This window comes from Rhinichthys klamathensis, unplaced genomic scaffold (genome assembly GCF_029890125.1).
Source record: "Rhinichthys klamathensis goyatoka isolate OS25496 unplaced genomic scaffold, OSU_Roscu_1.1 h1tg000264l_1, whole genome shotgun sequence".
NCBI lineage: Eukaryota > Metazoa > Chordata > Actinopteri > Cypriniformes > Leuciscidae > Rhinichthys > Rhinichthys klamathensis.
Genome location: NW_026606785.1, coordinates 1,488,806 through 1,549,753, shown reverse-complemented (window position 1 = coordinate 1,549,753; position 60,948 = coordinate 1,488,806). Strand labels below are relative to the sequence as shown.

General features: G+C 39.9%; 1 pseudogene; it reads left to right on the top strand.

The window, feature by feature from the left end:
• Positions 1-217: 217 nt before the first annotated feature.
• On the top strand, positions 218-47,624 carry LOC130102003 (cilia- and flagella- associated protein 210-like; annotated as a pseudogene).
• Positions 47,625-60,948: the final 13,324 nt, after the last annotated feature.

Below are 60,948 nucleotides of genomic sequence, written 5' to 3'. Positions count from 1 at the left end.
CCAATTCAGTGATGCGGGACTCCAATGCGCCGATCCAATTGTTCTCTTTCAACAGTGATGACTCGACTTGGGAAACTTTGGTCTTCACCTCATTCACATCATCACACACGGCGTTAAGCTTTTCTCTCAATCCGGCAATATGAGAGGTGTTGACCGCAACCATCGACTCCAGCTTATCAGGAATGGCTTTTATAATAACTTGGAAATTTGTTGTCTAATGCATACAGTTGTGAGTTGGGAGATAGAGAAATACGAAGCAGACCTAGTTTTGTCCAAATCTGATTGGCAGCGCATGCAGGACAGTGTGAACGGAGTGAATCGTCACAGCAGAAGTGTCATAGCAGCGGCTGAACAGCGGGAGGCGCTGCACATGCGCTCTAAAGAGCTCGTCAAACCCAACACCATAGCTGTGAGTGACAGCATCGCACTGGAGTTACTGCATTTGTAGCTCTCTTATTGTGCGGGGCTCCGTACTTCTTATGCCGGGCGTACACCAAAGGATTTTCACAGTCCCAGACTAAAGACCGGCAGTCTTTAGGAATCTTACTGGAGTCTCGGCGCGCTCCCGTCGTCTCGATCGTTAATTGTGAGGTGATAATCTGCAGTCGGCGACCCGATTTATGCCAGTCTTTCTCTAGTCTTTCATATTAAACATGTTTGATATTATCGCAAGTCCTAGCGTAGTCATAGTGACGTAAAACAATCAACAACCAATAAAATCGTTCTCAGAAAACCGGAAACAGGAAGCCATCAGTCACAACAAAGAAACACTTATATTCATAATTTCAACACAGCATTTAAAATTATACCCTTTCAAGACATTTAGTTCAAACTATTGTTCTCATCATATAATGATATAGATTCATAACCCCCGGTCATGTGAAAAAGTTAGGTCATCCCATTAAATAGTCAACTCTTTATTAACTCTTTCCCCGCCAGCATTTTAAAAAAAAAAAGTTGTCAGCCACCGCCAGGGTTTTTGACGATTTTCGCTAAACTTTAATGGCCCGCAGAATATTTTCTTCTATGAATATTATCAGGGTCTTGCTCTGGCAGCTTTGTCTGTGTTGTCTTTGTTTCATGTCTCTATGTTTGTGTTGTGCTTTAACATATGGTTTTGTTTGTGTTGGCCATGTGCTCCTCTGTTCCTGCCTCCTTGTTTCCCTGTACCACACCCTCTTGTCTAGTTGAGTCCTCTTTTGTCTGAGTGTTGTCACCTGTTCCTCATGTTCTCTGCTCCCTTGTTTGAGTCCTCGTTTACCTGAGTGTGGTCACCTGTTCCTTGTCTGAGTGTGCTCACCGAATGTTCCTCTTGTTCTTAGCTCCCTTGTAGCCACATCGAGATGTGCCTTAATTAGCTCAAATTATGCATAGGGAATTTTAATAATTAATCATGAATATGATTAATATATTGCATATTACAGTTAAATTATCGAAATTGAAAATAGATCGATTGTATATATGAATGGTAAATCATAACGAATTATAATTCCTCATTCATATATCAATGGTCTCATTACAGATCGATTATATGAGACAACTTTAAGGGAATTAATTTAGTTTATCAAACAATCGGTTTGTCCAGCAAACAGCCGTAAGATTAACTTACCAACTTCTCAACAAAGTTATCCCTTTTTATAAACTCCAAGAAATCTCAATGTTCCGGCCGTGAACATTAATTTTTCTCGTGTTTATAAAATTTACGTTACTGATATAGTAACAACTTGTAAAGCTTTGTAGCTATGAGATATTCATTTCATTGACTTGTAAATGAGCACTTCAGGATCAATCAAGAATATGGTTTTAATAATTGAAACTACGGATACAGAATTCTACATTTGAACACAGGATACATGTATGTACAGTTAACCCTCTGGGGTCTGAGGTGTTTTCAGGGTCCTTGAGATGTTTTGGCATGCTCTGACATTTCTGCTTTTTTCAGTTGCTTATAAACATATTAATGGCACAGGTTAAATTACACTCTATATAGCACACACAGGGCTACCATAATATGTGAACAACATGTTAATACATGTTTGTATTGTTGAGAGAATATTGTTTATGCGTGGTTATTGAAAAAACTAAAAAATAAAGTTTCTAATATAAGGCCACAAATAACATACTAAATATCTGTCCACAAGACTTTTGACTAGTGGATGTTGTCGCCTAGAGTTTTTGCTTCGAATTGATCTGAAAATCATTCTGCCTAATCATTCACATAAAACAATAGATTGTTTTAAATTGTGAAAAACATTTTTTTGTTTGCAAAGGCAATATGCGGATGGGCGGAACGGCCCAACCCCCTCATGAATAATTAGGCAGTTCTCACCTGAGCAGACTGCATACTAATGAGCCTTTCATTCAGTGGTGTCACACAAGAAAGAATGCAAGGACAATATATATATATATATAAATAAATAAATAAATATGTATACACACACACACACACACACACATATATATATATATATATATATACACTACCGTTCAAAAGTTTGGGGTCAGTGAGAATTTAATTTTTATTTTTTGGAGGAAAGAAATCAATACTTTTATTTATCAAGGAATAATTAATTTGATCGAAAGTGACAGTAAAGACATTTATAATGTTACAAAAGATTCTAACCCTAACCCTATTAATCAAAGAATAAAAAAAAACTAGTTATAACGACTAGTTATACCGCAAATTAGTTAAAATATCCCGTAATCTATCTAGAGCGAGCGTGCATGCGAGACAGATATTGTGCTCCAAACCATGCGAGCGCATGGCAGAGAGGTCTGTTCCCTACAACCTAGAGTTTTTAAAAACATGGTTTTAAGTAAAGTGTGATTTGCCAGGGGGGACTAGGATTTCCTTCTGGTCTAAACATCCCTGCTTCTGCTGAATTATTTTAATCCCCCCCGTAATTTTTTGGTCATACAGATAAGAGTAGGCTTACATCGTTCAAAACTGTAAACTTGTATTCATATAGGCTAACGACAAAAACAGTATAGGCCTACAGAGGATCTACTCAAACATGCAATGTAAGCGCTTCCCAATGAGAAAATGACAAGACAAGGGTGAAAATCTCGCTCTATGTAGGCTAAATCGCCCTGAATTAAAATGTAAAAACAAATCAAATAATGTATTTGTCGAAATGTTGCGATATTGTTTCATTTAAGTTCATAATTATTCTATAAATGTTATTTAATTTAGCAGCATTACCACGAAGCACCGTGTTTCGATATTTATTTGAATAATACAAAATAAAATAAAAACTTAATTCACAAATTGCATGCCTTGTAAGGATCCAAAGATCCCTGTAGAATTTAATATTGAGTTGAACATTTTGTTCATGACAACAAATTAACATGCGTTTTTTCAGATTATATTTAGTTTTGCTTGGAAAAAGCTGGCCCAAACCAGTTTTATTTCATCAATTATTGAAATAATGAAAAAATTAGTAATAAACTTTTGTGACAGAAATATCACTAGGCTACATGTAACTTAAATCATTTAATTCCTTCATTATCAACACTGTCTAGAATAGCGATTTAAGTGTGAATTGCGACTTCTCTTTGTGTTAAGTCAGCCTCAGACTCCGATAGCCTGTGGGGGGTTGGAGGGACAGTTGCTGGACAAAGGTGTTAATGTTCCTCTTTCATATGGAGAGTGTCGGATAGCCAGCCTGATGAGCAGGCAAAATTATTGTAAGGATAAATCTGTGTCCAAATGTAGACCCCATATCTTATTAAATTATAAATATTGTAGTTTATTTATTGTAGCCTATTTAAAGTTTTTTTCACACAAAATTTCAATTGAAGTTATTGTAAGGTGAATTCAACAAGGCATGCTGTGTCTTTGAAGCAACAATTAAAGGTTAAATAATTTTTTTGTGATTTGTATGGCTGACACGCAGCGACATATACAGTATTATCAGCTGTATGATGTGTTTTTACCCTGAAATGTTTAATTTCGAGAGAGAGACCCGCGCGCGCAGCGAGGGAGACTAAATAAACTTGTTAAAAAGAGATCCAGCGCGAGAGAGGCAAAGAGAAACGCATGTTTTTAATTTAATTATGTTTCTTTGGACAATTTTCGTTTTGTAGGCCTACTGTTTTAATTGTTTAATTTAGCTGTAATTTCTTTGGCAATACAAATTTAAAATGTCGCAAGAATAAGATTAGCCTAGTGTTTCTTATTTTGCATCGCAAAAGAAATAAACTCTAAACAAGATGCAACCCTGTTTTACATTAAACAATTTAAACCTTGAAATGTTCGAACTTGGTTTCAAACTTAAGTAATTTTAGTGTTCTTTTACATTACACAATAATTTAGCAGACTAAAGACGAGCTTCTTCATTTTCATTTTCTGATGCAATCGGCTGACAATCTTCCTTCATCAGTTTTTGTCGTTTGTGCAGCAGCTGCGGTTCTACAGGAATGTAGCAAATTTATGTTGTAATGATAATCAAACAAAACTCTTGACTTTAAATAAGTAAACAGATATAAACAGTTACCTATTTAAGCATCAAGGTGGGAAAATATAAACGTAGGACAACATCGGTTAACAACATGTATGCTACATTGAGATTCGATCTCGGGTCGAATGAAACTCCTCGAAGCTCGTGTCGTTGCGTTGATCACTGAGCTGTCTTCTGTATGCTGTTAAAGTTGTAAAGCCTCATTCATGTAGCCTAAATGTTTTTATTGCAATGTTTTATGTTGAAATGTTTTCATTATTTATTCAATTACATTTCAGTAGCCTAATTTCAGTATTGTGATTATGAGTTATTTTAACTACGTTTCACTTGTTGAATTCTTCTGCTACCAGCTTTCAATCGCTCTGAATCAGCGCGGTGCGGCAGCAGATTACGCATTAGAGAGAATAAACTGGAATAAACGAACACTTTTCAGAGTCTATGATTGTAGCGCCTCTTAGCGGTAAAAGGCAGCAAATACACCACACATTTTACCGCTGCGGTGGAACGGCTGATGTGGGCATTGTCATGGCTTGCCTCGACATTTGCGTTTGAACAGCGCGCGTCCTCCGTGGGCGTGTCAGATTAACACGTAATGAAGTGTAATGAGCTGGGGGAAAAAATACTGACAGCACTCTCTTTTCATACAGATTGCATAAACTGAGAATATTTGTTTTTTATATAAATTACTTCATTTAAAAGAAGAGAATTTAAGCTTCATAAAGAAAAACCTCTCGTGCCTGTGTGACAAGTAATCGCGGAGTTACAGTTAATCTTAGGACGCGTTTCAGAATGGACTTCACTGACAGAGAGAACGCAGAACTCGCATCATGTTTGTTTTTCTTTATTTGGTGAAAAGCACAACACTTTGTTTTTATTGTGAGTATCCACAAAAAAAATAGAAACTTAACAGGATCTAATGATGTACAACACTTATATGTAAGATCAAAATTAACAGAGTATTTTGAGTCTCTTTTACACTGATAAGAAAAAAAGCGAGACAATCGCGCCGGCGCGATAGCCGACCCCAGGGGGTTAAACAGTAAAACTAACGATACAGACGAGTAACAAACAGGAGTGAGAGAGAGAGAGATTGCGAGGGAGAAAGATGGGGAGGGAGAGAGAGAGAAAGAAGATGAGAGATCTTCTGGTTTGGCAAAATTCATCACAGACACAGAACCTCTGAGTTAGAACAAGACTCAACAGATCTTAAACCTTGAAAGAATGGTAAACGGTTACTTGCACAGGTAACGCTCTCTGGCGTGATGTGAAGAAAGCATGTGTCTGTGTCTCTGTCCTTGCGTCACGCGTTCACGTGGTCTTTCAGAGCGGGCAAAGCGCGTTAGTTTGAAGGAAGGCTTAAAGGTCTTTGGTTCTCCTGGTGTTGCTGAGGAAAACTGTGTCTTGCGTGTGTGTCCTTAGGAGCGGGTGCGTGCTTTCTCAGCCTTTCCGGGCGAGCGTGGTCACTGCAGATTCAAAGAGTCTTCTCCTTCAGGTTGAAGTTGCCGATTACGTTCATTTCACTGAAACTAAACGTAAGAAAAGTCCGAAGACGAAAATAAAGAAAGATTAAAGAAAACGGAGAAAGCCCCCCCTAAGGGGGCCATGGATCCAGAAACCTCTCACAGGAAAAAGCTCTCGTGTTCTCCGAAAGAAACTTCTGTGTCTCTTATGGAGAGGAGGGTTCACGCCTCTGTTTGCGCGAACCACACATGACCGTCCGCGGATCTGAAGCGGACACAGTTCTCTTTGTCCTGTGGGGGATGCCCACTTCATGAGGAGATTGTATTTGAGCCGTTTGGCTCCTGAAATATGAAATGTGTAAAATAATGCACCTTACTGCATCATGCTATCGGAATTCGGCTCTGTTAGATTGAGCGAATTACAGACATATCAGACACGTCACATGAAGATTATCGGAATATAGAGTTACATTCATATGCAGAATTACAAGCATCTTTAAAGTTTGCTTAACACACAATAAAATTGTCAGTACTTCCAGTATGGCATGTGACGACATCTAAGCACAAAAATTAATACATTTAAAACATGTAGAGGTACTTTTCTCTGAAAAGTTCCATGGCTGGTGTTTGTGTGTTGGAACATTCTTTTGATGAACTCTTAGACTTCAGAGCTATACACTAGCAAACCACACTTCTATTATAAAGCAAAGCTAATAAGATATGCATGCGTACAGGAAGGTTGGATACAATCTCTGTGTTATATACATTTATAGGACATTCTTATCCTAAGTTATGCACAAAGACGTCTGTGTTCGTGCATCTGTATGTGTGGCGTGCATCTGTCCATCCGTGGTGTGTGTGTGTGTGTGGAATGGGCAATTGTCTGTCAGCACTCAGGCAGCATTGTGAATTGACTTACTCATTGCACAATGCTCTGTTGTGAGGTGGTCAAACCAAGGAGACCCTAAGGGGTCGCATGGTCTTCGGCCGGACTCGTGATCTCATCTCGAGTCACATGTCCAGAGCTGACTCAACTCGTAAGCAAAGCATTCCGTTGTTCATTCATTAGAGAAAGATGCTGCATGTGCGAGTCAGAGTCAATGATTTAATCAATTCAAAACACTATCCCCTTTGTTTCACGAATGGAAGTTAAGGGGAACTTAACTAAATTAGAATCTAGTTAATTCACTCCCCATACCAGAGCTGGCTCGATTACCTATCTGATTATCACTACACCCTTTATATGTGTTCTCTTGCCCTCATGTGTTGCCAGTTCGTTAGATGTTGTTCTTCTGTATAGACGTTGTGCTACATTGTTTGTTTGACAGTCTAGTAATTTCGAGTCAGAGCTAACTTAAATCTCCTCGTCTAGTCTCGTCGTTTCTTGTGCTTTCTGTGTCTTTTGTCTTCCCTAGTTTGTCCTCCAAGCTGAGCTTCCCTGGCCGCTTATACCATCAGCCAAGCAGCAAGACAGTCTCTTGCTGGCCTTCTGTGTCTACCCTCCCTAGTGATGGCAAAATGAGGCTTCCTGAACCACTGAGACCTCGCAGCCCATTGCTTCACCCAAAGGTTCATTACTCGAAGCTTCATTCAGCATTGCTCACTAGTGACACCTAGCTACTGTGCAAAGAAATAGCAGGCAAATTAATTCATTCTGAACCAATGACCCGCCCCCCTCCCGCTCTGTTTTATTTATTTATCTTCTTCTCACTGTTAATTTCTCTGTAACCTTTCATTTGCAATAATAAAGAGATCTGTGCAGACATTTGTCCATTGCCTGGGTATGAAATAAAACGTGTATCTTTCTCTGTCTGCATTTACTTGTACAGAGACAACTGTCACACACACAGTTAATTCATTTATTCAAAAAAAGAAAATTGGATAGTGACAGTATGAACAACAAAAGGGACTGTGTTGAGTGCAGTGCTTATGGTGGAGGGACTCGAGGGAGTGTAATAAAGTAAACTGCTGTAAACACCACAGTTTGGGGTGGATGAAGGAAGGATTGCAATAGATTTTTATTGAGAAAATGAATTTTTTTGAAGTGTGTTGGGGTTTAGACAATTCCTCTTCTTGGACAAAACCTCTCCAGCCTTGGAAAAATATCCTTTCACAAGGAACAGAGGATGCAGGGGAACATAAAATGTCAGTGCCAGCGGGTATAAATGAAGATACTGATGCTTCTGTTGAGCCCAGACAGGGGAGGATCTCCTCTTTCTTGCTGGCTCCATTACCAGGATAAAGGAAGATGTCATAAAAAGCAAACAAATCCAAAAGGGCAATCCAAATGAAAAAGCAGTCCAGATCCAAAAATCTAAGCTACCAAAAATACAAAGCAATCCAAATAATCTTATCTAATTAATATAACAAGACTATAATATAGCTTCTATAATTAATAATAACAATTATTATTAATAATAACTATTCTAACCTGATATAATGTAATAATATACAGCCCTAACACGTATATGACACAATAACGACAATGAGAGATCTCTGACTCTCTGACACTACAACTGCTTCTAGCTTCTACTACTCCTGACAACACCCACAAGGTGGCGCGAGTTTCGAACCCCTTTATCCGGAAGCGACACTCAGACCGAACCGATGACGTATCCACACAAACCGAGGCCTCGTTTGTCATCAGTCACGTGATTTTCACGTTAACAACACAAGCCTCGAATCGCGGCTTCATCTGGCACGCCCATTTTTTCTCGACACAAGCTCCGATGCCTCGGTTCAAATGTCACATCACTAACCCTCCCTCCTACTATCATCCTGGGTTGGATTCAGCGCTCTCTCAGCCTGCCTGTCTTTGTGCCTCATCCCTGCCTACTGTTTGGACTATTCACCTCCTCACCCACCACCATCTCTCGTCTTGTCTACTGTCTTTCAATAAAACCTGTTAACACATTTCTGCATTTGAGTCCTCCATCATAGACTCGTGACAAATATATGAAGATGCTATATATCAAAATAAAGATCTGAGCCTCTGCTTTTAAACAAAAAAAAACGATTTTATTTTATCTTCATTTGTTCTTTTTTTATTGCCACTTGAACAGAGGTAGGTTTTGTCATGGGCGTCGGAAACATTGTATATGGGTGGGACAAGACCCACCCACTTTTTAAGACCAATGATATTGGACCCACTCACTTTTACATTCAGCGCATATGTCTTTTCGCTTTCTAGAGCGCTGTCAGTGAAATCCATTACACTTGAGGAATGCCCTAATGAATTAAACTCCATTTCCGCTGAATCGCTACATTATATTTCTCAACGAGCCGCAACTCACGAAAATAACCGCCCGTTGTACCCGTCCAGTCAAATATTGCGCTGCAAACATCAATAACAGCTTTAAGTTGTCAATGCTGGCAAATGACCATGGTATCAGCAGCGGGATAATCCACGGATAGCTGTGCATTTAATGCACGACGTGGAGGCGAGTTTAGTTTACTTGTTTAATTAAAAGGCATCAGAATACATGAAATGGCATTAGTACATTTTTTCTGGGGGAGGACCCACCCACTTTTTTTTTGCTTACTACGCCCATGGGTTTTGTCAAAAACACAACATTTTTGACAAAAAGCTGAGAAAAAGGCATTTTTATCAAACAAGTGCATTTTCAAGCAGAATACATTCAGATGTCGTTTCCTTCATATATAAAACCTTTCAAAATAAATTAAATTTATAAATACATGTAAAATATATCAAATTTAGGCAGTGTAATTTGCTTTTGAGTGGTACACGGAGTAACATTTCCCAGGATGTAAGGGGACACCACAACTTTTGCAGTAGAACGAGGTCTCCTTCCGCAACCCCTTACGTACACAAACTCTGCATCCTCTGGTTGGGTGTTGCTTTTTGGGAGTGGGCAGGATTGGAACAAGTTCATGAACAGCAAAACTGACATTCAGCCGGTTGGTTGGGTCAGTGTTGTATGGTGCTCTTGGAGTGTTTACAGTTGGGGGCTCAACACTTTCCTCCCCACCACCAGCATACTGTTGGCTGGTCCATGATTTTATAACACTCTGGATGAATGAGAGAAGAGTGTTACAATTACCCTGTGGGTTTTTCGCTTTGTAAATGACAAAAGCGTTGAACAAACTGATCTGAAACAGATACATGACAAATTTCTTCGTCCACTTGTGTGACTTCCTGATAAAAGGGTAGTACACAATGTTTTGGTCTGTTCACCTCTGTTTTTCCTAATTGTACCACGTACATGGGTTTTCATATCAAGTAGGCGCTTACACAGTCGTACAGAGTTGTATAAGTTGTCCATAAACAATCTGTAGCCGTGACCTACTAGGCGATCAAGAAGAGAGACAACCGTGTCTCCCAGGGCAGCGCTTTCCCCACAATAGGGCTTCATGTTAAAACAGTACCCTGTATCAGAATCGCACAAGATGTAGGATTTTACTCCATATTTGATGGGTTTATGGGGATTGTACACCCTGAAAGCTAGGCGCCCACGCCACAGAAACATCCCCTCATCAATGCAAATGTTTGACTTGGGCTGATACATTTCGCGGAATTTGGACACAAGGTGATCCAAGACAGGGCGGATTTTGTACAGTCTGTCAGTACAATTGTCTGGCCTTGTTGTATTATCATTGAAGTGAAGAAATCTCCATATGATTTCAAACCTGTTGCGAGGCATGACCTTGTTGAAGTAGGGGGTAGCTAACATGTCATCTGTACACCAATACATATCAAGTTCAGGCTTATGAATGATACCAGTGAGAAAAAGGAGCCCCATGAAAGTTTTCATTTCTGAAACTGTGACAGGCTTCCATGCATGATATCTAGCATGTTGTGAAGTGTCATCCATAGCCTGAATACACTGATCTGCATACAGGTTGGTCTGATCAACAATGTTCTGAATCAGTACATTAGAAATGAACAACTCAGTAAAGTCTACAGGTTGTTCTGACTCAAGAGCAGCAGCATCACCGATAGGCCCAGGATTCTCAGTGAAGGGAATGTTTTTTGGCTGCCAGTTAATTTCATGCCACTCAGGATCATCAGGCTCATCATCTTCAGCTGGATCAGGATGGTTCACAGTGGCCCTTGTTTGGTCACCAGCAGCACCGTGTTGATGTACTTGACGCATCCGGCCTCTGCCTCGCTGTGTTCTACCTGTAAATAATTATATGAATAATTGGAATTACTTTCAATAAACAGACCTAGATACACACACACATATATAAATACATATTACAATGTGGTAAATGTGCACAAAGAGAGATACAATTTGGCCATTATACGCTCATATTTACAGACACAGGCACACATAAATGCATGCACACTCACACACAAATACTATAGTGTTTATATATATATATATATTTTTTCCAATCAAATCCAATCTTTATTTATAAAGCACCTTAAAAACAACACTGTTGACCAAAGTGCTGAACACAATCTATAAACAATAACATGCAACAAAGGCACAACAAAGAAATAATAAAACAATAACAGTAAACAGTAATACAAAACTGAAAGTCAACCCTCAAACTGTATTAAAAGCCAAAGAAAATAAATAAGTTTTAAGACGGGATTTAAAAACAAAAAGAGACTCAGCCAATCTGACGTCCAAAGGCAGCTCATTCCATAGTCTCGGAGCTGCCACAGCAAACGCACGGTCACCTCTAAGTTTACGTTTTGTCTTGGGGACGACCAGCAATGCCTGATCAGTTGACCGGAGCAAACGAATGGGGGTGTAAGGCACGAGCAGATCAGACAGGTACTGAGGGGCCAGGCCATGCAGACATTTAAAAACAAATAAAAGAATTTTAAAATCAATACGAAAGTGCACAGGGAGCCAGTGGAGGCTTCGGAGGATCGGTGAGATATAGCCAAACTTTCGAGTTCCAGTTAAAAGGCGAGCAGCTGCATTTTGAACTAGCTGTAATCGTGCAATAAGTGATTTGCCAAGACCACTATAAAGTGCATTACAATAATCTAAACGAGTGGTGATAAAAGCATGGATTAATATTTCAAAATCATGTCGAGATAAAATTGGTTTTACTTTAGCTAATTGCCTCAGCTGGAAGAAACTGAGGCACTGTTTGAAACTGAGAAACTGAGGCAATTAGCTAAATTAGCAATTAGCAATTAGCTAAATTATTTTATCCCATAAAGATATAACACTTTCTCAGATATTTTGTTTTCTTACCTCTATGCGTTCTGCCTCTGCCTCGCTGTGTTCTACCTGTGAATAATGATATAAATAATTGGAATTACTTTCAATAAACAGACCTAGATACACACACATATATATATAAAAACATATATTACAATGTGTTAAATGTGCACAAAGAGAGAAACAATTGGGCCATTACACGCTCATATTTACAGACACAGCCACACATAAATGCATGCACACTCACACACAAATATTATAGTGTTATATATATATATATATATATATATCCCATAAAGATATAACACTTTCTCAGATATTTTCTTATCTTGTCTTACCAGGGGCGGCAGTGGCTCAGTGGTTCATGTGGGTTGTCTACAAACCGGAAGGTTGGTGGTTCAATCCTCGGTTCCACCTGACCAAGTGTCGAGGTGTCCATGAGCAAGACACCTAACCCCAGCTGCTCCCGACGAGCTGGATGGCGCCTTGCATGGCTGCCGTCGCCCGTCGGTGTATGAATGAGTGAGTGAATGGGTGAATGTGAGGCAAATTGTAGAGCGCTTTGGTGGCCATAGGGTCTGTGAAAGCGCTGTATAAAATGCAGTCCATTTTACCTCTATGCGTTCTGGCACCTTGGAACGACGAATTAGATCTTGACCTTGAATGCGTCCACTCACTGTCCGAAGTATCACAGTCTGTAATGTCACAGTCTGAATTGTCACTGTCCAATCTTCGACACACAGGTGAACTTTGTCTTCGTCCAGATCGACGGGTGAACGATCTATCTGCGGCACGTCCATGGCTAGAACTTTCTGTGACAACATGTGCATCTCTCTCACTGACTACTTCGTCCCGATCAGATTCAGAATGATCAAATAAAGAGTGATCGGACTCCGAGTCCATCAACACCTCCAGCACTTGATCAGCCGTATACCTCTGCATTTGTCTGTCTGATATTTTGAGCTACATTCTCACTACTCCACTTCTTCACGTTAGAGACGATCGCAGTCTGTTGCTTTGATCTTTGAGTTGTGTACTCTTTCAAAACATGCGCGTGGGTCTTCCTTACCGTATACCACCTAAAACACTGATACCCGGAAAATGCCGTGTTTGGCGGGGAAAGAGTTAAGAAATGTTCACATAATGTCAAATTTGATTTTTTTTCATTCCTGGAAAAGAAAGTGATTTATTGTAATTAAACAATATAAATTAACATATTTTTACTCATCAAACAAAAAATATGCATAAAAAAGCCTATTTTAATGGAGGAAAAAATTAGGACCCCTAATAACTAGTGATACCCCCCTTTGTTGAAATTAATTCAGTGAGGTAAAATGGTGGAGTGGCTGATGTCAAAGTCCTTTGATATCTTTTTAAATCCTTTTCCACACTCATAAGCAGTGTGGGGGAAATATATGGGGGGTGTCCTAATTTATTCCTCCTCAAAAATTGCATTCTTTTAAAATTACAGTTCACAGAGAGTCTTAAAAAGGGCTTTCTTATTTTTAAATAGTTTATAGAAATCACTGGGTCCTTCAGTATTGTTAAAATTGTTATTACATGTCCGTATGTTGAAAAATAGACAGGCTTTCATGGTGTCCTATTTTTTCACATGACTGTATGGTTGCCTTTATATAATTTAATAATGATAATTTATTATTATTATTATTTAATGATAGCTAACTGTAGCTGCTTCTCCTCCATTTTTGTTAAATCACTGCTGAGCATGATGGGAGGAATTTGGTGGGAAAAAAAAGCTAAAATAATCTTGTTGTAGTCTTGTAAATAGTGTCACTACAAGATTCAGTGTATGTAAAATCTTTAGTCTGAGACTAAAAACACTGAACCCAAAATATTTAGATGTGAGCTGATAATCTTATAAAGTCTTTTCTAAATCTTTTCAAAGTCTTTAGGTGTACAGAAAGCATTAGTCTCACTGACTGAGCAATAATACTTGCTTGAAAACCCCCAAATTTAGCCTAAAACTATATATGCGTAAACATCATACTTTTTTAATGACCTAATAGTAGTGTTAACATAAACCATGTGTCAAAAAAGGTGTTTTATGACTTTGATTTATGGTTCTGCGGTTCCCCTGTCTCTGATTTATAATGGGTCGCTGACAGGCTCCGGTATGTCTAGGATGTGCGACGCCACGTGACATCATCCGTGCCGATGTCCGGGGACTTTTAAAAAACAAACAAACAGATCAAACAGATGTTAAATTTTTGACTGGTTTTTACGACTGGGTTAATGAACTCACACCTCGCAACTTGCCATTGTAGTTTTTTATGGTATGAGGTGTGCCTTTTTCACAACTACGTCACTACCTACGTCTTTTGTTGCAGTTTTAAATAAGGTTAGGGGTTACACTGTTGAACACAGAAGACATTCTACGACTTTCCTGATACAATGGCTACTCCGAGAACTCCTAAAACCCCTAGAAAGGTTATGTGTATTTCGCCGACAAGAGGACCTGTTGAAATGAGAGAAGATCTAACTTTTGCTCCAAGGAAAAAGCTAAATGTTAGCTTGACAAGATTTCTTCATGAAGACAGTGCTCTTGTGAAACAGGATTTCTCAATGTCTGGTGGTCGTGTGGTGAGGTATGTGTTTGACAAGGTGATGCGTACTGTGAAACTCTACACAACAGATGTTGAAGACGATTATACATCACAGACCCCATGTGTGATTTTCCACAAGAAGGACTGGTTTCTGTTTTTCAACTACGTTTGGAGAGATTTGAACGACTGTGGTGATGATCCGTTGTACGTAGCCGAGTGGGATGGCTCAATTCCTGACACAAGATTTCGTGTGGTCGGGGACCATAGTAAAAAGTTACCAGACGATTGTGTTTATATTTTCTGCTGCAACGACAAGACAAAGCTCTGCGAACGTGCGTGGCCTGTTCGTGAATCTGAGCATCACTTGTGCTACGACATGAAATTTTTGTTTCAGTGGAAAGATGTTCGTACGCTTGACAACGTATTTACATGCATTGACAAGATGTTTAGATGGTGCGACATGTATGACCGTTACAGTTCTGTAAAGATTAAATTGTTTCACCCTGAGCAGGGCGTTACCAACGCTGAAGACCGCCTCTTAACCCCACCCACGTATTACAGCCATTAAAAACGCCTGCAGAGCGGTACAATTGCTACATTCATTCACCATGTCTCAAGAATCTACAACAGTCTACTGCTACACCAACAACCCTGAGGCTCCCCCAGCGATGCCTGATGACAATGCTACGCCGCTGGAGCCCCACCCACAAACTTGCGACAACAGTTGGTTGGATAAATTTTGCATGGATCTTGGATATCACAACATGACCTTCCTTACAACACCATACGGCAACACTGGTGCAATAGCTGGAGCTGCGGCCCTTGCTGGAATCGACAACACAGACAGTTGCATCCGCTCGGACGGATTCAAAATCATAAAAGCGACTGTTGTGGTCCTTCTGGAACACGTCATCAACAAAAAGCTGAAAGAAATCTGTTTGGGTTGTGAAGTGGATCACCCCAGTCAGATTAGACATTCCTGCCTGTTTGAACCGGGTCCCTATTTCTTTGACGCCTACTTTGAGGAACTGACACGTAATCTGGTGAAACCGGACCTTAAGCACATCGTTGCTCAAGCATTGAGCCGTTGTGGTTTAAGGGTTCACCCCCAGAGGATTCAAGGTTCAGTGGAGGCTATTTTACATGAACTGCGTGACGAAGTTTTCATTGTGGAAAAGCTTCGTGAAGTCAGAGAGAAAGTTGTGGACGTCGGCAGCGAACAAATTGTCTATGACGCTGTGGACAGCTGGAAAGGTATTGTCCAAGTTGAGTGACTGTAACACCGACATGGGGAATACGTGTTTTGCAACAGGTCTGGCAAAGTGTCTACTTAAACAACGTATTAGATGTGAGATGACCGGCTTGTTGTATAAGATTATTAATGAATGTGCCAATGTATCTGTTACTGTAAACAGATGTGCTGTAGATACCAATCGTTTTACAAACCTCATGAAACAAATGTCTGTTGTAAGAACTGTGTCAAATGAATGGACAGATTTGATGCGTTTATGCGTTAATGCTGGTGAACCAATTTGTGTGACTATCAGAAAGATTTTAGACCTGATGACTGAATGCGGCAGCTGTATTAGAATAGCTGATATATTGTGCTTGTGTACATATGTGACTGATCTATGTGTAGACATATTGACAAGAAACAATCAGGCTGATGTTTGTGAAATTATTGAAGCCCTGGTTGATTACATTCTTGAAAAAAACATTGTGATGTGTATAAAATTTTTACACTACATTGACGCTGTATGATACCTTTGTTTCCTTTTACTGTTTAAGAAATAAAAACCCAAATTACTTAAACCATCTGTGTTATTCTTTTTGTGGAGCGTGAAGTGGAAACATGTCAGAAGAAATGAAAAAGACTTATTACACACCTTCTAACCCTGGTTCTTTAGGGGGGAAAAAACGCTTAAAAGAAGCTGTTTTAAAAGAAACGGGTGTTCGTTTAACCGATAAAGAGGTTTCAGACTGGCTCGCTGGCGAGGATGCATATACACTACACAGAACGGCCCCACTAAAATACAAAAGGAATCGGGTTTTTGTCTACGGTATCGACATGGAGTTCCAAGCCGATCTAGTCGATATGTCTGCATATGCCCCGGTAAATGACAACAACCATTTTTTGCTGACATGCATCGACCTCTTTAGTAAATATGCATGGACAAGGGCTTTAAAAAACAAGAGTGGTGTAGAGGTCTCTAAAGCTTTTGAATCCATACTGAAAGAGGGACGCGTACCACAGAAATTACAGACAGATAAAGGAAAGGAGTTTTTTAACAAACATTTTCAAAACGTAACAAAAAAGTACAATATAGCCCATTTCGCAACAGCCACAGAATTAAAGGCATGCGTTGTCGAGCGGTTTAATAGAACCTTAAAAGGTAGAATGTGGAGATATTTAACTGCTACAAACTCCAAACGTTACATCGACATACTTCAAGACATTACACAAGGATATAATGCGAGCCATCACAGAAGCATCAAGATGAGGCCGATTGATGTGGGGAAAGAAAACGAGTCTGTGGTGCTGCATAACCTATATGGTGATACCAGATCTCATAGTGTTAACCCCGTATTTAAATACAAGATTGGTGACGTGGTTCGAATTTCTAAAGTCAGAGGACCGTTTGCAAAGGGGTATGAGGAAAACTACACACAAGAGTATTTTACTATATCAGCGTGTATCCCACGAGAACCCCCTGTTTACAGATTGAGTGATTACGGCGGGGATGTTATCGACGGCGTTTTTTATGCGGAAGAATTGCAAAAAATATTTGTCAGTAAAAACAAGACATTTAAAGTTGAAAAAATTTTAGATAAGAAGACGAAGGGTCGCAAAACATTAGTGCTGGTGCAGTGGCTCGGATGGCCAGCGAAGTTTGCGTCATGGATCGACCAGAAAGAATTAGTTGATGTACAGAAGCCATAAATACAAACCACACACACAGGATGCATACAGTTGTATAAAAACCAGACATGGCTGAGGGTGGATTTTATGTCACACTACCCTGCAACGCTTCGCAGTCTGTATACCCTAATAATAAAATCTCTAATTATAGAACAAGACTGGCTACCACTATAAATATAAAAGGAGAATGGGAGGTGGGGCTTGTTCAAATTGAATATCCTAGAAGCTGGTACACCTTTAACAGCAATGACGCCGTTTTCGAGATAAACATTGGACCCACCACGACCGATGGTGAAAAGTACACTAACAGCTTACGCCATGGTGTAGATGTGAAGAAGACCAGCTTATCGAAACTACGCATACCAATAAAAACAGGGTATTACGACAATGTCCCATCTCTAGTTAGTGTAATAAATGATTTAGTAGCGCCTCAGGGGGAATTCGGTTATGACCGCGTAAAAAACAAAGTATTTCTGAAAGCAAAACCTAACATTTCAATGACCTTCCATGGAAAACTAGCCATTATTTTAGGATTGAAACCAGGCGTCCCTATAGGAGATTCTATTCTGCAAAAAACAAACCCTGAAAAAACTAATTATGAAAAGGATATTGTAACATATGCAATGCATCAGTCGGACATACACGGTGGTTTCTATACTCTTTATATCTACACGGACATTATCCGTTACCAGTCCGTGGGTGATGCTTTTGTACCGCTCCTGGAGTGTGTACAAATAACAGGGGACAACAATAGCACAGTCAGTGTTCGATACGACAAACCTCACTACGCGTCTATCAACAAATCAGTCATCACAGATATTGTTATAGAAGTGAAGGACGATCAGAACCAGCACGTCCCATTTTCTTACGGGAAAGTGTGCATCAAACTTCACTTCAGGCCTGTAAAACACTTTGTTTAAAATGGCATATTTCAACAATCACAATGTTGACCCTATGCGTTACGTTGCCTATTACCAGAATCAGGCAGGCAGCGGGCTCCCCGGGTATGCAGGAGGTGGAGTCATGTATGGGGCCGGTTTGGGGGGGATTTTTCGGGGGCTCTTTAGAATGGCTATACCCCTACTAAAACGAGGATTTAGCATAGCCAAGCCGCATCTTAAATCAGCTGCAAAAAACATACTAAGTGACGTTGTTAGTAATACGTTATCAAGATCTTTTAACAACAACTATGATGCTCAAGACGGATCCGGACTAATGGTAATGGCTCGCAAAAGAGCATCTAGGCCGCCAGGGGTGCGGAGGAGTGGCCAGAAGCAGAAGAAAACAAAACAACCTCCCAAGAAAACATCAGTTGTAAAACGCAAGCGCAAGGAGACAGCTAAGCGTACTGCTTCAAAAAGATCAAGGAGCTCTGTTAAAACAATATTTTAAATCATGGCGTTACTACACAACATGTCAGAAGAGTGTTTAAAGACTGAACTGGATCTGTTTACTGTACCACTAACTCAAACAGCAATTGAAAAAAACACTTATATAGAAGTTCCACCACTATCAGCGATATCCGACACATCTCCGCTGGAATTTTTTATTGCGGGGAATGGGGAGGATTACATAGATCTAAACAGCACATTACTTTTTTTGCGCCTCAAAATCACTAATGCTGATGGGACGCATATTGCAGACGGCGATCCCGTAGGTCTTGTGAACTACCCTGGATCTACGATTTTTTCACAAGTGGATGTGTCGCTTGGAGATCGGCTTATATCACAGAGTTCTAGCACATACCCATACCGCTGTATGATAGAATGTCTTACCAATTATGGTAAAGACGCCCTTGAAACGCTTTTCTCAGCAGGGCTCTTTTACCTGGACACTGCGGGCCATATGGATGTGGCTGACCCTGCTGCGGGAAATCGCGGGCTGACAAAGAGAGCAGCCTTCACCAACGCTAGTAATGTGGTCGAACTACTAGCGCCTGTTCACAGTGACATCTTCTTTCAGGAAAAACTATTACTTAATGGATTAGATCTTAAAATTAGAATGACTAGAGGTAAGGATGAATTCTGCCTGATGAGGAGCAACGCTACAGCCTATAAACTAAACATCCTGTCTGCGTCGCTATTTGTGAAAAAAGTGTCTGTGTCGCCAGCTGTGAGACTGGGGCATGCACAAGCTCTACTCTCAACCACAGCCAAATACCCCATCGACAGAGTGTGTCTGAAAAACTTCTCAATACCTGCAGGCTCACGTGTCTGCAATCAAGAAAACTTGTTCTTAGGAACTCTGCCAAAATCTCTGGTTCTAGCTATGGTTGATAATGATGCATTTGTGGGTGCCTATGATAAAAACCCATTTGCGTTTAAAAACTATGATTTAGAATTTCTGGCCATTTATCTGGATGGGCAACAGTACCCAGCGAAACCCCTGCAGCCTGAATATGAAAATGGTTCTGCAGTGCGGGAGTTTTACCAGCTAGCGCTGGCTTCTGGAAGGCATCTTAAAAACCAACCTCTATGTATCGATAGAGAGGATTTTCTGCACGGCTATACACTCTATGCGTTCAATTTCACACCGGATCAGGAGTGTAGTCAGCACGTATCGCTTATCAAAAGTGGCAATATTAGACTAGAAGCCCGTTTTAGACAGCCGCTACCACGTACGATTAACTTAATTGTTTATGCATTGTTTGATAGTTTGATTGAAGTGTCAAATCGCCGACAGGTCCTGGTTGATTACTACTAATACATTCAAATGAATACTATACAGCTTACGGCCGTCATGGATAAGGTTTCATGCGATACTTATTTTCTCGGAGTTCTACCATGTGACTACCTACCAAAAACCCCTTTAAGAAAACTACCAGCAATGGTTTTGATCAATACACATCCTTCAGGACTCCCAGGGGAACACTGGTTGGCTATCTACATAAATGAGGATGGTGTAGGATGTTTTTTCGACAGCTTCGGTAATAAACCAGATTATCATGGTTTTCCGCCGATTATCAAAAACTTTTTAAAGCTCAACTCTAGTCAAGTACTACATTCAACTGTGCAAGTCCAAGATTTTTCATCAGATACATGTGGACAACATTGTGTGTTCTTTCTCTACCACATGGCAAAGGGATTTGATTATGATTATGTGATGAAATTGTATACCAACGATTTTATTAAAAATGACAAAAAGGTGTCAGCATTTGTGAGAAAACTAAAACAAGCACCATGTAGTGAAAATGTTTTCAAATGTGTTCAGTGTGTACAAATGGGTGAAATGTTCATGTCTCATGCTTAATATTTTAATAAAAACAACTAAAGAACGGAATTTTGTTTCTTTATCCCCACTTTTATTACACATACATCACATCATAAGTTCTCAAAAAAAAAAGAGAGAAATTGAGAACACAATACATACAAACTGTTAGTTTAAAAACTTAACCACCGACTCGGGTCTTTCTGTTTCTTACTCCTCTTAGATGATCCTGTTATAGACGTGGTCGATTTGGTTTTGAAAGAGTTAATTGCATGTCTGACATTGTGGTTTGGTACCACAGAGTATGGCAAATTTAAACTAGCAAAAGCCTCCAGAAATTCACGCCACCCGCCAGGTCTCCGCTCGTCAACAATCTTTTGTGGAGCCGTGACGCTTTTAACTAAGTCAAGCATGTGTGAACCAGGGATTGTTCTGCCTTTAAACACAAACTCTCCCGACTCAGTCCATGAAGTAACATCTTTAGTTTTAGACATTTTATCTAAAATGTAACGAACATTTTTCACACTCCTCTGTGGAATATTCTTTAAAATCTCATCTGCAAAATCACCTAAATCGTCATGGGCACGCACATGGCCTGGTGCGGGTGGGTCTTCTTTTTCAACATTACTAGGCTGTGGTAGCCTTAATGTTAATGTACTGGATTCTCTATCCCCTTGTCTAGTGAGTGTTAAAAACCGCTGCAAAACACCTGTGTACATCTTAGCTTTTTCATGGTGATCCAGATCAGACCTGTGCAAAATATTTCTTATAGTCATGTCCAGGTCATTCTCCACAACCTGTTGTATAGACTCACGGGTGTTAGAGGATTTCAGCTTATCCAACTGGTGTTGCGGTACTAAAAACATCTTCTCGGCATACTCCATCACCAAACTTATTTAGATGTAACCAAACTGGTTATAAACGGGATTGCCGCACTTAGCAAAGGTAGTAGAAATCCTCCTTGTTGGTTGATTAACCGTCTTTTACGTCTAACTCCAACCTTTTTATCTGCAACAATTTTGATCTCACTTCTTCTTCTCTTCAGTTTCTGATATTGCTGTGGTGTTAGCGGAATATTACCGTGGACTACGTTAAGAGCTACTTCACACAATGTCACAATGAGTTCGTCTGCAGCCGCCTCTAAAATAACGCGTCTTTGTTTAGGCGTGGCTTTTAATAACAATTTTAAAAGAGGTAGGTTTCTTAAAAGTCTTGCAGACATTTTCAAATCTCTCTGTCAATGTTTTCTTTTCTGAATGTACACAACTGGATGCTGTGACAGAATATCTGTTCTGAGACGGTACTGTTCTGGTGTTTTCGCTTTAAAGTCAATCAATAGATACCCGAAAGGGGTGCTGGTAGCATTTTCATAACACTCCATAAAGTATTTTGTGTTCCTGGGGTACATCTGCCGCGCTAAGACATTAATTTGGGTATTGTCTCTAGGGTTTTTAAACAATACCAAATAATTAGTGTTCAAACTGATAGTCCTACTGGATTTACCTTGAAAAAATAAGTTTTGTACGATATATATTGCACTCAAGCTTCTATGGTGCACATAGTTGGTAAACAAACGTTCAACTTCTGAATTGCTGCTAGCATCTTTCATAACATCATCCAATATCACAAAATTGGTCTTGTTGGTGGGAAACAAGCGATCATCATTCAGAGTCTGCGGTATACCTTCAATAAATTTAATATCATACAGTTTCAACAATTCATCATACATAGGTTGCCAGCAGTCATAAATGTACACAATGTTTTCAATTTTTTTAGAAATTACACTTTTAGCATTTTCCAACAACTTTTTTACAAAAAATGTTTTTCCTGAGCTAGAAGGACCGCTTAACACACATGAAAAAGGATGTTGTAATCTAAAATCAAAACCATCCGGGTCTACCACACCCCGGTGCCCAAAAACGTTGTCAGTAGCCATATGGTAGCGTAGTTAGGTCGGGTAGCAGTACACGCTTGTTGTATACGACTTTAAATTTTTTCACAACTGACTTGTTGTGCAATGTGAACTGCTTTTTGTTCCTCACTATACTGTCGGTGTACGCGAGAATGTGATTACTGTCACCCCGCCCCCTCACATATTGATCGACAAGCCCAATTAATGTGTCTAACCTAATGGTCTCGGAGTTTACAGCATTCAGTGTGATGCCTTTGGCCTTCATACAGACCTTACCCTTAGCAGTTCGGTACCCGTAACTTTTCGGACCACTTGCCGAAAATTCCACAATATGGTCTCCATCCCCAACTTCATCAGTAAGGTCACCAAGATATGGCCCCAGTGGGGGCTCATATTCACCCTCTTTAGACGTGTACACAACACTATCTGTGTCGCAATAAAGCAGTCTATCACCCAACCTGTCCATAAGATCATAAAGTTCTAACCGCGCGTGAGCCGTTGTAAAAGCCCCGAGAAAGACGTTAATGTCACGAGTCTGGGTCCCTTTCCCATTTGCGTAAGCCCACTGAACGATTGCAACAGTGTCTGACACAAATGAGAAATGCTTGAGGTCATACTCAGTGCCAAAAATGTATCGGGCAAACTGTTCGGGGTCTGTTAGTATTTCGGTTGTCGGTAACTCCTCGCGCATACTGAACCTCCCCCACAAAGAGTTAAGCAGTAGCTTCATGATGGATCTACGTGCAGCATTAAACTCAATCTTGTCCAGATTCAGCTTAATCCCTTCTTTCTCAAAGTAATCTCTAACATACGATTCTTTGTCAGCGTCGGTCACAACGTCTTTTGGAAAACCTGAACTTTCCTGTTTGAACTGTAAAAATGTTTTAACATAATCACAAAACAATGTTTCAGAGCGTTGGGGAAAATGCCAGACCTCATCGATTTTTGTCACTACATAACCCTTCTCAACGGCTTTTAACAGTTCAATGCTAACCCAGCACCCGTGAATTGATCTTTCCTCATCAGTATGCACACACGGGTGTGTCTGGTTCTGCTGTTCAGCACACGCCCTGCAAAGAGGGAACATTAACTTACCCCCGGTCCTATAAGGCAGTACGGGGTGAAGCAACCCCCGTGGCGGAAGGACTGTTGCCTTGACGAGTCCGTAATAATCTTCAAGGTTTTGAAAATCCTTGTGTATTATTTCCGGATGCCCAATTGGGTAACATTTTCGAGCCTGACAGTAGGGATATAGTGATGTAAAGTCAACATACCTAATCCGCTCGCCCTCCGCAACTTTGTGATACAGTTTTAATGCGTTCGTTCGGCCGCCGAATAGAGCTTCACGGGGTTTCAATCTTTCAGTGTGTTTGTAAGTGGACATGAAATCCATAACTGCAACATCACTCTGTTTAGCGCGCATCCACGCACATTCCCAAATCACCTCGACCTGAAGACCGTACGCACGCTCCAAAATTTCAATCTTGTCGTCGCATTGTCTTCTCAAAACGCCATAAGGCACTTTTGATAAAGGGTTTAGGTCGTTGGGGTTATAACATCGTTCACAACCATGAAAGAAACACCCGAGAAATTCGAATGCTTTTTTCACGTTGCCATCGTCGTAGAAACCATCCACATAGTATTTTCCAAATGACGCCTCACCGGTGTTTAAAGCATGTTGAATTTCTATGCCCCGTGATTTTCGGATGAATTCGAGCCATTCAATTGAAATGGTCGAATAAGTTTTGTTCTGGTTGGTGTATGCATTGTTACGTGTCAGAGCTATTGTGTCTTTTGGGATGTAGTGTGTTTTATATGTGGCCATACATGTTGCTGCCAAAGTGGTGTAATTAAATGGATCAAGGCCTGTACACAAAATGAATTCGTCGCGGTACTTCATGCATGCCTCCCTCAGCAAAACGACATCGTTTTTACCATAAAGCGCGAGTTCTTTTTTAAAATCGAACACTTTGTCAGATGTGGTATTGTACCAATCATCAAACGCAGCCCTGTCTTGGTTCGACATTGTTGCATACCCGTAAAATTTCTTGTCAGGGTACGGGCCTATGTAGTTGTCATTTTCAACGCGGTTAAAGTGGTGCGGAAAATACCCCTTCTCTGCATTAGTCAGATTAAATGCAACGGGTGTCTTGGCCAGACGCATGGGTATGAAGGAATATGTATCAATAAAACGTTGCTTGAAAGCTGTGTCATACATTAAGATTAGCCTGCAACCTTGCATTGTGATTTTAGGAGCAATCCCCATCTTAGTAAAGAATTCCAAAATTATGTAATTGTCAAACCCTGCTGCATTGTGGGCTAGCCATGTGTAATTAAGGTAACGTGGTTGTCTGAATTTTTTAACGAGACGATCCACACAATCGGGCCCTTCAGCCACGAATTCCTCGCCATTAAACGTGATAGCACATACAAAATTGGCAACGTGTTTACCATTTTCATAACGGGTCTCAAAATCGTAGAAAATGTAACGATCGTTCGGCATCTCCGGCTTAACTGGTTGGATAAAACACTGATGCATACCATCGGTGACCAAACTCTCACCACAGTGCACACAACGATCTGCAGGGCATTTATGGGGTTTGGGTTTAGTACCGCTGACATGGTAACGTCTATTACATTTACCGCAATATTTAGTCACGTCGCACTGCGCGTATTGCATACCCCGAGGTGGTTTTTTATGCATCTCGAAACAATAGTTAGACTTACAGTAGCGCAGGCAGTCGCCGCAATGTTTTGGCTTTTTGGGGTGTTTATGACATTCCGGGTCATTACAGACATCGCAGATGTACCGACATCTGTGATCTCTCCTACAGGTGAATCCTCGGTGGCAGAACTCACACACGTATGGGGTGCCAATAAATGCACGTAGATTTTTAATCATAAAATAATGATTGTCATGCAGGTACAAAAATACTGTTTTAGGATGCGGATCGTCTGTGTTTGTATACTTCTCCAAAACACCCGTATCAGACCGATAGAAGACAACTATTTTAACGCTCAGCATCTGTTCAAACCGTCTGATGTCATTAAACGCTATCTTGTATTGATCACCATAGCCAGCTGACTTCTGTATTGAAGATGCTACAGACTCAAGCTCTACGTGTGGTTTCTGTGGATTTAGGAAATGTGCCAGACAGATTGCAAAACAAAGATTGTTTGAAATGTTTGTGGGACAGAACAGATTAAGTCTGTTTTTGGTAATCACTTCATTGTGGGCAAGATCACGGATCTTTCGATAAACACCGCCGTGTTTACTTCTCGCTATCGACAGTCTTAAATTCAATCTCTCATCAAACTGTACGTCAGAGTTGCTCTGCATTATTTTTTCAAGGTCGTTTATAAATAGATCTACACTATAACCATTGCTACCCGTCAAAAGTGTACTAACATCTGATGTCAAACTCGATCCCCTCAACGTGATGCTGATTAAACATCCGTCTCCGCCTAACAGTTTGGAAAACTCCACAATTTCAGAAAGTGTGTCATGTAAAAACACTGTGTAGGCTGCTAAATCTGTCGAAGATATCTCTCGCAAATTTATAAGCCTGTGGACTTCCAGACCATTGAACCGTGCTCGTGGCAGTACCGTGTACCCACTAACATCACCACCTACTGTTACAAGTGATTCTATATCTCTATCTGTGAGACCCATATTGGGCGCTTCAGGGTTGAGTGTGCGATGTGTCTGTGTACCTGGGCCCTCGCCTGACTGGTGAAAAGACACAAGATGATCAAATGCAGAATTTGGTTCTGGACGAGGTTCTAACACCTCTCCTGCTTGTTGGGTATTTACAACATGTTCAAAATCATTATTTGGGTCAGGATCCTCATCGGACATTGATCTCACGATGTTTAATAATTCTACCAACGTATCAGTTGAAGACTCAGACCTATTCATATCCTCCACAGTCTGTATTAAATAGAGCAATGTTTCTGTGTTACTGCACTGTTCGAGGGGCACCACGCTACCATCGTTTCGTCTAAACCTAGCTACCGGACCCTGATCAAAACCATCTGGCTCCCGACAACGTTTAGGCATTTTTAAACCAGATCTTTTTTTATTTTATTTATTTAAATCACATGTAGCAACACTTTAAAAACTATGGATAATAAACCCTGTGTCCATACAGTAAAAAAAAGATAGAATGAAAAAACTGACAAATGTTGAAGAAAAAAAAAAAAAAACAAAAAAAAAAACGTAGTATGCAAAATATATATATAAAATGTTGTCAAGTTACCCAAGTTTCTTTTTAAGCATGAGCACCAGTTGCTTTAACAATTCTGTAGTCAGGCCTTGTTCTCTGGCTACTTTTTGAACAGTACCACTATGCAACCGTTGCGCTGCTATGCATTGTTTAAGCCAAATTCCCTGTTGTTGTTGTGTTGACTCATAAGCATCTAAACGTCTCTCAATGGCATTAAGGCGTTTGTCAAAACGTACCTCGAAGGCATTCAATGCGGTCTTGACAGAGTCCTGTATCAGTCTGGCTATGTGCTGATTGTCTATAAAGGGTTGTGATTCCTGTTTGTAAGCCTCCTGATTTGAAGGCAGCTGTTCAGGGTCGGATTCCTCCACGACCACGACCCGTTCGCTGGTTGGAACAGACTGCGGTGGTTCTTTAGGGTCGTTTGTAAATACACAGCCGTCCCACGCTTGTATCAGACCCTCACTCCAGCTCTGAACATCATTTATATCGGGAACTACGACCACCTCTGTTAAGAAGTAGAAAAGGGTGCAAACAAAAAAAAAAAAGTTAGTACAAATGTGTTAATATTATAATGATAACAGTAATATTAATATTAACTATATTTTCTAAGACTAAAAATAAAATAAAAATCAGTCTGGTACTAATGTAACATTAAAAAACAATACGTATTGTCAAATTCTCTCTCTCTCTCTCTCTCTCTCTCTCTCTTTATATATATATATATATATATATATACATATATATATATAAACAAACAATCAAACAAGACCATGCTAATATGGAATGGCACAGCAGCCTAAAATCATCATGTCTACACTTTTTTTTTTACACACAGTTCTCCAATGGTGTAATGTATGATAACAACTGTTCTAAACTAGCGTATTGGCACATTATACATCCACAAACACATTCGACCTCTCACTATCACATTCAAATAAACAATATTTATCTTTCTGATTTAGTGTGAACAGAAAACAATCCATCAGCTTTTGTTCATTACTTACTTTTAACAGCTGATCGTCTTGGCTTTTTTGGGGCAGATGTCTGTGGTACGTCTCTCGATGACCCATCAGCAGAAGCTTTTGCGTCCGCATGGGAAACCACAGCAGCTTTACGTTTCAACTTATTTTTCGCTTTCTTATCCGGTTTATTCACACATTCAGACACACCGACATTGCTCACAACGTTTGATAAACCATCTGTAAATACATGTGTCAAAGTTTTAAAACAAAATCAACAAACCATAGCAGCATAATATTGTCTGATAAAGCCAAATTACAATGCACTTACCCAAGGGGATGACTCCAACGTTAGCAGACTCGCTGTCTCGCGGTGGTCCATGTACTATGGCCTTGATAGTCACGCGTTTCGGCCCTGGTAAAAACAAAAAAAACCCTGAGAAGATGAGATATGTTCACACAGCCACAACACTGTTTAAACACGGGTGTAACAAGATTTAACAATACCTGGCACAAGTGCTTCCGTGATCGCTCGTGAAGAGGCAACAGCATTATGCGTAGCAACAGCTGTGCTAGGTCTAGCCACGCCTCCTGTCGAAAACAAAACAAAACATCATCCGTCACACACACGCACACAAACACACACACACACACACAACGCATGCAACATTTAAACATAATTATACGTACCACTCGCTTGATTCAGGAAGTTAAGCTCATCTACTAGATCGAAGAGACTCAAGCTCTCACCATCTGAAGCGGGCAGATAAAACCTTAAGTAAGCAACAGAACAGCGACGCTCGTAAACAAAAATAATCATCCTTAACAATGTTACTAAATAATAAAAAATACTTACTGTTAAGACCGGATTCCATCTTCTTGCACTCACGATTCCAACAACACAATATGGCTTGGAAAATAGTTTGAGAACGAGAATAAACAGCGGTGATGCTTGACACGAGACACACACACTAGTACGCTTCAGTGACTGTGCTCGCGTTCAACACACATTTATACACACAGGTTTTGGCGAAGTGTGAAAAGCGGCCTCCCCAGCAGACAGAATACACAACGACATAACATCTCGCGCAGGTAGACGGCCAATAAACCCGGAAGGCCAAGGGCCAGACACCTTTCTTTTACACCTACGGCCAGGATGTCACCGCAGGAGGATGTCACATGGCGTCGCACATCCTAGACATACCGGAGCCTGTCAGCGACCCATTATAAATCAGAGACAGGGGAACCGCAGAACCATAAATCAAAGTCATAAAACACCTTTTTTGACACATGGTTTATGTTAACACTACTCCTAATCACTTTTAAGGAAGAAAATAGGCCTTTTTATGAGTCTTTATTAAGAAATAAGAATAATTTATTTAAATTATAAATTATTATTACTATGATTATTAAAGACGTCTGTCTATAGAACCTGTCAGACACTTTTATTGTTTTTATATAGCCTTATTTAGACTTCTCACCGTCTAATTTTCTTTTTGTGTCTGTAAATGGACTGCATTTATATAGCGCTTTCACAGACCCAATGGCCACCAAAGCGCTTTACAATTTGCCTCACATTCACCCATTCACTCACTCATTCATACACCGACGGACGACGGCAGCCATGCAAGGCGCCATCCAGCTCGTCGGGAGCAGCTGGGGTTAGGTGTCTTGCTCATGGACACCTCGACACTTGGTCAGGTGGAACCGAGGATTGAACCACCAACCTTCCGGTTTGTAGACAACCAACATGAACCACTGAGCCACTGCCGCCCCGCCGTCTGTGCCCCTATTATAATACTAAGTTTGTTACAATTTGGTAATGTTAAATTGTAATTTGAATGTCATCTTGATGTGATATTTTAGTTTTTCTTCATTAAAAATAAATAAATAAAAGAATACCTGGGTCTCTGAGGGTTATAATATGAGACTTGATGTTTACAGTAACAAAGTACAACAAACTAATCTGATTTTGTCCTTACAGGGAGAACGACGGAAAAAACTGGAGGCGAAAACCATTCGAGAGGCGATGAAAGAGGAGGAGAAGAAACGTATCTACTTGGAAGAAGCAAGATAACAGGCCCAGAAAAGAAAGGAGGCTATTGAAAAAACTAAAACCCAGCAGTACCACCAGACTGACAGAGTCAAAGGCCTCCATGTGTGTGTCTTACCTTATTAGACCACAAGTCAAGTCAAGTCACCTTTATTTATATAGCGCTTTTTACAATACAGATTGTATCAAAGCAGCTTCACAGTGATAACATGAAAATTATAATAAAAAATTGGATCATCGTCCACCTTAAAGGTTCTCTAAGCGATCCTGGGTGACATCACTTCTTGTTGACGTTCGAACTATTGTCAAACAAAACGGAGGCTAGCTAGACCCTCCCTCCTCCTCATCCGCACACTAACCCCCCAAACCCCGCCCCCAAACCCTTCTTGTCGGTCATTGGCTGGAACAGTTTGTTATGTTTCGGGGAGCGGGTCGCCGCAGTTTGCTTTTGTTGCTGTTTGTGGAGCCTGGGCTGTCTACAGAGATCGCGTTTCTTTACAGTGTGTTCAGGGGACAGGCAGCCAGTGGATAGTGAGGAGATGTTTGCTGTATGTGACAAAAAATGTTTTGGCCTAAAAAACGCGTGACATCGCTTAGAGCACCTTTAAGGCAGATCTATGATATTGTTGAATATTAAATGCAACTGTTTTTCTGTGGTGAAATGTTAGTAGAAACGATCCTCTTGTTGTTCTAGAGCGCTCTGAGGCTGGCGGAGGTCCTGAAGGAAAGAGAGGCTCAGATCGAGCTCAAGCGCATGAGGCAGAACGCCAGCAGAGCCGTGGACAGAGAGATCTTGGCCCGAATGGCTTGCAGAGAAGAGCAGGCGGTCCAGCAGGAGCGACAGAAAGCACTGCAGAGAAAACGAGACCAACTGGCCATTTCTGAGTGCTTGAAACTACAGTAAGGAGAAATTAAAGTGCATTTATGCTTCAGTGCATACACAGCTAACACAAATATGCTCTAATGACTTTTTGATAACGTTCCAATTAAGATATAAATGTTATTTCTGAATGTTCCCTAAACGTTCAAAGTGTCAACAACATTTAAAATGATTTTATTTATTTTTTATTCTTCAAACACTGTGGGAATGTTACTTTTGAACAGTGTTGGGGAAAGTTACTTTTAAAAGTAATACATTACAATATTGTGTTACGTTAAAATTAACTAATTGTATTACTTAGTTAGTTTAATGGAAAGTAGTGTTATGTTAACCCTCTGGGGATCAGAGTGTTTTTGGGGCCCTTGGGATGTTTTGACATGCACTGACATTTGTGCTTTTTTCAGTTATTTATAAACATGTTAATGGCAAAGGTTTAAATTCACTCTATATAGCACAGACGGGACTACCATGATAAGTGAGCAACATGTATGTACATGTTTGTATTTTTAAGAGAATAATGTTTATGCGAGGTTATTGAAAAAAATAAAAATGAAAGTTGCTGAAATAAGACCACAAAACACATATTGATTATTTCTTCACAAGACTTTTGAAAATTGTATCACATAGTCTAGAATATTTGCTCCAAAACTATGTGAGAATCATCCTGACTACTCATTCAGATAAGTCAATAAAGTATTTTACATTTTTAATGACGTGTTTTGTTTGAGAAAGCTTTATGCGAGGAGGCATGATCTCTCATTAATATGTATGGCATTTCACACCTGAGAAAGACAAAGACCCTCCCATAATATGGCCCTATTAGGTGCTATCAGGCCATATCATTACAGGAGCCTTGCACAAAGAATGAGGAGATTTAAAAAAGAATGGCTTTTAGATTGTTTGGATTTATATAAGGAAAATACAGGGTGCATACGTCTGGACACTTCTATCACACACCCTTCACCATATAGACATGGTTTTTTTTTTCAGTTCAAAGTTAGAGTTGGAAACATCTTGAAAAGAAAATTGTCTTTTTCCATAAATGTCTTAGTTTGATCATACATATTTCAAAGTTGAGGATTCATTATTTTGATATAGCTTGAACAAACACTATAACATCTTAGTTGATTAGTTTATTGACAAAACATACTATATATTTAACATATGAGCAGAAACTCCTAACAAAAGCTTATTTGATGTCTATTTTAGAGTCTGTAACAGTACGTATCTGTGCGTTCGTTCGTTCATTCATTCATTCACACACACACACACACACACACACACACACACACACACACACACACACACACACACACACACACAAACATGATTTACATTTAAACAGTATGCTATTTTTCCGTTTACAGACACTAACGTTATTCTATATCGCGATTAGAACAAAGCACTTGCATAAAACACTTACTTCTCAGCTGAATCTGTTGCTCCTCGAAGTGAAAATAAACCAGCACTTGTTCTGTGGTAAATTGTCCCAGGATTGTTCCTCATATAGCCGCGCAAGACGACAGTAGATTAATCTGACTAAAAAATAATGTGTGTTTTCAGAGTTTATGGGCGTTAACGCGTCTCAATGTGTTGCTTCACATATTTGCGTTTGAATAGCGCGTGCTCTCCGTGGGCGTGTCACATTACCAGAGATAATCAGCTGAGAGAACGGTAATGAGACGGGCTGACACGTCTCTCTTTTTATATAGATGACATAAACGGAGAATATTAATTTTAGTTTTGAATCGGATCATTTAAAAGTACAAACTCAAATGATTTAAAAGATATATTGCTTATGGCTGGGTGAATAGTATTTGCTGGGGTTTTTTTTATGTTTAGAGACGTGCTCCAGAAAAAAAGTTCACGGTGACTGAGAGGCAGAACGCACACCCTGTTTATTTTCTTTATTTTACAAAAGCACAATATTTTATTTCGATTGTATGTGGGCACATAAAAAAGTAGACATTTAACAGATTATTTTCTCATATTTCTTAACTCTATATGAACAGAAATGATGGTAGTACTTTAAGTCTATTTTTCTGCTATGTGAAAAAAACGAGCAAAACGCGCCGGCTCGTTCCTGGTCCCCAGAGGGTTAATGTTGTTACTTTTTCTGTAAAAAAAAAACACTCCACGAATTATGTATAAGTTCTGTTTTGTGTTAATGATTTGAGAACATGATTAAAGACCAGATAACTTTGAACAAACATAATGTTACTAGAAGAACGTTTGTTCGTAACTTTGAGAGAACCGTATCTAAAGTTCTGAGAACATTCCCTGTTAGCTGGGAATCACCTTAATGTGTCAATGTGTCTGACGTTTCCTCCTTTATTAGGGTTAAGGAGCATGACATGAAGAAGGAGCAGGAGAGGAGAAGGGAGGCTGAAGAGATGAAGCAACTCCGAGATCTTCATCTGAGGGAACAGGGCATCAAAGAGCGCCAGAATCGAGAAGTGAAGAGAAACAGAATGAATGCTTTTCGTGTAAGCCGGTTGTTGGACAACATTCACACTTGTAAGGACTGGGCGAGGGTGAATCTGAATAACTAAGTACATCCTGCTAAAGACCCAAAAAGCCTGGAATGTAAATTTATACACACACACACACACACACACACACGCACACACACACACACGCATCCCCCACAAGTGAAGCCCGCTCAGGACAGAGCGTGGTGTCCAGTTACGAGACATTTTTATGACTGACTTGGAATTTGATGCTCAAGAGAAAGAAACTTCTCTTTTTAAAAGACATTTAACCAGATATATTCAATGTGTTTTATATGTGTTTGTTGTCCGGGTTACATTGGAATAACTGTGACTTTATCATTATGCATTTTACATATAACTGTCGATCCCCAGAATTGTTGTGTCTCACTCTCTCTGGATTTAACTAAGAAGGAGAAATGAATTCTGCATTCATGGATATATTCTATTATATATCCCCTTGAGAATTGTATGAACAAATGTATCTAAGTTCCCTATTTCATGAGTTGCCTTTCTGTGGTTTGGTCTATGTTTCTCGACAACTCTAATGGGATAATGTTTCAAACTTTGCCAACTAAGGTTTAACCAAATCCATTTGTGGCAAGTTTGGTCTCGATAAACTCCAATCTTCGTTCCCCATTTGTTAATTGACATTACATTTTGCTAAACTTTGTGACACATTAGTATTATAAGAATTGTGAAGATTCTTCTCTTGAACACCCAATGAAACTAGAGATTTAAATGCCTGGTTATAACACAAAGGGTCATAAAATCTCCCTCCAAAGGGACAGCTCCTGATTGGACCCTCTTCCAAAAGAAGGCGGAAACGTCAGGTCTTCAAAAGGACAAACCGCAGGCTAAACTCCCTCTTCCTTCGCTTGTCCTCGTGTCATAATGTAACATCTCGCCTCCAGGCGAGCTCTTCGCCTTTCTTTAATTTGTTTCTAGTTTAGTTTGTGTTTTTCAGTTTTAGATTAGTCTCAGTGTTTACTTCCACGAAGTGAAAGGAACACCGCGTGACAAATCTCTTCAGCAAATCCAACTACAAGCCTTTAAAAACGAGCGCGCCTCGCTATGAAGGAGAAACACGCGCACGTGACCACGTGACGCGACGGACCGAGAGATGCACACGCGCTTCTTCACCAGCCATGCAAAGATGTAACGTTAACTCCGCGTGATTTCACCGTAGAGATCTTTATTTCTTTTTTGTTAGTCAAAGTTTTGTTTTCCGTAGTTGACTCAGTTCACTTCCACGAAGTGAAACTAATTTAGCCGAACTATTTCCCTTTGGTAATGTTACCCCAAAGACTTTGAACCTCCGTTCAACACGCGCGCCAAGCAACCCACGTGACGCTTCCTCACACACAAAGGACTCAGCTCACGCGGCCAGACAGGGCCGTACAGGAATGCCTCGACACAGAGAGACCATAACATAACTTGTGCAAGTATAATCTCTTTATAGAGCTTCTAAGAAGCTTTAAGATGATGTTTTGTGTTGTAATCAGAGAGGTGAATGTCTTAGGAGGAATTCTGCTAATGTTCTCTCTCTCTCCCCCTCCCTCTCTCTCTCCCTCTTACTCGCTCACGCCTGTAAGTTATCCATTGTCCAAACTTTACGCATTTCTCGTTCATTGATGTCTTATTATCGTGTTTTGTTTGTTTATTATGTTTGTAAATACATATATCCCCTGTAACCGTAGTAAATACATAAGTAGTCATGCCTCTATTAAATTAATTATATATTCATTTGATTGATGTACTGTCTCTTTGCTCAGCTTCAAGTCCCTTAAGTGCCAAAGATCTTGCTACAAGCTTACTAAAATTAAATATACCTTAAAGAGTATGTGTTTATAGGGCGGGAAACCCAATTCTTCTGGCCAGAGAATTGCGTTTCCTGAAATCCTATAAAGTACGATGATATTGTGGATCCCCACAAATATTATACTGACAATTGAGCTAATTCATTTTACCTTTTTTGTGAAACGTGGTCCGTGTAATTAATTGCAATCAACTTGTGGTTAATTTCAAGGATTCACATGCATGCATGCAGGTAAAATGACAGATCCTCCCTTATCGGGAGATTTATTAACATGTAAGACTGATCTAATCCAAACATGCATGAATAATTATTAATTACCAATTATTAATTATGATATGCAAATTCCCCAAGGATTAGATCCGCCCTTGAGTCCTTACACACTGTAAAAGCAGATCGAATCAGATGCGGTTTTGAAATCCCTTCTTCTGTCTTCCATCAGGACCATTTGACCAACAGAGAGCTGACAAAAGCAGCGGAGGCTCGGAGGCAAGGGGAAGAGGAGGAGAAGAGAAAGCAGATCGCCAGCCAGAGCGAAAAAGTGACGAGAATGAGGAGAGAAAAACAGGAGGAAACATTTAGGTATTGTACATAAGACAATGGAAATGCGTCCTGTGGTGGATATTAATCACACTCATTAGTGTCAGAAATTAACTTCTTTATTTTCAGGAGCATTTTTGCACATTTATGAGGGCTAACACGCATCAAAAACACAGCATGCTGATTAATTATGTTAAACACTTCCAACCCATACTAACATTTATATATTAAATGCTTAGACAATAGATAAAATAACTTTGGGCGCATTTTAGGCATTTTTGTTACTTTAAAACTGTGAATCTCTAGAGATCATGGGCTTCCAGTGATATTTTAGTATTATTTATAGTATACAGTATTTAGCAATGTTTTGAATGACCTTTTATTATTATTTTCAGAATTGTGTGCTTTTGTCATTTTTCCCCCTGTTTTTTAATTTGATTTCTTTTGAGTTTTATTTTATATTTACTTCAGTTTTAGTAATTTTAGTACTTCAACTTACAAAGTGAAATGTTATTTCAATTAGTTGCCAAGGCAACATTTCTAAGTTCAAGGTTAAAGTTTCTCATCTAATATTTTTATTTTTAGCTTCCTAACACTGTAAACCCTAACGCTCAAAATAATCCATTGTTTTGAGTAGGGCCAACTCACATTATACAAATTAGTTCCATCAAATTAATATACGATACTTACAATTTTATGAATATTTTAACATTTATTTTTTCTTTTGAGTTCACAAAAAGTGACACATTTTAAGTAAGTTGAATTGTTTCGTTGTTTTGAGTTCTATGAACTTGTTTCTTTTAATTTTGACAAACTTAAATTTAACTGAATCTGGGCTGGGATTTTTATTTCCCAGCATGCTTTGCAATGACACTCAAAAGGGAGAGTAAATGCTAAAATTAAGTGTCATATAATGGTTTTTGTGCCAGATTAATGTTAAGTGGGAGATTTAGTAGTGTTTAATGTTTTGTTACGCTAGTTTAGAAGAGTTTCTGTTATGTTGGGTTTTTTGGGGAGTTACCATCATGGCCGGTGACGAGTTTGGTTTGAGAACAGTGTGTGTTAAATGTTTTAAAGCAACACCATGTGATTTTTCCTCAGCGGTCGCCATACAGTTTGGAAGCAGAATTGTCCATTACTGCTGTCGTAAATAATTTAGCCTTCTGCAGCCGACTGTCGCACGCGCACGCTCGCTGTTTATCCAGCACCGGCTTTGGAATCAACAATGGCAGACATCCCAACCTGCAAGAAGTCATTTCAGGGAGGTATATCTTGGTGACTGGATTGTTGACGGGGGGGGGGGCGGCTGGTGGCGGGTTGACTAGCTTTCGTGAGGCACCCTCGCAAGGTCTCTCGCTCTCTCTCTCTCAGCCGTGCTCGCGCTATGTATGTTATGCGCGCAGTATGTTCTGTCTCGCATGCGCGCTCTAGATTCCGGCAGATCTGAACTAATTTGCGGGCATCAGGGAGACGCAGGAGACTCCCGGGAGACTTGGGATGTCTGCAATGGCCACAGACAATTTGAGGAAGTGGTGGGGGAAGTGACGTATGCCGTAAAGCAGTCGAATTTTGTAGTTCTTTTAGTGCACGGGTTCCTACCCGAAACCCGAAGTTACATAGTCCCAGTAAAAGCGATACAGACCACGTCAGGCTATGGCAGACGTGTCATTTAACTTATTTTAAGTCGATGTCCCATCACAAGGGTCTTGGAAATATATTATGAAGGTTGAAAAACTACATAGTGTTACTTTAAGTTGATGTACTCATTCCGCAAGGGCTATGATATGCTGATACTATAGGTAGCACTTATTGAATTGGCTTGTTAAATCTAGCCAAGTTTCCACTACTAAAAATATTGAAGTTGAGATTACATGAGAGTTTTAAGTTGTGTATGAATTATCTTACTCAGATATTTCAAGTTAAAAGCAATTAAAATATATGATTACAAAACAAAAATCTGCAAACTCTGCTTACTTACACATTCAATTTCTTAACTTAAACAATTTGATGTAACTGATTACCTCAAATTATTTGAGTTTCGCTAACTTAGTTATTCGGGTGTATTTAATCAACTAGAAACTGCTCTAAGTGTTTGTTTCAAATTCAAACGTGCTTGCAAACCAGTTCCAATCTTTAATTTGTCTGTGAAAGGTATTTTGGGAACATTGACATATAATTTGACATCCACATTCTTACAACTTGCTCATTCATGAATCACATCTAACTGGGAAGGTTATTGAATTAATGGAAGTTCACTGAGTGGGAAGCCTGGAGAAAGTATAATTCTTTCCACTGTCTCAGAACTGGGCTTGTATTTGTCTTTATTTTTGCCTTTTAGAGCGTCAAAGACATAGAGAGACTGTTATACAGAAGTTAGCCGTGCAGAAGCAGGAAAAAATCAGCAATGAGGAAGATATCATCGCAAAAGCAGTCGCTGAACGTGAGGCCAGACGGGCCCGAGTGCAGCGCGAGAAAGAAGAAAAACATGCAGCCATGTTGAAATCTATCTCTGCACACAGAGAATCCAGGGTAAATTACCTATTCCTAATGTTTTTATACATCGTTAGTCTCATAGCATAATAGCTATGAGGCTAACGACATGTAAACATTTTTAAATCTCCGCTCCGCGTCATGCCTAACAACGTCCCTCAGCTGTTCCACTGTAAAACACGGCTTCGCGGGGCTTATTGCTTAATTTTACCACAGTGATGCTGGGTTTATGAGCATCACACGGTTTATATATAGAATTTGAAATGCATTTATTGAAATAAACATTTTTCTCAACTCTATATCAGAGGCAAGAGCTGGAACAGAAAGCTCTGAAGATGCTGAATGCAAAGAAGGAAGCAGATCAAATCTTCATGGAGAAGCAAAAACTTCAAGCTCAAAAAGCTAAAGAAGAAGGAAAAGCACTCCAATACACATACATACAACAAATGAAAGAAAGTGCGTTCAGCTTTTAAAAAAAATACTGTTAAGCATCCACCCTAGACAACGCATCTGCGATAATATTGTCTATTCCCCGGACATGCACAATTTGGAGGTTAAAAGGTTGAAGCAATCAGCGCATTAACCTACGATTTGAATTGTATATGCGACTGAGGAATTTGAGTGGGTCATGGTCAGTATAGACCTTAACTGGATGTACCGTAGAACCTAAATACACTTTCGAAGTGTTGAATAGCCAGGACTAAAGCCAAAGTCTCTTGCTTGATAGTGGAGTACTTTCGCTGGGCAGAATTACATTTCTTAGGGAAGAAACTCACGGGATGGTTTACGTTGTCTACGCCTGATTGCAAAAGTACGGCACCGGCGCCTACGCTGCTGGCGTCCACAGCAAGCTGAAGGCGAGTGTAATAAGACTTTAGCCATGAAAATGTCACAAGTAACAGAAATAAGCGCAAATGTTAGAGCATGTCAGAACACCTCAGGGACCCAGAAAACCCCTCAGACCCCAGAGGGTTAAAATGTCAACAGCCTTAGATAGAACAGGTGTCGTCCAGAACGGTCGGAGAAAAGGCTCGAGAAAACAAGGTTTTTAAAGAATTCAAAATACTGCACAACAGGGGGGCGCTGCCGAGCATCAATGGAGTAGGACGTGAGTTTGTTAGCTCCTGCCGATTTCAGTTAATATTGTTATTTTTCTGCGCTTTTTCGTTACATATTTAGTATATTCTTACTCCGCAACATTTTTTACTAAAAAGTCTAACTCCGGACTGCATAAGATGGCTGGAAAGATTTCTAAAACTCGCAAAACTATTCAGACACAACTGCGGCCTGGTCTGCAAGTTGCAACCGCGTCTTCGAGTGGATCATCTGTTACCTCAGAGGTCGAGGGCACCTCGACGGATGCCAACCTTGACATCGCTGCACTCAAGCTCGAGTTATTGGCCTCGGTGAGGAAAGATATTGCTGATATTTTTAAAAAGGAACTCCAGGATACTCTCGGGGATGCTTTGCCTACTATTAAGCTTGACCTGCAAGCGGTGAAGTCACAGCTGGCGAATGATAAAGCTGCTACCGATGCTACCATGTCTGAGCTAAAAGGTACGGTCGGAGAGATGGAGCACGCACTCACCGAGTGCTCAGATGACATCGCCGAGATGAAAACAACTATCGAGCGCCTCACAGCTAACATAGCCATGCTGGAAAATAAATGTGAAGACTTGGAGTCCAGATCACGGCGTAACAACATCAGGATAGTGGGAGTACCGGAGGGCCCTGACACCTGTACCACGGCTGCTGTGGCCGCCTTACTGAAGGAAGCGTTCAATCTGGAAAAGGAGCCGCTTTTGGACCGGTCCCACCGGACCCTCCAACCCAAACCCAAGCCTGGTGATCGTCCACGAGCCATTGTGTGCAGATTTCATTATTACAGTGACTGTGTTGACATTCTGCGCCGCGCGAGAGAGCTCCGGCAGATTTAAGTCAGAGACGCGACCGTCTCAGTTTTCCCTGACCACACTGTCAAGATAGCTCGGGCTGCATTCAACGAGGTCAGACGTCAACTTCGTGGCATTGACGGTGCTCGATATGGTCTGTTTCATCCAGCGCGTCTTCGCATCACATACAACGGTGTTGAAAAGGATTTCGTTTCTGCGGAGGAAGCCAGCGACTTTGTCAAAACTTTGGTTCCTGGGTGAGCTCCAACAGCGTTTCTGATCTATGTTCTAGTAGGCCTATTCCTTAGAGGTTGTGAATACACCAGTCTTAATTTGTTTAGTATTAGGTGGTTTTCTAGCTTGCTGCACTTACTAGATCTGATCAACATTACCTCATTTTATGCTTTCTGCATCTATTTGCACAGGACTGAGGGCCCACTGTTATTTGTATTTTTGCGTGCTTTACTGTATTCATGCGCATATGTTTAACGTTAAATAGTGTTGAGATCGGCGGGAGTTTTTTTCTCTTTTTTTCTTCTCTTACTTTTGTTTGGTTTGCATGGTCTCCGAGTTGTTCAACGGTGTTGTGGACAACTTTTGTTTACTGTGGGAAGCACTGCTGTCTCCTTTGTTCTGTGGTTATATGGGGACTTTGGGTGCATTTGTGTTTAGGGGTATGTTGGGAGGGGAGGGGGGCCCACCTCGGCTCTATATGATCATTTTCAAAAATAAATTCTTCTTTTTTTTTCAAATGGTTAATGGCAATATAGATCCCAGCATTGCTGGGTCAGGCACACCTCTCAGATTCATCAGTTGGAATATCAGAGGTATGGGTAATCCTGTTAAGAGATCTAAGGTTTTTGCACACTTGAAACGTTTAAACTCTGATTTACTTTTTTGCAGGAGACTCATCTTCGTGTTAAAGACCATGTTAGGTTAGATTGCCCTTGGGTAGGTCAAGTCTTTCACTCAAACTTTAATTCAAAAGCTAGGGGAGTCGCTATTCTAATTAACAAAAAAGTCCAGTTCTCATCCACTGACGTTATTGCTGATAGGAATGGCAGATACCTCATGGTTGCTGGTACCCTGATGCAAAAAAAGGTTTTGTTGGTGAATGTATATGCCCCGAACTTCGATGATGTTGAATTCGCTAACAGATTGCTGAGTAACATCCCCTTCTTGAATACACACCTGCTGATTTTCGTTGGGGATTTAAATTGTGTTTTCGACCCAATCTTAGATCGGTCTAATCCTCGAAATCTATCTCAATCTGCTATGTCTAAAACTTTCTCTGATTTTATGAAACAGTATGGTCTTATTGATCGATGGAGATCTCGTAACCCCTCTATTAAAAAATTCTCTTTCTTTTCCCAGGTGCACCATTCATATTCTAGGATTGATTATTTTTTTATTGACCGTACGCTTAATTAATGTGTTAATTCTTCGGACTATTTAGGTATTGTAATCTCCGACCATTCACCTTTACTATTAGATATTCAACTTTCTACCTATAAACGTAGCCCACCACTTTGGAGATTTAACTCTCTCCTTTTGGCAGACCAGGAATTCTGCAAATTCATTTCAAACTCTATTGATGAGTTCTTGTCTTTCAATCATAATGACTCATCTTCATATTCATTGCTGTGGGAGACATTGCTGTTACCTGAGAGGTCAAATTATTTCTTATTCTGCTCTTTCTAATAAAAAGATTAATGCCAGGCTTAATGCACTTACATCTGTGATTGGGGACCTTGATCAAAGATTCGCGCTGAACCCTTCTCCAGAACTTCTTAAGCAGCGTCTTGATCTGCAAGCAGAATTTGATCTCATCTCAACTAAAGAGGCAGAGCGCTTGCTATTACGCAGCCGTGGCTCATACTACGAATGTGGCGACAAGGCAAGTCGTTTACTGGCACATCAGTTACGACGGCAGGCCACTTCCCGTCTGATACCTACTATTAAAAACACGTATGACACTATTACTACAGACCCCTTGGAAATTAAGGCTATTTTTAAATCATTTTACTCTTTATTATATAAATCTGAATTTCCTACTGACAACACTAAAATTAATACATTTCTTCAGAATCTTTCGAACCCTGTCATTGATACAAATACTGCCACGCAAATGGACTCTCCACTCTCTCTTGAAGAAGTATTAATAGCAATTAATGCTATGCAATCTAATAAAGCCCCAGGCCCCGATGGGTTTCCGATTGAATTTTTTAAAACATTTATTGGCAAATTGGCACCGTTACTTTTATCCGTATTCAATGAATCCCTAGAAAGTGGTTCATTACCACCAACCTTGACACAAGCCACTATCACTCTCCTTCTCAAAAAGGACAAAGATTCGACCTCCTGTGGGTCTTACAGACCATTGTCTTTGCTTAATGCTGACGTCAAGGTATTGGCTAAAGTAATTGCATCCCGCTTAGAGAATGTGCTTCCTCATATTATATCTGATGAGCAAAATGGTTTTATAAAGGGACGTCAACTGTTTTTTAATACCCGTACACTTTTCAATATAATTTACTCAAAACACTCGGCTGAACTTCCTGAGCTTGTGATTTCTTTAGACGCCGAAAAGGCATTCAATATGGTAGAGTGGGAATACTTGTTTGCAGTTCTGAAAAAATTTGGATTTGGTGAAAAATGTATTTCTTGGATTCGCCTCCTTTACTCATCCCCCAAGGCTAGTGTTCATACTAATGATGTTTATTCTGATTATTTTGCCCTTGGACGTGGAACTCGCCAAGGTTGTCCTTTATCACCTTTGCTCTTTGCTATTGCTATCGAGCCTCTGTCAATTACATTAAGATCTTCCCCTTTATTCAAAGGTATCACCCGTAATGGATTCGAATATAAATTATCACTTTATGCGGATGATTTGTTATTGTATATAACTGATCCTACACTTCCCATCCCTGCGGTTTTGGGTATTCTGGAGAACTTCAGCGCTTTTTCAGGTTACAAATTAAATTTGGAGAAAAGTGAGTGTTTTCCCATTAATACTGCAGCATGTCAGTTGCAACAGTCAGATTTGCCTTTTCGATTTAGTCCATCAGGGTTCAAATACCTAGGTGTTAACGTGACTCGTTCTTTATCTAGCCTTGCGTCTGCGAATTTCACTCCCCTTATCTCTAGGGCCATGTCCACACGGACACGGGTATTTTTATAACCGGAGTTTTTCCTACAGCGTTTTTAAAAAAAATCCCGTCCACACATGCTCGGTCTCCGTCTACATGAAAACGTAAAAACACACAATCAAGCGCGGTCAAGAGCATGCCACGCCAGCAGGCGGCGATATAAACCTTAACCCTAAAGCCACGTTGGCCAATCAGAAGCGCAAATCTGATGTCAAACACAGCTGATAACGGCGCACACTCTGACGTCGCAAGGCAAAACCCCCGGTTTCACTGTCTACACGACAACACTGTAACCGGCGTTTCTGAAAATCCTCACCCTGGCAGGGGTTTTCAAAAATGTTCGGTTTCAGTGCGTTTTCGTGTGGACGAACAGCCGAACCGCGTAAAAAAAGTCACGGTTATAAAAATACCCGTGTCCGTGTGGACAGGGCCTAGGATTACATCTAATATTCAAAGATGGGGTAACCTCCCCCTTTTTGTTTATTAAGATTAAGCAAGATTAATGTTGTTAAAATGAATATTTTACCGAAATTTCTTTTTTTATTCCAGTCAATTCCTCTTTTTCTGCCAAAACATTTCTTTGACTCATTTGATAAGATAATTTGTTCTTTTATTTGGGGTGGAAAATCACCTAGGATTCGTAAAACTCTACTGCAGAGATGCAGACTTAATGGAGGACTGGCATTACCTAATTTTTTAACTTACTATTGGGCGGCTCACATCCATAAACTTTGCTACTGGTTAAAATCCCCTGGATCCTCTTGGTGTAAACTAGAACTGTCATCCTCTAGGGGATCTTCTATACCTGCTCTACTTTATTCCTCTTTACCTACGAAACCTTCTCTATACACTGATAATCAAGTGGTTCTTAACACACTCAAAATCTGGTATCAATTTAGAGGACACTTTAAATTTGTAGATGCATCTTCCTTAGGTCCTATCAATAACAACCATTTATTTCCTCCATCACTTTCGGACTCGACATTTTCACTGTGGTATGACAAGGGTGTTTTGCAATTCAGAGATTTATATGTAGATGGTGTCTTTGATAGCTTTACCAATCTCTCATCTCGCTTTGAACTCCCTGTTACTCATCTGTTTCGCTATTTTCAAACTCGCAACTTTGTGGCTAAGTGTTTCCCTAATTTCCCTTCTTTACCTCCAGTGCATCGGTGGGAAACCATGCTTTCATTTGTCCCTCATCACAGGGGAATCATTTCAAAGCTATATGACATTATCTTAGCTTTTAGCGACTTTTCAAATGCCAAACTTAAGGGTACATGGGAAAGGGAACTGGGAATACAAATACAGTCTTGGGAACAGGCCATAGAGAGGATACGTTCTACCACCTCTTGTGCTCGTCTTGGACTTATTCAATTCAAGGTTTTACATAGGGTACATTTCTCTAAGCTTAGACTATCTGAAATATATCCAGAAGTGGAAGGCAAATGTGATAAATGCCATGGCTCCCCTTGTCATCTTAGCCAAATGTTTTTTTTTTTTGTCCTGATTTGGTAGATTTCTGGGTGGCTTATTTTAATATTATGTCCTCTGTTCTTGGGGTAAATCTCCAACCTTGTCCTCTGATTGCTATATTTGGGATTCCTGACCCCTCAATGGCACTTAACCGTACACAAAAGGACATCATAGCTTTCACATCCTTACTAGCAAGACGCTCCTTATTGCTACATTGGAAGTCTGCTAAATATCCTTCTATCTCCCGTTGGCTCAGAGACATCATGTATTTTTTAAAACTTGAGAAAATTAAATATACATTGAGAGGATGTACAGTCAAATGTTTCCTTAAATGGCAACCCTTTATTTCCTATTTCGCAAATTTAAAGGTACTACCCAATTGAATGTGTGCCTGTTATTATTGTACTGTTTGTATTGCATAATTAACCAGTAATATGTGTGTTGGTCATGGTGAGCTGAGTGGGTGGGGGGTTGTTTATTATTTCTAACACGACACTCTGTGATCTAATTTACTTATTTCTAATAAGTCTTATTAGAGTGTTTTGTTTTAGGTTTTTTTATTTTTTTTATTTTTTTTGTAATGTGTATATGTGTCCGTGTACATGTACATATATGTTTAAAAAGTGGGTGGAAAAAACAAAAAAGGGGGGAAAGGATAAATTGTATCTGTGAATGGAAATTCTATATTGTGTTATTGTTGTATTGTTTTCCTTTTCCTTCAATAAAAAAAAAAAAAATACTGCACAACAAAATATCTGAAAATAATGTATAATAATCAGAGCTTTTTTAAATAACTTGTCGTTACGGGCAGACGGACACCACCCTTAACATAAAGGAGAGACGCACACAGATCAGCTCGTATCAAAAGTAGGGGTATGTTTATTTAATAGAAGGGTTATCAAATAATAGGTAGCTTCCTCTGTTGCCATTTATAACGCGAAAAGACGCTTAAAGCGCACCAAAATCAAGTAGAAAAGCACAATATAGGCTACAAACGACCACGAATTTTAATGTCCATCCACAAATTTAACCAATACGCTAGTACATACAGAGTACCAGCGCTCACTAAATAGGCGATATGCCACAATATATCACAAGCTATACAACTAAACTAAAAGGTATTCTGATAGGCAAAATGTTGTCCAACTTCTCTAACTAACTACACATAAAACCCCCAAAAAAATCCTAAATACCTACGCAATCTTCAGTGGCTTACTCAGCTCGAGGCGTCCCACGTGCCCCCTCCTGAGATATCCACCAAAATAAAATAAACAGTCGACTAAACAAAGGAACAGACAATCAAAATTGCCCACCAGAATACTCACCAAAATGTTGTAGCGTTCAAAAGTTCCGCAATTAACACTAAACACTAAAGTCCGACTTAAACTATTGATCTCAGGACGAGCCTCCACTATGTTACGGGCAGACGGACACCACCCTTAACAAAGGAGAGACGCACACAGATCAGCTCGTATCAAAAGTAGGGGTATGTTTATTTAACAGAATTGTTATCAAATAATAAGTAGGTTAACAAAAAAAAACAAAGGCGGAACGCTTTCTACTTCCAGGTGGACGGCTGGACGGTAGTCACTCAAAAGACAGAAAGCACGGCTGTGCATCGACTCTGTTCTCAGGCTCTGTGTGCGCGCTCAGGTGTGGTCCCAGGAGCCTTTTATAGCGCAAGTAGGCTTCGCTCAGGTGTGGCTCATCTGTAATTGGGGAAGAGACATTGCGCTCAAACACATGTATAGGAACAAACACCAGAGCTGGGGGACGTAATACCCCCACCCCGAAATGGTGACCTGTCGCCATACCTGGAACATGAGAACACTCATTTTTACTCACGAATTCTGTGTTTCAGCTCAATGTTTGAGCCAACCCAGACAATAGAGTTCCAGCTATAAATAATCACTACCTGGTTCAAGGGGTATCTGCATGCGAAAAGAAGTTAGAATTATACAGGAATGTATTATTTTGGCGTATATGGTTAAGTCACAGGCAATTCGCAACTATGCGCGACGCAATACGTAGTATTGCCACAGACTTACATTAGGTTAGCAAGCCCAATAAATTAAAATAAATCCCAAAACAATCTATATATATATATATACATATAGTGTTGTTTTATTATTATTAACTATAACCTAAATGTATAGACCATATTCAGTAAATAAGGACACATGCAAGTTCATTTTCAAAATAAACAAAACGTTTTTGTTTTTTTCCAAGTAAATTTTTTTAAATACTATTAAGCATCCACCCTAGACAACGCATCTGCGATAATATTGTCTATTCCCCGGACATGCACAATTTGGAGGTTAAAAGGTTGAAGCAATAGACTCCAGCGCATTAACCTACGATTTGAATTGTACATGCGACTGAGGAATTTGAGTGGGTCATGGTCAGTATAGACCTTAACTGGATGTACCGTAGAACCTAAATACACTTCGAAGTGTTGAATAGCCAGGACTAAAGCCAAAGTCTCTTGCTTGATAGTGGAGTACTTTCGCTTGGCAGAATTACATTTCTTAGAGAAGAAACTCACGGGATGGTTTACGTTGTCTACGCCTGATTGCAAAAGTACGGCACCGGCGCCTACGCTGCTGGCGTCCACAGCAAGCTGAAGGCGATCGAAGAAGAGGAGAAGAAACGTCTCGACATAGAAGAAGAGAAATACCAGGCCCAGATACGAAAGGAGGCCATTGAGAAAGCAGAAACCAAGCAGTATACCAGACCGACAGAGTGAAAGGCCTCCATGTTCGTGTCTTACGTTATTAGACCACAAATCGTCGTGCGAAAAAAGAACTGAAAGACTTTGTGGCAAAGAACACCGCTCTCATTGTTGAGGAGGAAACCCAGTTCCAGAAATACGCCAATCAAGTCATCGAAACAGCCGAGAAGGCAGGGAGAAACATCTACCCGCTCCTAAAGAACAAGCGGTCAGTCCGTAGATACGGCAAGAGCGTGCAAGCGTTTTTATAATTAATATCCAGTTCTCCTGTTGCTCAGTTTACTATTTGACACAAGGTAAGGCTATTTCGATTCTTTGCATTGAGTGAAATTAAAGTTAAAGACATCAAAATAAAAATTGAATTCACTTGAACAATATTTTGATGAGAACAAAAAGTGCCACATCAACTGTAGTTTCGTAGGTATAACCGGACAAAATATGAACAATAGCTAGGAAAAAAACAAGTGGCGATGAAAAACAAATTAATTTATTTTTTAACAAGCATGTAAACAGAACACCTTATCTCAAAGTTGAGAGAACTCAGCTTGGCGGAAAGATCTCTTTTTTTCTCCACGAAGGCCCGACCAGCTACAAAGTAGGCAACCTTTCCTGCTTTCCGTGCCTCGTCGACTAACGGCCACAACTTCATTCTACCATCTCTGTCGGCCTTGCAAAGATCCTCTCTAAAACGCAGACCATTTTCCCGTAGATAAGCGGAGTTTTTGGCTGCCGCCCGTACTGCTGCTCTGTGTATACGCGAAGAGAACTGGATGATTACACCGCGGGCAGAATTTTCTTCACACCAACATGATGCACTGTGTCGATCACATCCGGAAGATGGTCAGCGTGCTCTGGCAGTAATTTCTGACAAATGCCAACCAGTTCTCTCCTTACATTTTTTTCATCGATATTTTCTGACAGGCAGTGTAATTTCAAATTCCAACGTCTGGAATACCGCTCCAATTCAGTGATGCGGGACTCCAATGCGCCGATCCAATTGTTCTCTTTCAACAGTGATGACTCGACTTGGGAAACTTTGGTCTTCACCTCATTCACATCATCACACACGGCGTTAAGCTTTTCTCTCAATCCGGCAATATGAGAGGTGTTGACCGCAACCATCGACTCCAGCTTATCAGGAATGGCTTTTATAATAACTTGGAAATTTGTTGTCTAATGCATACAGTTGTGAGTTGGGAGATAGAGAAATACGAAGCAGACCTAGTTTTGTCCAAATCTGATTGGCAGCGCATGCAGGACAGTGTGAACGGAGTGAATCGTCACAGCAAAAGTGTCATAGCAGCGGCTGAACAGCGGGAGGACCTGCACATGCGCTCTAAAGAGCTCGTCAAACCCAACACCATAGCTGTGAGTGACAGCATCGCACTGGAGTTACTGCATTTGTAGCTCTCTTATTGTGGGGGGCTCCGTACTTCTTATGCCGGGCGTACACCAAAGGATTTTCACAGTCCCAGACTAAAGACCGGCAGTCTTTAGGAATCTTACTGGAGTCTCGGCGCGCTCCCGTCGTCTCGATCGTTAATTGTGAGGTGATAATCTGCAGTCGGCGACCCGATTTATGCCAGTCTTTCTCTAGTCTTTCATATTAAACATGTTTGATATTATCGCAAGTCCTAGCGTAGTCATAGTGACGTAAAACAATCAACAACCAATAAAATCGTTCTCAGAAAACCGGAAACAGGAAGCCATCAGTCACAACAAAGAAACACTTATATTCATAATTTCAACACAGCATTTAAAATTATACCCTTTCAAGACATTTAGTTCAAACTATTGTTCTCATCATATAATGATATAGATTCATAACCCCCGGTCATGTGAAAAAGTTAGGTCATCCCATTAAATAGTCAACTCTTTATTAACTCTTTCCCCGCCAGCATTTTTAAAAAAAAAGTTGTCAGCCACCGCCAGGGTTTTTGACGATTTTCGCTAAACTTTAATGGCCCGCAGAATATTTTCTTCTATGAATATTATCAGGGTCTTGCTCTGGCAGCTTTGTCTGTGTTGTCTTTGTTTCATGTCTCTATGTTTGTGTTGTGCTTTAACATATGGTTTTGTTTGTGTTGGCCATGTGCTCCTCTGTTCCTGCCTCCTTGTTTCCCTGTACCACACCCTCTTGTCTAGTTGAGTCCTCGTTTGTCTGAGTGTTGTCACCTGTTCCTCATGTTCTCGGCTCCCTTGTTTGAGTCCTCGTTTACCTGAGTGTGGTCACCTGTTCCTTGTCTGAGTGTGCTCACCTGTTCCTCTTGTTCTTAGCTCCCTTTATATGTGTTCTCTTGCCCTCATGTGTTGCCAGTTCGTTAGATGTTGTTCTTCTGTATAGACGTTGTGCTACATTGTTTGTTTGACAGTCTAGTAATTTCTAGTCAGAGCTAACTTAAATCTCCTCGTCTAGTCTCGTCGTTTCTTGTGCTTTCTGTGTCTTTTGTCTTCCCTAGTTTGTCCTCCAAGCTGAGCTTCCCTGGCCGCTTATACCATCAGCCAAGCAGCAAGACAGTCTCTTGCTGGCCTTCTGTGTCTACCCTCCCTAGTGATGGCAAAATGAGGCTTCCTGAACCACTGAGACCTCGCAGCCCATTGCTTCACCCAAAGGTTCATTACTCGAAGCTTCATTCAGCATTGCTCACTAGTGACACCTAGCTACTGTGCAAAGAAATAGCAGGCAAATTAATTCATTCTGAACCAATGACCCGCCCCCCTCCCGCTCTGTTTTATTTATTTATCTTCTTCTCACTGTTAATTTCTCTGTAACCTTTCATTTGCAATAATAAAGAGATCTGTGCAGACATTTGTCCATTGCCTGGGTATGAAATAAAACGTGTATCTTTCTCTGTCTGCATTTACTTGTACAGAGACAACTGTCACACACACAGTTAATTCATTTATTCAAAAAAAAATTGGATAGTGACAGTATGAACAACAAAAGGGACTGTGTTGAGTGCAGTGCTTATGGTGGAGGGACTCGAAGGAGTGTAATAAAGTAAACTGCTGTAAACACCACAGTTTGGGGTGGATGAAGGAAGGATTTCAATAGATTTTTATTGAGAAAATTAATTTTTTTGAAGTGTGTTGGGGTTTAGACAATCCCTCTTCTTGGACAAAACCTCTCCAGCCTTGGAAAAATATCCTTTCACAAGGAACAGAGGATGCAGGGGAACATAAAATGTCAGTGCCAGCGGGTATAAATGAAGATACTGGTGCTTCTGTTGAGCCCAGACAGGGGAGGATCTCCTCTTTCTTGCTGGCTCCATTACCAGGATAAAGGAAGATGTCATAAAAAGCAAACAAATCCAAAAGGGCAATCCAAATGAAAAAGCAGTCCAGATCCAAAAATCTAAGCTACCAAAAATACAAAGCAATCCAAATAATCTTATCTAATTAATATAACAAGACTATAATATAGCTACTATAATTAATAATAACAATTATTATTAATAATAACTATTCTAACCTGATATAATGTAATAATATACAGCCCTAACACATATATGACACAATAACGACAATGAGAGATCTCTGACTCTCTGACACTACAACTGCTTCTAGCTTCTACTACTCCTGACAACACCCACAAGGTGGCGCGAGTTTCGAACCCCTTTATCCGGAAGCGACACTCAGACCGAACCGATGACGTATCCACACAAACCGAGGCCTCGTTTGTCATCAGTCACGTGATTTTCACGTTAACAACACAAGCCTCGAATCGCGGCTTCATCTGGCACGCCCATTTTTTCTCGACACAAGCTCCGATGCCTCGGTTCAAATGTCACATCACTAACCCTCCCTCCTACTATCATCCTGGGTTGGATTCAGCGCTCTCTCAGCCTGCCTGTCTTTGTGCCTCATCCCTGCCTACTGTTTGGACTATTCACCTCCTCACCCACCACCATCTCTCGTCTTGTCTACTGTCTTTCAATAAAACCTGTTAACACATTTCTGCATTTGAGTCCTCCATCATAGACTCGTGACAAATATATGAAGATGCTATATATCAAAATAAAGATCTGAGCCTCTGCTTTTAAACAAAAAAACGATTTTATTTTATCTTCATTTGTTCTTTTTTTATTGCCACTTGAACAGAGGTAGGTTTTGTCAAAAACACAACATTTTTGACAAAAAGCTGAGAAAAGGCATTTTTATCAAACAAGTGCATTTTCAAGCAGAATACATTCAGATGTCGTTTCCTTCATATATAAAACCTTCCAAAATAAATTAAATTTATAAATAAATGTAAAATATATCAAATTTAGGCAGTGTAATTTGCTTTTGAGTGGTACACGGAGTAACATTTCCCAGGATGTAAGGGGACACCACAACTTTTGCAGTAGAACGAGGTCTCCTTCCGCAACCCCTTACGTACACAAACTCTGCATCCTCTGGTTGGGTGTTGCTTTTTGGGAGTGGGCAGGATTGGAACAAGTTCATGAACAGCAAAACTGACATTCAGCCGGTTGGTTGGGTCAGTGTTGTATGGTGCTCTTGGAGTGTTTACAGTTGGGGGCTCAACACTTTCCTCCCCACCACCAGCATACTGTTGGCTGGTCCATGATTTTATAACACTCTGGATGAATGAGAGAAGAGTGTTACAATTACCCTGTGGGTTTTTCGCTTTGTAAATGACAAAAGCGTTGAACAAACTGATCTGAAACAGATACATGACAAATTTCTTCGTCCACTTGTGTGACTTCCTGATAAAAGGGTAGTACACAATGTTTTGGTCTGTTCACCTCTGTTTTTCCTAATTGTACCACGTACATGGGTTTTCATATCAAGTAGGCGCTTACACAGTCGTACAGAGTTGTATAAGTTGTCCATAAACAATCTGTAGCCGTGACCTACTAGGCGATCAAGAAGAGAGACAACCGTGTCTCCCAGGGCAGCGCTTTCCCCACAATAGGGCTTCATGTTAAAACAGTACCCTGTATCAGAATCGCACAAGATGTAGGATTTTACTCCATATTTGATGGGTTTATGGGGATTGTACACCCTGAAAGCTAGGCGCCCACGCCACAGAAACATCCCCTCATCAATGCAAATGTTTGACTTGGGCTGATACATTTCGCGGAATTTGGACACAAGGTGATCCAAGACAGGGCGGATTTTGTACAGTCTGTCAGTACAATTGTCTGGCCTTGTTGTATTATCATTGAAGTGAAGAAATCTCCATATGATTTCAAACCTGTTGCGAGGCATGACCTTGTTGAAGTAGGGGGTAGCTAACATGTCATCTGTACACCAATACATATCAAGTTCAGGCTTATGAATGATTCCAGTGAGAAAAAGGAGCCCCATGAAAGTTTTCATTTCTGAAACTGTGACAGGCTTCCATGCATGATATCTAGCATGTTGTGAAGTGTCATCCATAGCCTGAATACACTGATCTGCATACAGGTTGGTCTGATCAACAATGTTCTGAATCAGTACATTAGAAATGAACAACTCCGTAAAGTCTACAGGTTGTTCTGACTCAAGAGCAGCAGCATCACCGATAGGCCCAGGATTCTCAGTGAAGGGAATGTTTTTTGGCTGCCAGTTAATTTCATGCCACTCAGGATCATCAGGTTCATCATCTTCAGCTGGATCAGGATGGTTCACAGTGGCCCTTGTTTGGTCACCAGCAGCACCGTGTTGATGTACTTGACGCATCCGGCCTCTGCCTCGCTGTGTTCTACCTGTAAATAATTATAAGAGTAATTGGAATTACTTTCAATAAACAGACCTAGATACACACACACATATATAAATACATATTACAATGTGGTAAATGTGCAAAAAGAGAGATACAATTTGGCCATTATACGCTCATATTTACAGACACAGCCACACATAAATGCATGCACACTCACACACAAATATTATAGTGTTTATATATATATATATATATTTTATCCCATAAAGATATAACACTTTCTCAGATATTTTGTTTTCTTACCTCTATGCGTTCTGCCTCTGCCTCGCTGTGTTCTACCTGTGAATAATGATATAAATAATTGGAATTACTTTCAATAAACAGACCTAGATACACACACATATATATATAAAAACATATATTACAATGTGTTAAATGTGCACAAAGAGAGAAACAATTTGGCCATTATACGCTCATATTTACAGACACAGCCACACATAAATGCATGCACACTCACACACAAATATTATAGTGTTATATATATATATATATATATATATATATATATCCCATAAAGATATAACACTTTCTCAGATATTTTCTTATCTTGTCTTACCTCTATGCGTTCTGGCACCTTGGAACGACGAATTAGATCTTGACCTTGAATGCGTCCACTCACTGTCCGAAGTATCACAGTCTGTAATGTCACAGTCTGAATTGTCACTGTCCAATCTTCGACACACAGGTGAACTTTGTCTTCGTCCAGATCGACGGGTGAACGATCTATCTGCGGCACGTCCATGGCTAGAACTTTCTGTGACAACATGTGCATCTCTCTCACTGACTACTTCGTCCCGATCAGATTCAGAATGATCAAATAAAGAGTGATCGGACTCCGAGTCCATCAACACCTCCAGCACTTGATCAGCCGTATACCTCTGCATTTGTCTGTCTGATATTTTGAGCTACATTCTCACTACTCCACTTCTTCACGTTAGAGACGATCGCAGTCTGTTGCTTTGATCTTTGAGTTGTGTACTCTTTCAAAACATGCGCGTGGGTCTTCCTTACCGTATACCACCTAAAACACGGATACCCGGAAAATTCCGTGTTTGGCGGGGAAGCGTTTTTTTATAAAACCCGGAAAATGCCGTGTTTGGCGGGGAAAGAGTTAAGAAATGTTCACATAATGTCAAATTTGATTTTATTTTTTTTCATTCCTGGAAAAGAAAGTGATTTATTGTAATTAAACAATATAAATTAACATATTTTTACTCATCAAACAAAAAATATGCATAAAAATGCCTATTTTAATGGAGGAAAAAATTAGGACCCCTAATAACTAGTGATACCCCCCTTTGTTGAAATTAATTCAGTGAGGTAAAATGGTGGAATGGCTGATGTCAAAGTCCTTTGATATCTTTTTAAATCCTTTTCCACACTCATAAGCAGTGTGGGGGAAATATATGGGGGGTGTCCTAATTTATTCCTCCTAAAAAATTGCATTCTTTTAAAATTACAGTTCACAGAGAGTCTTAAAAAGGACTTTCTTATTTTTAAATAGTTTATATAAATCACTGGGTCCTTCAGTATTGTTATGTTATTACATGTCCGTATGTTGAAAAATAGACAGGCTTTCATGGTGTCCTATTTTTTCACATGACTGTATGGTTGCCTTTATATAATTTAATAATGATAATTTATTATTATTATAATTTAATGATAGCTAACTGTAGCTGCTTCTCCTCCATTTTTGTTAAATCACTGCTGAGCATGATGGGAGGAATTTGGTGGGAATAAAAAGCTAAAATAATCTTGTTGTAGTCTTGTAAATAGTGTCACTACAAGATTCAGTGTATGTAAAATCTTTAGTCTGAGACTAAAAACACTGAACCCAAAATCTTTAGATGTGAGCTGATAATCTTATGAAGTCTTTTCTAAATCTTTTCAAAGTATTTAGGTGTACAGAAAGCATTAGTCTCACTGACTGAGCAATAATACTTGCTTGAAAACCCCCAAATTTAGCCTAAAACTATATATGCGTAAACATCATACTTTTTAATGACCTAATCACTTTTAAGGAAGAAAATAGGCCTTTTTATGAGTCTTTATTAAGAAATAAGAATAATTTATTTAAATTATAAATTATTATTACTATGGTTATTAAAGACGTCTGTCTATAGAACCTGTCAGACACTTTTATTGTTTTTATATAGCCTTATTTAGACTTCTCGCCGTCTAATTTTCTTTTTGTGTCTGTAAATGGACTGCATTTATATAGCGCTTTCACAGACCCAATGGCCACCAAAGCGCTTTACAATTTGCCTCACATTCACCCATTCACTCACTCATTCATACACCGACGGACGACGGCAGCCATGCAAGGCGCCATCCAGCTCGTCGGGAGCAGCTGGGGTTAGGTGTCTTGCTCATGGACACCTCGACACTTGGTCAGGTGGAACCGAGGATTGAACCACCAACCTTCCGGTTTGTAGACAACCAACATGAACCACTGAGCCACTGCCGCCCCGCCGTCTGTGCCCCTATTATAATACTAAGTTTGTTACAATTTGGTAATGTTAAATTGTAATTTGAATGTCATCTTGATGTGATATTTTAGTTTTTCTTCATTAAAAATAAATAAATAAAAGAATACCTGGGTCTCTGAGGGTTATAATATGAGACTTGATGTTTACAGTAACAAAGTACAACAAACTAATCTGATTTTGTCCTTACAGGGAAAACAATGGAAAAAACTGGAGGCGAAATCCATTCGAGAGGCGATGAAAGAGGAGGAGAAGAAACGTATCTACTTGGAAGAAGCAAGATAACAGGCCCAGAAAAGAAAGGAGGCTATTGAAAAAACTAAAACCCAGCAGTACCACCAGACTGACAGAGTCAAAGGCCTCCATGTGTGTGTCTTACCTTATTAGACCACAAGTCAAGTCAAGTCACCTTTATTTATATAGCGCTTTTTACAATACAGATTGTATCAAAGCAGCTTCACAGTGATAACATGAAAATAATAATAAAAAATTGGATCATCGTCCACCTTAAGGCAGATCTATGATATTGTTGAATATTAAATGCAACTGTTTTTCTGTGGTGAAATGTTAGTAGAAACGATCCTCTTGTTGTTCTAGAGCGCTCTGAGGCTGGCGGAGGTCCTGAAGGAAAGAGAGGCTCAGATCGAGCTCAAGCGCATGAAGCAGAACGCCAGCAGAGCCGTGGACAGAGAGATCTTGGCCCGAATGGCTTGCAGAGAAGAGCAGGCGGTCCAGCAGGAGCGACAGAAAGCACTGCAGAGAAAACGAGACCAACTGGCCATTTCTGAGTGCTTGAAACTACAGTAAGGAGAAATTAAAGTGCATTTATGCTTCAGTGCATACACAGCTAACACAAATATGCTCTAATTACTTTTTGATAACGTTTCAATTAAGATATAAATGTTATTTCTGAATGTACTTAGTTAGTTTAATGGAAAGTAGTGTTATGTTAACCCTCTGGGGATCAGAGTGTTTTTGGGGCCCTTGGGATGTTTTGACATGCACTGACATTTGTGCTTTTTTCAGTTATTTATAAGCATGTTAATGGCAAAGGTTTAAATTCACTCTATATAGCACAGACGGGACTACCATGATAAGTGAGCAACATGTATGTACATGTTTGTATTTTTAAGAGAATAATGTTTATGCGAGGTTATTGAAAAAAATAAAAATGAAAGTTGCTGAAATAAGACCACAAAACACATATTGATTATTTCTTCACAAGACTTTTGAAAATTGTATCACATAGTCTAGAATATTTGCTCCAAAACTATGTGAGAATCATCCTGACTACTCATTCAGATAAGTCAATAAAGTATTTTACATTTTTAATGACGTGTTTTGTTTGAGAAAGCTTTATGCGTGGAGGCATGATCTCTCATTAATATGTATGGCATTTCACACCTGAGAAAGACAAAGACCCTCCCATAATATGGCCCTATTAGGTGCTATCAGGCCATATCATTACAGGAGCCTTGCACAAAGAATGAGGAGATTTAAAAAAGAATGGCTTTTAGATTGTTTGGATTTATATAAGGAAAATACAGGGTGCATACGTCTGGACACTTCTATCACACACCCTTCACCATATAGACATGTTTTTTTTTCAGTTCAAAGTTAGAGTTGAAAACATCTTGAAAAGAAAATTGTCTTTTTCCATAAATGTCTTAGTTTGATCATACATATTTCAAAGTTGAGGATTCATTATTTTGATATAGCTTGAACAAACACTATAACATCTTAGTTGATTAGTTTATTGACAAAACATACTATATATTTAACATATGAGCAGAAACTCCTAACAAAAGCTTATTTGATGTCTATTTTAGAGTCTGTAACAGTACGTATCTGTGCGTTCATTCATTCATTCATTCACACACACACACACACACACACAAACATGATTTACATTTAAACAGTATGCTATTTTTCCGTTTACAGACACTACCGTTATTCTATATCGCGATTAGAACAAAGCACTTGCATAAAACACTTACTTCTCAGCTGAATCTGTTGCTCCTCGAAGTGAAAATAAACCAGCACTTGTTCTGTGGTAAATTGTCCCAGGATTGTTCCTCATATAGCCGCGCAAGACGACAGTAGATTAATCTGACTAAAAAATAATGTGTGTTTTTAGAGTTTATGGGCGTTAACGCGTCTCAATGTGTTGCTTCACATATTTGCGTTTGAATAGCGCGTGCTCTCCGTGGGCGTGTCACATTACCAGAGATAATCAGCTGAGAGAACGGTAATGAGACGGGCTGACACGTCTCTCTTTTTATATAGATGACATAAACGGAGAATATTAATTTTAGTTTTGAATCGGATCATTTAAAAGTACAAACTCAAATGATTTAAAAGATATATTGCTTATGGCTGGGTGAATAGTATTTGCTGGGTTTTTTTTATGTTTAGAGACGTGCTCCAGAAAAAAAGTTCACGGTGACTGAGAGGCAGAACGCACACCCTGTTTATTTTCTTTATTTAACAAAAGCACAATATTTTATTTCGATTGTATGTGGGCACATAAAAAAAGTAGACATTTAACAGATTATTTTCTCATATTTCTTAACTCTATATGAACAGAAATGATGGTAGTACTTTAAGTCTATTTTTCTGCTATGTGAAAAAACTAGCAAAACGCGCCGGCTCGTTCCTGGTCCCCAGAGGGTTAATGTTGTTACTTTTTCTGTAAAAAAAACACTCCACGAATTATGTATAAGTTCTGTTTTGTGTTAATGATTTGAGAACATGATTAAAGACCAGATAACTTTGAACAAACATAATGTTACTAGAAGAACGTTTGTTCGTAACTTTGAGAGAACCGTATCTAAAGTTCTGAGAACATTCCCTGTTAGCTGGGAATCACCTTAATGTGTCAATGTGTCTGACGTTTCCTCCTTTGTTAGGGTTAAGGAGCATGACATGAAGAAGGAGCAGGAGAGGAGAAGGGAGGCTGAAGAGATGAAGCAACTCCGAGATCTTCATCTGAGGGAACAGGCCATCAAAGAGCTCCAGAATCGAGAAGTGAAGAGAAAAAGAATGAATGCTTTTCGTGTAAGCCGGTTGTTGGACAACATTCACACTTGTAAGGACTGGGCGAGGGTGAATAACTAAGTACATCCTGCTAAAGACCCAAAAAGCCTGGAATGTAAATTTACACACACACACACACACACACACACACACACACACACACACACACACACACACACACACACACACACACACACACACACACACACACACACACACACACGCATCCCCCACAAGTGAAGCCCGCTCAGGACAGAGCGTGGTGTCCAGTTACGAGACATTTTTATGACTGACTTGGAATTTGATGCTCAAGAGAAAGAAACTTCTCTTTTTAAAAGACATTTAACCAGATATATTCAATGTGTTTTATATGTGTTTGTTGTCCGGGTTACATTGGAATAACTGTGACTTTATCATTATGCATTTTACATATAACTGTCGATCCCCAGAATTGTTGTGTCTCACTCTCTCTGGATTTAACTAAGAAGGAGAAATGAATTCTGCATTCATGGATATATTCTATTATATATCCCCTTGAGAATTGTATGAACAAATGTATCTAAGTTCCCGATTTCATGAGTTGCCTTTCTGTGGTTTGGTCTATGTTTCTCGACAACTCTAATGGGATAATGTTTCAAACTTTGCCAACTAAGGTTTAACCAAATCCATTTGTGGCAAGTTTGGTCTCGATAAACTCCAATCTTCGTTCCCCATTTGTTAATTGACATTACATTTTGCTAAACTTTGTGACACATTAGTATTATAAGAATTGTGAAGATTCTTCTCTTGAACACCCAATGAAACTAGAGATTTAAATGCCTGGTTATAACACAAAGGGTCATAAAATCTCCCTCCAAAGGGACAGCTCCTGATTGGACCCTCTTCCAAAAGAAGGCGGAAACGTCAGGTCTTCAAAAGGACAAACCGCAGGCTTAACTCCCTCTTCCTTCGCTTGTCCTCGTGTCATAATGTAACATCTCGCCTCCAGGCGAGCTCTTCGCCTTTCTTTAATTTGTTTCTAGTTTAGTTTGTGTTTTTCAGTTTTAGATTAGTCTCAGTGTTTACTTCCACGAAGTGAAAGGAACACCGCGTGACAAATCTCTTCAGCAAATCCAACTACAAGCCTTTAAAAACGAGCGCGCCTCGCTATGAAGGAGAAACACGCGCACGTGACCACGTGACGCGACGGACCGAGAGATGCACACGCGCTTCTTCGCCAGCCATGCAAAGATGTAACGTTAACTCCGCGTGATTTCCCCGTAGAGATCTTTATTTCTTTTTTGTTAGTCAAACTTTTGTTTTCCGTAGTTGACTCAGTTCACTTCCACGAAGTGAAACGAATTTAGCCGAACTATTTCCCTTTGGTAATGTTACCCCAAAGACTTTGAACCTCCGTTCAACACGCGCGCTAAGCAACCCACGTGACGCTTCCTCACACACAAAGGACTCAGCTCACGCGGCCAGACAGGACCGTACAGGAATGCCTCGACACAGAGAGACCATAACATAACTTGTGCAAGTATAATCTCTTTATAGAGTTTCTAAGAAGCTTTAAGATGATGTTTTGTCTTGTAATCAGAGAGGTGAATGTCTTAGGAGGAATTCTGCTAATGTTCTCTCTCTCTCCCCCTCCCTCTCTCTCTCTCCCTCTTACTCGCTCACGGCTGTAAGTTATCCATTGTCCAAACTTTACGCATTTCTCGTTCATTGATGTCTTATTATCGTGTTTTGTTTGTTTATTATGTTTGTAAATACATACAGAGGGTACTCAACCAGAATAATACTTTTACCGCCGCCGCTTCCGCGGCGGTAAAATTCGGGTGTGTATTTCCTGCCTTTTACCGCTAAGAGGCGCTACAATCACAGACTGTGAAAAGTGTCAGTTTATTCTCTCTATTGCGTAATCGCCTTGCGTAATCGCCGCAGTGCCGCGCAGCCATTGAAAGCTCGTAAGTAACTGATGAATTCAAGTGAAACATTGTATAAACGAATTCATAATCACACTACTGAAATTAAATTGAATAAATAGTGAAAACATTTCAACATAAAACATTGCAACAGAAACATATTAGGCTATACCTGAGGCTTTGGAATACAAAATTTAATAGCATTCAGATGGTAGGTCTAGCTCAGTGGTTAACGCAACAACATGAACCTCACGGAGCTTTAAGCGATCCGAGATCGAATCTCACTATAGCGTATGCTGTTGGCCGACTTCGTTTATTTGTTACCGTTCTTAATGCTTACACATGGATAATTGTTTATTAGTGAGTTCATTAACTGTTTATTTATTTAAAGTCAAGCGTTTTGTTTAATATTATTAATGGCACATTAGAACATGAA